The following is a 72089-nucleotide window of genomic DNA, read 5'->3' on the forward strand; positions in this document are numbered from 1 at the left end:
GATGTATACTGTTTTTATATGTTGTTGGCTTGGGATTGCTAAGATGTTATTGAGAATCTTTGCATCTAAACTCATGAGAGATGTATCTGTAGTGTTTTTTGGTTTTTTTGGGTTTTTTATTCTACCTTGGTATCAGAGTTACACTCATCAAATGAAAAGTGTTTCTTCTTCTTCCTGAATAAAATCTGTAAAACTGCTCTTAATTTTTCTTTGCATGTTGGTACAATTCTCCAGTGAAATTATCTGAGCCTCAATATATTTATTTCTGAAACTTTTAAAATATAAATTAAATTTCTTCCACATTTATAAATCTATTCATATTATCTATTTCATCTTGGATGCATTTTGTACTTTATGACTTTTCAAGTATTATTCCATTAATTCCAAGATTATAAGTATACATTTTTTTCACAATATTCCTCATTATTTTTTTTAACGCCTGCAGGACCTATTTATCCTTTCTTTCATTCCAGATAATACTGATTTGTATCTTCTTTTCTATTTTTGTCAGTTTTGGTAGAGAGTTACCAATTCTGTTGATTTTTGTAAAGAAAACCTATTATTTCACTGATCATGTATTTTTTTTTCAATTTTGTTGATTTTTGCCCTTCATGATTTTCTTCCTTCTACTTGTTTTTGTTTTCTTTTTTCCTAGTCTCTTGAGATAGGAACATAAATTATTGATTAGAATGTTTCCTCATTTTAGGGGCGCCTGGGTGGCTCAGTCGTTAAGCGTCTGCCTTCAGCTCAGGGTGTGATCCCGGCGTTATGGGATCGAGCCCCACATCGGGCTCCTCTGCTATGAGCCTGCTTCTTCCTCTCACACTCCCGCTGCTTGTGTTCCCTCTCTCGCTGGCTGTATCTCTCTCTGTCAAATAAATAAAATCTTTAAAAAAAAAAAAAAGAATGTTTCCTCATTTTAAATGAATTTATAACATTTAATGCAACATATTTCCCTTTCAATGCTGCCTTATCTCCATGCCATAAATTTTGATTGTTGTACTTTTAGTTTCATTCACTTTCATATATATATATTGTATATATGTACTGGGCTTTCCTTATAGTCCATGGTTTATTTAGAAGTATCTTGTTTGATTGCCATATGTTTAGAGACTTTTAAACTTGTCTTTGTTATAGTTAATTTCTAGATTAATACTTTTATGAGAACTACCTTGGTTGTAATCCTGGATTACCATTTCTAGTTTATGCATTGTTGGACAAATTACCTAACCTCTTGGTTTGCTTCCCTTATCTAAAAATAGGAATCATATAGATAGTACAGATAGTAACTATCTGTCTAACTCAAGGAAGTGCTATATAATAACTTATGCTAAGATAAACTTAAGAATTTTTGTTTTACTGTAAAATATAACTGCCTTTGATCTCATCCAAAGATAATGATTGCTAATGGGTAAAAATTGGTTTATTCTTATTAGGTGATTTACTATCATGGACTACTAGAATACGGTTGAGTACTTTTGTATGTTTACATCATACTTCAAAATAGAATGTGTGTTGTCATATGATGCTATTTTAAATTATGGCCAATATTGTATAAACAAATGTAAAAGAAGATTGATATAATTAAAACAACAGTGGGCTGGAAGTCCCTTGAGATTTACCCAGTTGAAATCACTTAAAGTCTTCAGCTTTACTTTTCTCATCTGTAAAATAAGATTTAACTAGATAATCTCTGGGGTTCTTGAAATCTCTTCACTCAAGGCTGTGAATAGTCTCCATATTTAAGGTGTCTTTTTTTTTTTTTTAAGATTTTATTTATTTATGTGACAGAGAGACAGCCAGCGAGAGAGGGAACACAAGCAGGGGGGGGTGGGAGAGGAAGAAGCAGGCTCCCAGTAGAGGAGCCCGATGTGGGACTCGATCCCAGAACGCCGGGATCACGCCCTGAGCCAAAGGCAGACGCTTAACGACTGCGCTACCCAGGCGCTCCCATATTTAAGGTGTCTTATTTAAATAACTCCTTCTTACTGCTTTAGGGTCATAGTTATGTAAAGCATATCTTTTCTTTTGTTATTCTAAATGCTGTCAGAATGCATGTCAGGAATCAAGGAGACAGACAAGAGCTGTCATTTACTTACTAATGAATTACTATATTGATGAGGAGTTCTATATTGAAGCAATACTTGAACCTTATCTTACTTCATTGATAGCTGAACTTACTATTCTTGATCGGGGAGAATATCCCCTCTTTATATTCAGTCTCAGAAAGGTTGTTTAACAATGTTCTGAACCTCAAATCCATACATGTACATCAGAATTTTAGTGGGAAACTTTGCTACTCTTCTAGATTCAATTCCTTATAAATAGTAGCAAAACAAAAACTGAAACAAAACTTAATGCCCCTATGATCATTTAGAAAAGCAATTAAATAGAAACTACGAAAAAGAAAATCTAGTTAAATGATCAGTCCACTAATGAAGCTTATTTGTCACTTCATTTGCCAATGAAGTCATGGTGGCACCTGGAAATCAAGATTAAGTCAGACAAAGAAACTAAATACGTTTGTGTTTTGAGTTTAATTTCTTCCATCTGTAAGGCTTCAAATGGCTATTTAATAATTCTCCATTATGTATTGACTCCAGATATCATTGGGAAAAGAAACTTAAAACAAATTGCTTACAGAATCAGTATTTATGCAAATATGTTACAAAAGATCTCTTAGCAAACAATCTATTGCTAATCCCACTTCTACAACTTCAAAATTATTTGCATGTATTAATACTTTTCAAGTCCTGAAGATATCATCATCTTTCTTGTATCTATATTTTCATAAGTTTTCTTCCCCCACCGAGAAATTTTGTATTCAGCCTTATCATTTTTCAAGACACAACTCAAAAGCCATCTTTTTGTAAAATGTTTTAAATCCCTCCCTTTCATCATGATTGGCATAGGTCTATTTGCTCCCTGAGTTTTCTGGTAGTAATGTGTGTATACAGTTACTTTACTCTTTTTTTAAAAAAAAAGATTTTATTTATTTATTTGACAGAGAAAGACAGCCAGCGAGAGAGGGAACACAAGCACGGGGAGTGGGAGAGAAAGAAGCAGGCTCCTAGTGGAGAAGCCTGATGTGGGGCTCAATCCCAGAACGCTGGGATCACGCCCCGAGCAGAAGGCAGACGCTTAATGACTGCACCACCCAGGCTCCCCTAAGTTACTTTACTCTTATTTTACCTAAATTGTTTTTTTCAAATGTTAATATTCTAAATAGATGACAAATTTTTTAGGACATATATTGAGTCTTACTTTTCTTTACTGCAGCATTGATGCCTGGCACAGAGTGATAACAACTCAGTAAATGTTACAAATGCAACTCTCCTACTGAATGCTAGTTGAAAATTACGAGATTGAGATTTTTAGGGATATACAAACACTTTTAGCCTGATGAAAATTTTCTGTGAAGGCATAGATTGAATCATTATATATAATTGTTTATGCATTCTTCTGAATGGGGCAACCCATGTCTTAACAAGAGGACAAATAAATGAAACTACAGCAACTATGATTAGTTTTATTAACTCTGGCTTAATTTCTGGGGTTTCAGACTCAATTTCATCATTTTCCTAGATTATCTGCTTACCTAGTGAGTGTTCATCATTTGTTTTAAGTAATGCGCCAATCTGGAACAGCCTAAATTGGGGAAGCATCAAGTTATTGCAGATTAAAACCACTGCCCTGGAACTAAGATTGCTTTAAAATGTTTTTTCCTTTTCATTAATTATTTTCTTTACTCTCCAAACTCCAACCAGTTATACAGGGACTGATTCATATAATGTTTAAAATATTTTTCTTTCTTTTTTTTTTTTTAAAGATTTTATTTATTTATTTGACAGAGAGAGAGACAGCCAGCGAGAGAGAACACAAGCAGGGGGAGTGGGAAAGGAAGAAGCAGGCTCCCAGCTGAGGAGCCTGATGCGGGGCTCGATCCCAGAACGCTGGGATCATGCCCTGACCCGAAGGCAGACGCTTAATGACTGCGCCACCCAGGTGCCCCTAAAATATTTTTCTTATTACAAATATTAATATATCTTCATTTAGATAATATTAGAAATTATGAACAAGCAATATCTTAAATATTTCTTGGTATAGAATTCTCAGTGGCAATCATTGCTTCTAGTTTTGAACACATCCAGACTTTTTCTCTTCAAATAATTATGTAAAATTGTATAATTATATATTATGTATTATACATAATACATTATATATTATGCTCACAGAGGAACTTTTGCAAAATTGCAAATTATTTACCCCAGTATTTTAACTTGATATTCCTATTGGAGATAACTTTTATTTCTTTATATATATGTCCACACATCTCTTTATTTTCACTCTTCTTTATATAGCATAATTATTTGACACATTATTTACATGTCCTAATATATTTTGAACTCACTGACTGCAAGCCATACCATGTAAAATAGTAATAGCGATGATGATGATGATAAGAAGAAGAAGAAGAAGAGGAAGAGGAGAAGGAAGAGGAGGAGGTGGAGGAGGAGTAAGAAGAATAGGATCAACATTGAGCACTTGTGTAGCTATTCTATAAGTAGGTACTGTCATTCCCATTTTACAAAAGCTGAAAGTTTACATAATTTGCTTATGCTAAACACATTCTAAGGAAAGAACAAATGCATGCAATGTAAACTCCTTACCCATGCTTTCACTGCTTCACACTTTATAAACTAAAATGTATTTAGTCAATGTTCTATTAGTGTGCATTTGGGTTTTTCTTTTTTTATTACAAACAGCCTAGTGAATAACTGTATGTATCCTTGTATATATTTTTAACATAAGGTAATATGCAAGTTCACAATATAAATAATACAATATTGTAGCATCTATATATCATACTCCATAACCAAATATTATCATATTTTAATTTTGAAAGCCAACTCAGTGAAAAAATATATGTGATTATTTCATAAAATTGTATTTCTTAAGTTATTTGTGAAATTGGAAATCTTATATTTTATTTGGCTGTTTAAATAATTCTGTTGTGGATAAACGACTCATATTCTTGATAATAATTCATTTTTATTTTTTGTAATTTATTGAAGTATAATTTATATACAATAGGTTGTGCATAAAATACATAACTCAATGAATATTGACAGAAAAACACACCTGTGAAACCACCAATGTAATCAAGAACAATTCTGTCACTCTCCTCATGCCACTCTGCCATTTCTTTATGAAGTAAACCTTTATTCTGCTTTTTGATATTATTGATTCGTTAGCATGTTTTACTTATTTATCTGTTTGCTTATCTATTTATTTAATTAAATTTATTTAAAATAATTATTTAAATAAATGGAATTATAAAACAGATTTTGGTTTCTTCAAATAATGTTTTCATTAAAAGTTTATAATCATTTCATTAAGTATATATTCTGTTCATTTTTTTATTACTCCTGAGTTTTCAATTACACAAATATTGTATCATTTGATATTGTCTAACAAACTTCTGAGGCTTTGTTCATTATCTGTCTTTCTTTTTTGGAAGGATTGGGTAATTTTTATTTTAACATTTTTTAATGTATTTATTTGACAGAGAGAGAGCACAAGCGGGAGGAGCAGCAGGCAGAGGAAGAGGGAGAAGCAGTCTCCCTGCTGAGCAAGGAGCCTGAAGCAGTGCTCAATCCCAGGACCCTGGGATCATGACCTGAGCCTAAGGCAGATGTTTAACCAACTGAGTCACCCAGGTGCCCCAAGGTTAGATAATTTTTACTAATCTTTCTTCAAGTGTACTGATTCTTTATTCTCACATCTCAAGAGTCCCCATATAGACTAAATATAAAGAGGCCTACAGCAAGGTACATTATACTTAAATTGTCAAAAGTCAAAGAGAAAGAGAATTTTGAAAGCAGAAAGAGTGATTCATTACATACAAGGGAACCCCTAAAAAACTATCAGTTGATTTCACAGCAAATGTACTGCAAGCTAAGAAAGAATGTAATGATATATTAAAAGTACTGAAAGAAAAAAAACCCCTTACAAAACAAGAATATTATACCCAGCAAAATTGTCCTTTAAAAAATAAAGTAGAAATAAAGACTTTCCCAAACAAAAATTGAGGGAGTTCATTACCACAGGTTCTGCCTTACAAAAAGTGCTTAAGGGTATTCTTTAAGTTGAAATGAAATTATGCTAAGCAGCAACATGAAAGTATATGAAAGTTTAAATCTCACTGGTAAAAGTAAACACATAGACAAATACAGAATAATGTTAAATGTAAGGGTGGCTCATAAACCACCAATATAAAAGGTAAGAGACAAAAGAATTAAGAATAACTATAACCACAAAAATGGTTATTGGATATGCAATCTAAAATGAAGTAAATTCTGACATTATTTAAATAAAGTGTGTGGGCAAGAAAAGTATAGACTTTTTTGTGTGGTTGAACTTAAATTGTTATTAGTTCAAAAAGACTGTTACAATAGAAAGTTTTAGCACTTCTAATAGTAACCACAAAGAAAAAAAAAACCTAGCAGATACAAAAAACATAAAGAAAAAATAATTAATGTGTATCACACACATGTAAAAAATCTCAAATCATAAAGGAAGACAATAAGAGAGAAGAGAGAAACAAAAGAGCTACAAATCATACAGAAAACAACAAAACAACTATAAATCTTTAGGTAATCACTAAACATAAATCAATAAATGTTAGCTAATAGTTACTTTAAATATAAATAGATAAAACTCACCAATGAAGATATAGACTGGTAGAATGGGTTCTTAAAAATCCAACTATAAGCTGTTTACAAGATAACCATTTTAGATTTAAGAACCCGTGTCGGCTCAAAGTGAAGGGATGGATGAAGATATTCCATATAAATGGTAATCAAAAGTATGGGTATCTACACTTACATCTGAAAAAACAGATTAAGTAAAAATTGTCCAAGACTCAAAGAAAGTCTTTACATAATGATAAAAGAGTCAATTCAATGGAAAGATACAACAATTATAAATAGATATACACTGGCAAAGACTAAAAAAATTAAAAATAAGTATAAGCAATATGCTAAGAATTAAGAAAAACTGAAATAAAAAAAAAAACTGAAATCATATAAAACGCTCAACTGAAACCACAAAAGGTAACAAAAGAGTAGAAGATTAAATAGGAAGAAAGAACAAGGGCAATAAATAGAAAACAGTATGTGAATATGATAGCTACTAATGCAACTCTATCAATAATCACTTTGAATGTCAATGGCCTAAATGCACCAATTAAATGACAGAGATTGTCACAGTGGACCAAAAAACAAGACCCAACTATAGTTGCCTATAAGAGACGAGACCCACTTTGAAGTATAAAGACACATGTAGATTAAAAGTAAATGGATGGAGGAAGATACACCTGCTGACACTAAACAGAGAAAACAGGCATAGCTATATTAATTTCAGACAGACAGAACAAATGTCAATAGCAGGGGAAGTTGTAAGTGGTAAAGAAGGGCACTACATAATGATAAAGAAGTTCAATTTTCCAAGAAGACATTATCATCTTTAATATTTGTGCACTTAACAAATCAAAATAACAAATTTGATTAATTAATCAAAACTAACTTCTGTAAGGCAAAAACTAACAGAGTTGCAAAGAGGAATAGATGAAATCACTATCATATTTGGTGCTATGGTCTGAAATTTTTCTGTCTTCCCTCCCCCTCCAGCCAAACTCACATTTTGGACCCCTAACAGCCTCATGATGGTGTTAGTAGGTGAGGCCACTGGGAGGTGCTTAAGTCATGGGGGTTGGAGCTCTCATGAATGCAATTAGTGCTTACAAAAAGTCCTCCAGAGAGATCGCTAGTCCTTTCCACCTTGTGAGGACATAGCAAGAAGACACTGACTATGAACTAGAAAGATGACCTCATTGGAGAACATGACCATGCTGGTGCCTCGATCTTGGACATCCAGCCTCCAGAACTTTAAGAAATATATTTCCATCGTTTTTAATCTACCCAGAGTGGTATCTTGCTATAGCAGCTTAAATGAACCATGACAGCTGGAGATTTCAACATCCTTTTATCAGAAATGGCCGACATCCCTTTATCAGCTCTAATAGGCAGAAAAATCAGTAAGGACATAGTCGAATTCAATAATACTATCAGTCAACTGGATAGAATTGACATTTATAGACTACTTCATCCAACAACAGCAGCATCACATTCTTCTCAAGCTCACTGTGAACATTCACCATGATAGACCACATTCTGGGACATAAAACACACCTTAACAAATTGGTTTAACCATATGGTCACATATGACAAGATTTCCTTCTTTTTTCTAAGGTTGATTTATATTAAATTATATGTATATGCCACATTTTCTTTATTCATCCATTAAGGGCATTAAGGTTGTTTCTACATCTTGGATATTTGAATAATGCTACAGTAAACATGGGAATGCAAATATCTCTTCAAAATCCTAATTTAACTATGAACAAATATCCATGAATGGAATTGCAGCATCATATGGTAGTTGTATTTTTAATTTTTTGAGTCACTTTACCCTTGAGGCTTCCAAAATTCTTTTTTTTTTTTTTAGAATTTTTTTTTTTTTTTTTTTTTTATGTGACAGAGAGACAGCCAGTGAGAGAGGGAACACAGCAGGGGGAGTGGGAGAGGAAGAAGCAGGCTCCCAGCGGAGGAGCCTGATGTGGGACTCGATCCCAGAACACCGGGATCATGCCCTGAGCCAAAGGCAGACGCTTAACGACTGCGCTACCCAGGCGCCCCAAGGCTTCCAAAATTCTTTTTCTTTGAATTTTGACACTGAGAAAAATGTGTCTCCACGTGGACTTCTTTGGGTTCCTCTTTAAAGAGTTTTTGGCCTTCTTGAATCTGAGTGCCCATTTTCTTCCCAAGGTAATGGGAAGTTTTGGTCATTATTTCTTTAAATAAACTTTCTTCTCCTTCCTCTATCTCTTCTTTCTGGGTTCCTGTAATGTATATATTGGCCCAACTGGTGGTGTCCTATTAATTCTGTAGGTTTTCTTTACTATTTCTCATTCTTTTCCTTTCTGCTCCTCTCTGACTGGATCATTTCAGATGGCCTATATTTGAATTCACTGATTCTTGTGCTAGTCTTGTTCGTTATTTAACTCCACTAGTGATTTTTTTTCAGGGCAGTTTTATTCTTCAGCTCCACAGTTTCTCTTCGGCTTTTTAAAAAATATTTTCTGTCCCTTTATTGAAATATGACTTTTTTTTTCATACATCATTTTCTGGATTTCAGTGAGCATTTTATGGGAGTTATTTTGAATTCTTTGTCGAGCAATTAATATATCTTCATTTCTTTAGGGTCAGCTTTTGTAGATTTTTGTTGTTATTGTTGTTCCTTTGTTTGAACTATGTTTTCCTGTTTCTTCATTTTCCTTGACACTTTGCATTGGTGTTTGCGCATTTGAAAAAATGGCCATTTTCCTCAGTTTTGTGGACTAGCTTCATACAAGGAAAGCCTTCTGCCAATCAGCCCTGTTAGAGCTTTTCCCAGTCTCATATCTTTTTTGTGGCCATATCTTGTCTAGATTTACACATATAAATTCCTGATGAAAGGGATTTTCTGGTTTCTTTTTAAGGAGTACACAATCTTTGTTCCCATGTCTGCCTGCTCTACTGTGGATCCTCTGAAGCAGCAGCAGACTGCTCAACTCTTTTTTTTTTTTTTCTTTTTGAGTTCTCAGCAGCTCCCAGACCTCTAGATTTCCTAATTTCCCATCAGCACTCTGAGACAGATCAGAAAGAAACCAGTCCCTTGGGCAGTCTCCTGTAAAATCTGAGTGTTGGCTTATGTTTCAGTGTTCTCTTTCTCTGCCTAGAGATACGCCAGAGACTGAATTTTCTTGATCATGTCACACTGAGCCAGGCACGGGGAATCTGGTGGTGACTGCATACTACGCCAAACTGCCACCTTTGTTCTCAGTGGCATGCCAAGTCCTGTGAATGTTCTAAGACAGGTGATTCAGAATCTTGTCCCTTTGGCAGCTCCTTAGAAAGCTGGAATGTCAGATGCATGCATATTCCAACGCTTTCTTTTCTCAGAGGGGAAACAGGGATTGGGAATATTTGCCTGCTGTTTTCTGCGATAAATTGGAGGGAGGTAATATAGCCAGTAAGCGTGTGTATAGTCCAAATCGTCTCCTTTGTTTTCAGCACCTCCTAGCAAGGGGCCCTTTCTTGTCAGAGCTCAGATTCAGGCAGGACAGAAACCAGTTACTTGGATAGTCCCCTGAAAAGTCAGAACGTTGGGTGTGTTATCCAGTCCTCTCCCTCCTTTGGGAGAAGCTAGAACTCCGTTTCCTCCTGATTATGTAGTGCTGTGCCTAGGAGAGGGATTATGGAGAGAATGTCACATCAATTTCCCTAACAGCTTAAATGTGCCTGTTTTCATGCTTGCTTCAGGGTGTAGAAGCCTCTCAACTGATCTCTGGATTTCTCCCAAAGGGGATTGGTCCCTGTATTGGTGTTGAGTAATTGTATCAATGAGGGGAAGGAGGGCTGGGCTTCCTGTTTCATCGTCTTGCTGATGTCTCCCAACTTCAAGTTTATTTCTTTTATTTTTAAAGATTTTATTAATTTATTTTAGAAAGAGAGAGAGTGTGTGTGTGTGTGTGTGTGAGTGTGAGTAGGGGGAGGGGCAGATTCTTAGCACTTATCTTCGGTATTACTGGAAATGAACATTATTGAAAATTATGTCTTGATTTTCATTGGAGAGGCAGGTCCCTCCAATATATAAAGAAAGGGAATCTTACACTTTGAGGAACTAGAAGATTTGTTTCATTCTTATTTACAGTTATTAGAATAAAGAATTAATCATATATCTTATTCAGATATTAACTCAGATATTAGGTTTTTAGAATTTGAGCATCGGGAAAAATCAAACATTTTGACAACTATGGCTCTTCAGTATGAGGGCCATAAAGCCCAATGGGGAGTAATAATTACCTGAGATAGTTCTGTAGGTGTTTCCAGTTTCTTAGGCCTTATTTTTTACCACTTTGTTTTGTTTTTGATTTTTTTTTTTTGAAGTAAGCTTCACACCCAGGTGGGCTTGATCTCATGACGCATGAGATCATGACCTGAGCTGAAACCAAGAGTTGGATGCTTAACCAACTGAACCATCCAGGTGCCCCTCAACTTCAAGTTTCTAGAGACCTTAGTTAATTTTCAGAATAGTTTATTATTTATTTTGCAGTTGACTTCTAGCTTAATTGCATTATGGTCAGAGAACAAGCTTCATATGACTTCAATTGTTTCAAATTCGTTAGAATTTGTTAGAATTGGCTCACTGGCCCAACAGCATAGTATGATTTTTTAAAATAGGTTGTTTGTTCTTGAAAAAGGAGATATGCTCAAATTCCTGGAAAGAGAGTTCCAAGAGCTGCAAATTTTTTACTTTAAATATATGGAGGTTATATTTTGGGACACATAGTAGTTTAAAATCGTTACATCTCTTAGGTTGTTAAAAAGTTTGTTCCAGGGGCGCCTGGGTGGCTGAGTCAGTTAAGTGACTGTGTCTTGATTTGGGCTCAGGTCATGATCTCAGGGTCATGAGGGGCTGGGTGTGGAGCCGCTTAAGATTCTCTCTTTCCCTCTCCCTTTGCCCCCAAACCCCAACTTGTGATCTCTCTCCCTCTCAAAAAAAAAAAAAAAAAAATGTTTGTTCCGCACTATTCTATTTAGTGGCAAGTCAGGTCTCCTCATAGTGCCCTTGGGAAGGTAGGAGTGCTAGTGGTTTACTTCTGGTTCATTTGTACCTTGAAGGTTTATCCACCACTTGTGGATAAACATTAATAGGATTCTAAACCCCATTCTCCTCTTTTCAAGTCCATCACAATCACACTTCAATATCACATCTTGATTTAATCTAGAGAAACCCTTACTTTGAGTGCTTTGTTTACATCTCAGGATTTTCCTCTCCTATTTGTCCTGCTAATTTATCTTTCAGATTTTGTATTAATTTTTGAAGATCATTTTTTTCATATTTTATCTATAATTTTGAATTAAGATTGTTTTGTTTTTCCAACAAGAAGATGCTTCTATGTAAACTAGCCCACACTTACTAAACATCAGAATTCATATTTTCAATATTTTTTTAAGAGTTTGAAGCTGTTATTTAAAGGTTATCCTTAGCTTCCTTCCACATAGGCTTCAGCTATACTGCTCTTTTTACTTATTTCATATCTCCCATATTGTCTCCACTCTATAGTTTTGTTTATGTCTGGAATTTTCTTTCCTTCCCCCAGTTGCATAACTAAGTCCCACATATCTTTCAGCTTGAAACTCAAACTTAGGGAAGCTTCCTCATCCCAAAAAATGCTAAATCCCCCCTTTATGCACTTAGAATAGTATTTCTCCTTTATAGATTTATTTCAGTTGTTTTTCACATTTCTGTGTTTGTCTAGAGGTAAAGTTACATATAAGCAAGGCCTATATCTGATTGTGCTCCTTATGTGATGATCAGATCCTATTACTATACCAGAATATGCTGAAAATATGCATGAAATAACCAAATGAGATAAATGAGTGAATAAGAATTTGAAATATAGAAATATCTAATTCAAAAACTCCATTTAAAAAGTCTGGTCATAGGACGCCTGGGTGGCTCAGTCCATTAAGTGCCTACTCTTGATTTTGGCTCAGGTCATGATCTCCGGGTCCTGGGATCCAGCCCTGAGTTGGGTTCTGTGCTCAGCATCGAGTCTGCTTGAAAACTCTCTCTCTCACTCTGCCCTGCTGACTCGCACTCTCTCTCTCTAAAATAAATCAATTAATCTTAAAAAAAAAAAAAGTCTGGTCACTATCAATTTCTACACAACTATGTTTGCTAATTTTTTCTTGCATACTTTATTCCCTGCATATTTTTCATGACACTTGAATGAGGAAAAATGTATCTAGATCCTATTAGCCCCCTTAGCTTATTCTTTGGAATTAACCCTGTTTTTTCGGTATTGAAGATTTAAATGATTTCTGTCATTCGGTATCCCACAAGGAAGGGGAAATATTATTGTCTAAAGTCCATTGCATTCAGTATACTTTGTTGCCAAATGATTCCTCTATATACTGAAATCACTTCTCCTTCGTTTCTCTGCCTGCTGTGTCCTACTCTATCCCTACAACCCATACCCCATTTGAGTTTTTGTTTTCTTTTTGTTTTTGTCTCTGGTTTGGGGTGAACTAACTACTTAAGTGAGAAATTGAATTAGGGTGAAGTACCATACAATGTGCTCTTATTTTGTGGATCAGATATAGTTTTCTGTGCATATCCATTTATGTTTGATAGTTTCTCTGCAACTATAAAGTTTTGTTATAGTTTATTCTTTTACTCTTCTCTCATCTTCCCTCATCTTTCCTCTTCAGTTTTACAAGAGGGCAGGGGCAAGAATATATGGCTAAGTATAATTGTATAGTTTCTTTTTTATCCTTGATACCAGTGCTGATTTATAATCTGGTAATGGGGTATTTACGGGGTGATTTCCATATTCTCTTGTTTTGACAAGTCCTCTGACTCATGACTCATAACAAAAGGATACTAATGAGTGGTTTTGAAATGTATATGATTACTTTATATTATAGTGCATCCTCCTTTGAGTAGAGAAATTTTCAATTCATAATTTCTTTTGCCCATCTGATTTTAATTTCCCTAGATATTGGAGTTACTCCTTATTGTTTGTAAAATGATGTTGTATGTATTTGCTAGCTTTAACATTGATGAGGTTTACATATCTCTATTTTTTGCTCCTTTCATTCATTTCACTGAATATCTTGGAAAGACTTTATACCTCCACTGCACTAGAATCTACCTTTAAAACTCCAATAATAACAACAATAATAATAAAAGGATCAATGATAATAAATATTATGCCTGTAACTCAAGTCTTAGAGTAAATGATTTGCAAATTAATATGTGAAAATTAATACATAAAAAAGAACCATGTGAAAAACCTATTCTAACACAGTACGTTTGAGTTTGATGTTTGAATGACTTATTGTGGGAGGCACATAGATACTCACTACTATTCACTGGCTTTTTATTAGCAAATTATCCAACTTGATATCCAAGGAAGGCATCTAACTTAGCAAACAAGGTATACAGATTGTGATAAGAATAGATTTTGAATAATACGGAAAGCTAAATAGTTACAAAGATAAATATAATTTTCCAGATATTTCTCATATATTAAAATTTATCTTCTATAAAACTAAGCAAATTTTATTCTCCTATATAGAGATATACTTGATGACTATAGAGAGCTGATTTTATGTAATACTGCTTTAAAAAACATTTTAAAAACCTTTAATATTGTGTATAATTATCACTTGGCTGTAATTATTCTAAACCTGTTATTTGCTAATACACATTTTCTTCAAATAAGTTCTGACAGTTTTGCAGTCATATAAAGTTCATGTGAACTGTGTGAGGTATTTCCACATGACAGGCATATTAAATTAATTCAAAAAAGTGCACTTAAATGTTTTTGTTATTTTTAAATTTTCATATAGCACCAGTTTATTGCAGATGTTTATCTTGCTGTGCACAGCAAGCAGCAAGCTCTCATGTGTCTGTCCACTTGAAGTAAAGGGGCATATTGAGCTATACAACAATCACCATCTTTCAGACAATATTGTCTTCAAAAGAGCTGTCTGCCTACTAGCATCATATCTCTCTTCTCTGGAACAATATCTAATTCGTTAGAGAAGATATTTAGTGGAAGAATATAATTTTGATCATAAAGAAATAAACAAAAAATACTGATGAAAGAGAACATATATTTATTTGTTCTTCCTAAGTGAATATATCAAGAGTGGTCAAAATGATACTCATAATTCCCTATTGGATTTTCCCTGAAACAAAGTTTGGTTTTCTCAACTCTGAATAATCCCAAGAGTGATAAGAAGGAGAATCAGAATGTTTGCACTCTTCCACTGACATCCTACCAATCTTATCCTTGAGAAATCTATCCTTGAGATATAACATGGCAGTCAATCTGAGAGCAAATTAGTGGAGCTTAGTTTGAGAAAAAGTGTGCCCTCCTACAAATCATGATTATAAATGTCATCACGAAACTTGGGTTTTATAGCATCAAGTCAGCAGAAAGACTCATTTTGAAAGTTGACTGATTTTTCAACATTTGGCAGAAAGTCTACTTCCATACAAAATTATCTGTAAATATTTATAAAATCCTAAAGGTTTTAGGTATTAAATTAGTTTATTCTTTATTTTTTAAAGAAACTTTTTAAAAAAACTTTTATCTTAAATTAATAAGACATAATGTTATGATCTATTCTTCGTTAAAGTATACTCTATGGTTTGCAATGAAATGTGTAGTAAAGCTAAAAAGAAAACATCTTTGTTCTCATAATTTTTTAAAAGATATCATAAGATGAATTCCATCACCATAAGAAATTGGTATTTATTGATCCTCTTGGATGATTTCTACATTGCAATATTTTGCATATGTGTGGAAGTGTGAAAAGCATTAGTTACATACCAAAGGTTATCTGTATTAATATAGTAGGAATTGCCTTTAAAACATTTTTCCTGTTATGTTTTGAGAGGCAAATATTTGAATGTACTTTTATTCTTTTCCTTTGTTATTGTTTTTGCAGGTCTTCTTATAAATATGGGCCAGTTTGGTACCTCATATTTCCTTAAAATAAATCTCATAATTTCCTATATTTAAAAATCTCATTTTTAAATATGGCTTATTATTCAATTTTAAAGTTGCTTATTTATTCATTCTCTAATGTTTCAGAATTATACTAGTGAGAGTTTTTTTAATATATTGTATGTTTCAGAGAAATAGTTTTGTGTTTTCTTGATCATTTCTCACTCTTTTCTTCTATGTTTTACTATTTTCTTATCTGTATCTTTATAAATGTTTTATTTCTATTTGATTTGAGTTTATTTGATTATTCTTTCTTTAGCTTCTTGAATTAAAGGCTAAGTTAATGTACTTTTAATCTTTCTTAATTTTTAATAAGTGAATTTACTTCTATAAATTACTCCCTCAGAACTACTTTGACTAAATCCCAGATTTTTCGTAATAGCACTCTCATTATCAGTCATTTAACTTTTTTTTTCATTTCCTATTCTCATATCTTCTTTTACTCATAAGTTATAAGGAAGTATATATTACAATTAACATATTAGGGATTTTTAATTAACTTTTTATTTTTGATTTATAATTTAAATTGCATGTGCTAAATGAATATTGCTTATATGGTATTGATTTTATTGTCATGATATTCTTTGTTTTCTATTACATGATTGATGTTATCGGTTAGGATTAGACTTAGATATGAACAGTGGGAATAAAAATAACAATGACTTAACCTCATAGAAGTTTTTTTCTCTTTTATGTAACAATTTGGAAATAGGCTGTTATGAAAAATCTGTTCCACCAATTCCCCAGAGATCCAAACCACTTGAATCTTTCTACTCCACAATCTCCTATTATACCCTTTAACTTCATGAAAGATTGGGCTCCAAGACTAATATTTACAGTCCAAAGATAAGGATTAAGGCATGGCAAAAGGGCATGAGGCATGCAATAGTTGCCTCCTAAGGAATATTCCAAGAAACTGCCACATGGCAATTTGCTTAAAGTTATCTCTAAAGTACTACATCCAACTCAAGTCTAGGATCTCTGTGTAGTGTTTGATCCTGTCTATATGTCTAGAGTTTGGCCCTCTAAGTGACACATAAACTAGTATAGGATTTATGTTCTGCACAATCCCCCAAATGCGGAGGTTGAGCAGAAACAGTACCTATGGAGTACAGACTCTCACTCAGAAAGAAGGGGGAGTGTGAAAAACTCAGCAAAACTTGGTTCATAGCACACCAAATCCTACTAGATAAGAACTGGGAAGACTTCATTCCATTCCATTATATTTTATTTAAATTTTTTTTAAGACTACACAATCTCAAGATATTTTGTATTTTTATCATGCTTACATCAGTAAGAATGGGCTATTTCAGCTAGGTATGAAATAAATTTTTTAAAATAAACATTTTTAACAGTAAAGAATGAAAAGTTGCATAGTGACCTGATCACACATCACACTAAACAAAAAGATGGCATCAACATAAGTTAGAAATGGAAAGACACATTGTAGAATTTTCCTAATTCTGGTGTTTTGGAAAAATGTTCTACAACTTGAACCATTAATTGTTAAAATACAATATCTAAACATGTCAACCCCTACTGTATTTAGTGGAAATGTTTAATGACTCATACTTAGTTATTCAAACTTAACCTTCTGTAATCACTCAAAAACCTAAATTGTAAACAATTTAAACTTTTCTTTCTTTACCAGCTTTTAAAAAGCTGAATTTGTCTCTTTATATAAACTTCTTTGTTTCTGCAATATTGATAAGGAGCATTTTAACTGTAGAATCAAAATATATTACCCACATATACTCTATCATAATAAAGTAGGCTCACTTTTATTTATTCTTACAACAGAATAATTACAATTACGATTCATAGGAAGAAAAAAATTACTGAATTTTTTTTAGTGGATACTAAATCTGTTTTAATGACCAAGCAGTAGAGAAAAATTTGGAGGTGGAATCACTGCAATGAGATTTTAAATGAAATCATATGGGAAATGAATTCTAGGAAAGGCAACTAGACTCCTCTTAAACTATATAATTGATTTTTACACACAGGCATCTTGATAAGGTGATGGATGTGGTTAGCACTAACTTCAACTAAGAATGTCCTCTAAAGAACTATAGAATTATCATAGAGGTGGAAGAAAACTCTGACTACAGAGATACTGGCAGATTTAAAATTTGCAAGACATGATTTTAATTTTAAAGTTCTTAAAATAAATAAGTTCTATAATACTGCAGCCTAGTGGGTTCGTATATAGATGTTCTATGTAAATGCATCACAGTTTTTTAATAATTAAAGATCATTATTTTGTAAGGGAAAAATAAATAAAATTCTTTTCCAAATTTGTAGATGATTTATATTGACCGAAAACATTAGTAGCTTCATTTTGTACTAGTCTTTTGTACTCAAAGCTTAGTATGTAATTTTAATAGATAATTGGGTTGTATGTTTTATTTTGTTGAGATAAATTTTAAGGGATTTTATAATAGGAAGAGTCTTCACTTTTTTATCTACTGGATTACATATACTTGAAACAACATATTTAAAAATTTAAAAATCATATCTACACTATCTTAATAGCAATTTATTCATTCTGTTTGGCCTACTATACTGATTGGATTAATATTTTCTTAACCTAATGCAGATTATTTCTAAGTCAGAATAAAGATTGTATTTCATTTATTCTGAAATAAATTTTCAACCTGTTTTTCAGCACAACACTAAATGTAATATTTAGTTACAGCAAATTTGATTAAAACTGAGTTTGCCTATTGTGCTGTTTGAGCATCAATAAAAAACATTTTTAAATCCCTTTTGATGTCCTAGATATCAGCAAACTTGAATCTCTTACAGAAGCACCTTCCATTCTTGCTGCCAAGTGTTGTTTAAATGAAGAGTGTTTTTTTTGCTTACCTCTAAGACAATATTAAACCATTTGTCAGCAATTAAGATACGAAAATTTTAAACTCATACAATGATGTATGTCAATTATTGCATAATAAACTGGAAAAAAGAACCTATTTTTTGTATTACATGTATTATTATTGTTAGCGTATTGCCTTTAAGATTAAATTTATTAAATTATTACATTTTTGTTACCTATTTTGAGTATTAGTAGTTATGCACTTTGTGTGACAAAAATGTCAAAGGTCAACATCTTAACTTAGCCTAACTTAAGATAAAGTTAAAGCAAAGATCCATTTTTCAACTGTATCAAGCATATTAGTAGGGTTTTTAAAGATCTGGCATCATATAGATGTAAGTTAAAACTATATAATACAAAATAATCAAAGGAAAAACCAAAATCACAAGCTGTGTTTATATTTCACTTAGTTATCAAGGAAAATTCACTCATTCGTCGGACAAGATGTTTTTATCTGCTCATGAGCTGGTACAAAGCAGCATCATAAAGCAGATCATGGACAGCCCAACTGCACTGTGAACATACACAATACATATGTAAAGTGTTTAATACAAACATTAGTTACATGAATTTAAAAGAGATATAGTATAGTAGAGATATGTCTGAGTCAGTGGTTTTTACAGCCAAAATATTGACAAATAATAAGGGAATTGAGAAAAAAATCACATATTCATTTAACATTTATTTGGCATTCTTTGTTGCTAAACTAACCTTGATCATCAGGCAGAGAATACAAATACTATGTTTTCATTCTCTCCCTTATTCATTGCCATCCTATACTTCACACAAATACATCATTCACCTTGTCTCCTGCATCTTCCTTCTTCCGCTCCAGCACACCCATATACCTCTACCCTGGGAACAGCCACAAAACTTTGAGGGAAAAAAAATTACTCTTTGCAATGGACTGTCCCTTGATGAGAGTTGGTCTGAAGGCTCCTAAAGACCCTCCAAGGAGCTTAGCATTCGTGGGCATGCTAAAGCAAGCTGGCACATATACATCAGAGAAACAAAATAGATGAGAAGCTAAGGTCCATTGAAACCGTTGTAAACCTCTTTTTTTTTAATAATAATATTTTTTTTATTATGTTATGTTAGTCACCATATGGTACATCCCTAGTTTTTGATGTACTGTTCCATGATTCATTACTTGCATATAACACCCAGTGCACCATGCAATAGGTGCCCTCACTACCCATCACCAGCCTATCCCATTCTCCCACCACCCTCCCCTCTGAAGCCCTCAGTTTGTTTCCCCGAGTCCTCTTTCCATACTGAATCCTTGGCTTATAATTGTGGACTAGTGTGTAGATGAGAAAATTAAAAACAAACAACCAAAACAAAAAAATATTGGTGTACAAAACATAGATAATCCTATTATTTTCATTAATATTGACTTAATGAATGTAATCATTTTCTGGGGAGAGGTAATCAGCAGTAGGCAACCAAAGGGCAGCTAAAAGGGTTGAAAGTATATGAATAATGATATACTTGTGGTAAGGCACTGACAAGAATTGGTGAGAAACAGGAAAATAAAATAAACATATACAGGGTATAGATAAAAATAAGGGCAGCAGTGAGAATAAAAGAAAAAGGGGGAATCAGTGTGTAAGAATCCTTATTTAAGAAACAGCACAGAGAAAGGCATTACATTCATCCTTTTTCCCTTTGTGTGATGAATATGGCTTTAATTTTTGAAGCTGCTGCTTCCAGAACCAAAAATTAGTGCCATATATAACCTACATACCTAGAGATGGCTAATAATGTCAAAGGATTTTCCTATGACATTAGGTCATAATACTGATTTTCCATTATAAAATATTTATCAACTATAGAGTTTAACCCAGGAAAATCTGGAATGGATTTATTTACATAAGAAAATACTATAGTTCTAATCTCTAGGTTTCATATAGTATTTGGAATTCTCCTTGCTAAAGACACTGAAATGTTTGCATTTAAAGAAAATAAGGAAAATACTAAGCTAATAATCTTTTTAAGTACTTTACTAAACTAAGACAAACAATGGAAGAGCCACCTAATTCCCACTTTTATATAAACATATCTAGCAATAAAGAAGAGCTATAGCTAGACCCCTTAAGGAAATGTTCTGGTGCTCAGCTGGTAGAAAACCAAAGTGTTTATGTAAATTACATTTAGAGTTTTAAGTATTACCAAAAGTATCTTCTCATAAATTAGCTTCCTTTCATTTTGTGGTCCCACAAGTTTTAATGTAATATTTTGTGGTACTTAGTGTCAGGAAAAAAAAAAAGTTTCTTGTTAACTTCCAAATATCATCTTTTCACCCAATTAATCTCAAAACAATAGATACTAAACATTTTTCTTAGACAGACAGTGGAAAAGAAAATGTCTCTGAGTCATACAATATAGTCTTTATATTTAGTTAATTAATGACTATGGAAGTAGACTTGAAAAAACTAATTTAAACAGAGTACCTTATCTTGAATTGGGAAGAGAAGATTAAGGAAGATCTAGAAGGAAATGATATGCTAAATATTTTTATGAAACCCACTTTAAAAAAATTAAAATTTTGAATAGTTAAATATGGTGGTTCCAAGATAGAAGACTTGTTAAGCTTTACAAGTTTTAAGGCAGAAATCCATATTTTATAGCCAAATTTAGTTATGCCATGTTAATTTTCATTTTGGAAATTCTAAACTGCACAACCAATAACTTAGTGCAGAATATATTATCAACTGCTACTTCAATTTATTTTAAATGTATTAACTGAATATGGTATGATTTTTCTCTGTCATGTTAGTTCTGAATATCTAAAATTTACTTGTAAGAATATTATTTGGAAGTCTATACTTGTGTGTCTTTGCCAATTCTACTAATAATTTACCTCACAAATTAAGTATTTTGACCTAACAGTGAAACAGTAAGATACCCAGATAGGGTGATTATTTTTCTATCTTTCATTATTTAAAAATTTGGGACATATCATAAACAGCCTTAGTAATGTCCCATCGAATTTGCCTTATCACTACCTAACATCTATTTAACAGAGAAATATTATGAAAGGATTATTTTTGTCCATTTTTGTAGATTTCTTTGAAAAAATAACTTTGCATACAATAAGAAGTAACATTTGTTTTTTAGTTAAATAAGTTAAATGGCATTCAAGAAGAAGGCCATGTGGCATCAGATATATTTGTAGATATATATAGATAGATAGATGTGCTTATTTATTGTCATATGAGGCATAAGAGTTCTATTCCACAAAGAAAGTGAATAAGCAGTTATCTTCAAACAATGGGTTGAGTTAAATGGAAGCACATAAACGGTGTTAATATTAAAAATCCCTTCATTTTAGCCTTACTATAATTGAATCTACATAGCTGACAACTATTGGCCTAAAATAGTATTAAACCAGGTAGAAAAAGAGTATGAGATCTCGAGCACCTCCTTCAAGATGCCAAAGAGCAATGACTTATTTTTACTTTACCACAAGTACTTGTCTTACATACTTTATCCTAAAGCAAATACTGAGAATGAAACAAAATGGAGTAATTTATTTCACTTGCGAAGTTGTCAAGTGCTTACTGTCTATCTATTTAAAAGTATGTTTTGACTTCACCCTGAAAAGTTAAAATGAGAGGAAACTCTTTTGTAAGTTGCAATACCAGTGAAAACATCAAATCACCTACATTAGCACCCCTCTAAATTCACTGCATAAACCTTTAAAAAATGATGATGGACAATTCAAATTTTGCCTTTTAAGTAATGACACCTAAGGAGGGCCACCCAAATACAATTTTTGGAAAGCATCTAGAAGAAGTTGAACATTATACAATTTTCCATGTTCAATACAATCATGAATATTCATTATTCTTTTTAACTGTCTGGCACTAAGGTAAGGATTTCTGAATGAGCATGCCTGATGGAGTGCAGTATATTACTGGAAGTTGAAAGGAATGGTGGACTTCTTTAACCTTTATAAAATCTGTTGAATCCTTGCCTATTCCTTTGCCTCTCATCACAGCAGCCAAAGCCATAAACGCAATGAAGAGACAGAAAATTAAGTCAGCAAGTACAAAGAATCACCAGAATATTGCCAGGAAGAGTAATGAGAATTTTCCAAAACTCTATTGAACTATATCCCCAGGATACCAAATAGAGAAAAGCAACCATGATAAATAATTGCTTTCATATAAAAGGACTTGAAACATAATTTTTTCTTCAACCGGTATAAAGAATTTTAAAAATCTAACTGGTAGTTAAATTATAGAAGTTTTCTGAACAATATAACCTAAAGAAAGAGGCAAGTAAAGGATAGGAAAAAAAGAAAATTGGCTTTGCCTTTTAAAAGATGTAGTTCAATTAAGTTCAATTCAACGAATAGTTGAATAATGAATGAGGACAAACAAATAACAACAAATAGGTATCAAGCATTTTCTGAAAAAAAAAATGCTTCTTAAAACTTTATGTATTTGGAATTTGCCCAAGTGGTTCTTGGTCTTTTATTTTTTTAATTTAAATTCCATTAGCCCACTTATAGTACATCATTAGTTTCAGATGTAGTGTTCAATAATTTATCAGTTGCATACAACACCCAGTGCTCAACACATCATGTGCCCTCCTTAATTTTAAAGGTTAGTAAAAACTAGGGGCACCTGCGTGGCTCAGTTGGTTAAGTGTTTACCTTCTGCTCAGGTTGTGATCCCAGGATCCTGTGATCGAGCCCCACATGGGCCTCCTTGCTCAGCGGAGAGCCTGCTTCTTCCTCTTCCTCTGCTGTTCCCCCTGCTTGTGCACTCTTTCTCCCTCTCTATGTCAAATAAAAAAAAGAATTAAAAAAAAAAGTAGAAACTAGTTTGTAATTTATCTCGTAAGATATATGTTATCCTTTAAGTAACAAGAGAAGCAAAGAGTAATATAAATATGAAGGAAGATTGTTGAAAACTTAAAATGTCATTATTTCTTTTAAGAATTGTCTTTGATTTTTTGCTTATTTTTCAAGAACTATATTATGTACATAATCTCTTATATGTTTGAGAGAATAAATGGTAGAGAAGGATGGGCAATTTGAACAGCTTTATTCAAAGGAAAGATAAGGAAGCACAAACTATGATTAGGTAAATGAACTTGGCAGGCAGTATGTTAAGATACTGGGAAAGCAGTGACAAAGGGTCCTGAGAGATACATTAAAAAATATGTCAGTGAAATTTAAGGTAAGTGATAATATTTAAGAATTTTTTGTTATAGAAAATAGACAAATTTAAAAAAGGAAAGCTCTTAAAATCTATGAGGTTTACCATTCATTATTCCCTCTGTCTAAAGAAGGATAGAAATGTCAGAAAAGTGGTTGTGTTAATATGGTAAAAGAAATTAATATAATCTTAAAAGTATTTTTATGCAAATTCACTACTAGAATGGATCCTAGAAGTAAGGAAAAGTGATTGTCCATGTTGAGAGAAGTTGAGATATTAGAATTACTGTGGCAGATGGTGACGGTATGAATTAAACTGCTCAAAGAAGTGGGCAGCTTAGTCAGGAAAATTCTCCGGATGACTATGTTCTATAGTAGAACCCAACATTTACACCAGTTATTGAAGCAGTCAAGAATAGGTGATGAGGGAGCCCCAGCAACACTAAACATGTGGTGATGGCCTTCCTCTGCCTGTCATAGCTGGTGGTAGAAGACGCTATTATAGAACTTTGTTGACTGCAATAGCAGCCGTAAGACTCGAAAACAACAGAGGACAAAGTGTCAGAATCTAACTGCCAGAAGCTAGGAGGGACAATTAGTATGATAACTGAAAAGGTCATACTATCAATCAAGAAGTCTGAGCTGCAGAGCGTTATGCAGAAGGATCCTGGAACATAGCATTCTCATGAGAAAGATGGACAGACAAAAACAATATCACTAACCTTATATAAGAAGAATACATAAAGGATGTATGGAATCTGAAGGCAAGTGTCTCAAAAAAATTTATAGCTTCCATATCAATTTTTGAATGTGGGCTAAAATTTAGACCTGAATCTACTTACAGACAGAAAATATGTCTGTAAAACCATGGTGATTATATATGACATAATCATATGGTATAAGATTATTCCAGTCCTTCCCCAAAGGGGCCTATGACCATTTATTTGTTATAGTGCACAGGGGAAAGGTGAATATCCAGATATTTTGAGGATGTTGAAGAAAAATTCTGAGTTGACATTGATACTAGAGACCATGCTACCCCTGTTAGAATAAGAATATATGGGGGCAAATAATGAAAGGACAAAGTTAACCATATAGTGATCCAATGGCTCCACGGACCCCTGGTGATCATTTTCCTCCTCTCTGTATTCACAGTTTGGATTTAGATGCTTAACACTTGATGCAGCTTCGCTCCATCTTCCCAGGTCAGTAAGGTAAGAGCTCTCATACTAAGGAAGGCTGAAAACAAGTCTCTGAAACTATCCCACCTTACCCCACAATGTTAGTAAATCAGAAACAATACTGCATCCTATGTGTGCTGGGAGGGGGGCACATGGGTGGGGTAATGATGATAGACATTAGTGACACTATGAAAGATAGAAGAGATGCCAGGTTGGTGGTACCCATTACAGTTCTCTTTAATTTACCAGTCTGGCTCCTGTGAAAAGCAGATGGGTCCTACAAGATGACTGTACACCATCAAAGTGTCAAATTATATCTTCAATCAGTGCTGCTGTGCCAGATGTGTTGGCCTTACTAGAAAAGATTTATATGACCTTGGGTACATGGTGTGTAGCCATAAGACTTGCTGCCTAGATGCAGAGAATGCAGTTTTCAGACAGCCAGAGGCTCTTGAGCACATCTCAGCTGCAGAGAATTGTGCTGCCTGAGGCCAAACCCTTTCCAGGGAAGCTTGCATCCTGTTACTGTGCTAGGTGAGGTATATAGTCTAGGCCATATTATCCTGATGCAGGACAATTCTAATGGGCAATATTCATTCTAGATGTCTTCACCAAGCCGACTGAGGATGTTCAGGCCTTCTGCTCAGTAGTGTTCTTCCCCATTTTTTTCACACGTGTTGATGCTAAAAACAAACAAACAAATAAACAAAAACCTCTATCTTGCATCCTAAGCCCCATCTCTGTGTTAGCTTCAACTTGGCAACATGTTTATTACAAATGAAGTAATCAGTAAATTATTATATTATTATTACATTATATTATAATTATATTATAATTGTATAATTATAATATAATTATAATAATCATAATATATTTATAATTATACTAATTATAATAATATAATATATAATTATATTATATATTATATTATAATTATAATTATTATATTATTATATTTATATTTATTATATTTATAATATTATAATATTATATATTATATTATATTATTATATTTTCCTCTCAGGCTTTATCATCTTTATATTTACAGAGATAATAAAAACTGTATTCTCTGAAATTTTCAAGCTTTTCTACATCACTTTCTTTAGGTGAGTCTTTAAGTTGTGAATAAGATCGGTTTTAGTCCCTGTTTTGTAGTGGAAAATACACAAAGACCGCAGTCAATAGGTCCAATTGTCTTTTTTAATCCTCTCAAAAAGTGCTTGTATTGCCAATAATTCAGTTAGTGTGTATCCTTCGTAATTCATGGGCAGGAACAAGTTTTGGCATGAGCTAAAACAGGGTGTGGATACACTGGGGAGGTTCTCAGTGACTTAGCCTACAATCATGGGAATAAATTGGGTTTCTGAAGATGGAATGCTTTGGGCTATCATCTGTGTGATGGATGGATATAAAGGGGTCAAAATGTCATCATCTTTCCAAATATATGACTAGGAACAGTTCAGCATCCTGATATCTCATATTTATTACCTCTCTTGATCTAGGTGTGCAAGATACTGGCATCACTTACCTTGCTAGAGTAGAACATAGGAGAAAAACTGTAGCCTTCACTAGGTATTGAAATTCCTGAAACTCTGAAATCCCTGTTTACCTTTGTATTAGTCAGGGTTCTCCAAAGACACAGAACAAATAGGATATGTGCATGCATAAGGAGATAAATCTTCATGGAATTGGCTCACACAATTATGGAGGCTGACAAGTTCAAAATCTTTAAAGTCAATGTTGCAATTCAAGTCCAAAATTTGTCTATTGGCAGAATGGCAGAATTGTCTCTTGCTCAGGGAAGGTTAGTCTTTTCTATTTAGGCACTCAAGTGATTGTATGAGGCCCACACACACTATAGTGTGTCTCACCATATAGGGAATATCAATAAAGTAATAGAAATTATTTTTAAAAGAACCAAACAGAAATTCTCTCTTTAAAATTTCAATAACTGAAATGAAATATTCACTTGAGATGCTCAATAGCAGATTTGAGATTGCAGAAAAAAAATTAGTGAACTCAATGATAGATAAATTGAAATGATCAGTTTGAGGAACAGAAAGGAAAGAGAATAAGGAAAAATGAACAGAGCCTCAGTGATCTGTAGGATACCATCAGCCATACCCACATATGCATAAGGGTGTTCACAAACAGAGAGAAAAAAGAAAAACAAATCTTTGGAGAAATAATGGGTGAAAATTATCAAAATTTGATTAAAAACAAAAACTGTCAGGATTTGATAAAAACCAAGCATTAATCTACATATTCCAGAAACTCAGCATAAATCAAGTAGGATCAATCAAGAAGATCCAACCTAGATACATCATAGTCAAAATTTAAAATACAAAGAAAAAAAAACAAATCCTGAAAGCAGCAAGAGAAAAATACTTATTACATACAAAGCAACCTCAGTAGGATTCACAGCTGACTTTTCATGAGAAGTAACAGAGGCTGGAAGAGAGTGCATAATATATTTAAAGTACCTGAAGAAAAGGACAATCAATTGTGATCTCTCTGTATAGCACAATTATTTTTTAAATATGAAGAGGAAGTTAGGAAACAAAAGACATCCAGACTGGAAAATACTATATAAAACTATAATTATCTGAAGATTATATGGTCTCCATATTTAGAAAATCCTAAGAGATTCACAAACAACTATTAGAAGTAATTAATGAGTTCAGTAAATGAGTATTAGTGAATATCTTCGCAGAATATAAGATCGATATACAAATGTCAGCTGCATTTCTGCACACAAGCAATACACAATCCAAAAATAAAATTAAGAATGTAAGTCTGTTTAGAATGGTATCAAAAAGAAAAAAATTACTTAATAGTAAATTTAACAAAAGAAGTGCAAAATTTATACCTTTTAAAACTAAAAATATTATTGAAAGAAATTTATAAGACCTAAATAAATGAAAAGGCATCCCGTGTTTTTGAATGGAAGATGATCCTGTTAATACTCATTAAATTAACCTCGTATTCAATGAAACCTCTAGCGAAATCCCAGATGGCTCCCCCCCCCCAGAAATTGGAAAACTGATCCTAAAATTAATATGGGGATTCAAAATAACCAAAACAATTTTGCAGAAGTAGAACGATTAGGAGGAGTCAGCATTCTCAATTTCAAAACTCACTACAAAGCTACAGTACTCATGACAATGTGGTACTGACATAAGTATAAATTTATAGATCAATGAAATATAATTGAGAGTTCAGAAATAAATTTCACTTTTATAGTACAAAGGTACCAAGCCCGTTTAATAAAGAGAGAAAAATCTCTTCAAAAAATGATGCTGAGACAATGGACACTTATGTGTAAATGAAGTTGTATATCTTCTTCTTACGATACACAAAAATTAACTCAAAATGTATCATAGATGTAAATATAGGAGCTAAAGCTACAAAACTCTTAGAAGAAAACTGGAGTAAAGAAAAGTAGATTGTTTTTATTAATATTCAAATCTTTTGTGATGCAAATAATAGTCTTTAGTCATTAGAGAAATGGAAATCAAAATTATTTCACATCCACAATAATAATAATAATAATAATTAATAATAACAGGACGACCATAGTAAAAACATTAGGATGACTATAATAAAAAGGGTAGGAAGTAATGAGTTGGTAAGGATGTGCAGAAACTGGAACCCTCATACATCGTTGGTTGGGATGTATAATGTTAAAAATACTTTTGAAAACAATTAGGCATTTCTTCAATAAATAATGGTCAAAAGAGTTAGCAATTCTACTTTTTGATATTTACGAAAGAGAAATGAATTATCTGTCCACAAATAAACTTGCTTCTGAATGTTCTTATCAATATTATTCGTTATAACCAAAAAGTAAAAACAACTCAAATGTCCATTAACTGATAAACTGATAACAAAATGAGGTGCATTCATACAACGGAATATTATTTGGCAATATAAAGGAATGAAATCCTGATATATATATATATATATATATATCATGGGTGAAACTCAAAAACATCCTTAAAGAAGACAGTAACAAAACTCACATATATCATGATTCTATTTAAATGAAATGCCCAGAATGGCAGATCTATATAGATAGACAGTAGACTAATAGTTGCCTAGGGCTTGAGCATAGAGTAAGGGAATCAAGAGTTATGTGTCCCTTAAGGCCACAGAAATAGTAGAGTAGAGGAAGAGATTGGAAGGTAAGTCTCCAAAGCAGTTTACATTATAAGGTATTGCTTCAGGGTAATAGTGTTTTTTGACCTCATGCGTGTGGGAAGGGCTTTCTATACCACAGACTTCCAAGCACATGTAAAGTATTATTTTCAATTGGCCTCACTGAGAAAACAAAATTTACCCCTAAATCTTACTAAAGGTATCTTATGCGTGGTGCTGTGCTACGTACTATGGGATACAAAATTCTTCACCTCAAGCATCACATTTCCTTCAGTCAGAAACAGTAACGTGGTCATATAAAGGCTTTACACACACACACACACACACACACACACACACACACACACCCCTCTATAACTTAGAAGGACCATACAACGAACACATAAAGACATAAGTACTTGACAAGCAAGAAACAATCCGTCACACACACACCCCAGGGTTTTATATATTAGAGTACACAGTTTATTTTTTACAAGATAAATTATTAGCACTTGCATGCTTTATTTAAAAATACTCAAGAAAAAAATAGCCTTGATCAGAGAAGTTTAAAAATACAGTGTTTTCTAAGGGGTAAGCCATCTCCTGTTTGAAAGGAAGGGAAGGCCGTTTCGTTTAGACTTGCTGAGCTACATGACAGGCCCGATCTGCATCTTTCCTTCCTATCATTTCTTGAGCCGTCATGTAGAAGTAGCCTCTTGCAAGGAAGTATTTTCTTAAGTGGTGCTTAGATGCTAATTACCTTCACCCAAACTCTGAAATATCTTTCAAACACATTTTCCTAAGTGTTTCTGGCATAAGTGAACAGATTCCCATTTTACCATCATACATTGATACTCTATTAACTTAATTTAGGATCTATTACCAAGTTGTTTTAGTAACAGTGGACCTGTTAAGTGAACTTCATATTGATGAGCTCATTAAATGTACCTACTTTGTATAAAGTGAAGGGTAATTTAAAAAACGGATCATTTCAGACTCAAAAGCCAAGAAATGTGTTTCACTTTGTTTAAGCAACAAATTACTTTACCTCAAGTCCCTCAGGGGTAGAAATTTTATATATTTTTGTTTTACACAAATGTTAAAAAGAGATACGTTGTAAACATGGATACATTACCCGAATCTCAGGAGTTTGTTTGGTGAGGATCCAGCCTCATCTTCATAGAGCAGGAATTTGCTTTGCTTTTTTAAGGATAACTTAAGAAAAATCCAGTTTTGCCTATCATGCCAAGATTTCCCAGGGAGAGTACAGCAAAAATAGTTTGATGGGTGGTGTGTCCTGTAGGCTTCCAGGGTCTGACAGGAACAACCTCACTTGCAAACTATCAAAAACCACTCCCGCTTACTCCTCTCCAAAGATGGGGCTTTCTTTCTAATTTGTGGGAAAACAGAGCGTCAAGAGACAAGAATATCTACCTCCTTAACTTGCTCCAGTAGTGATATTCCCAATCTTTCTCACAGACTTAGAGAGGAGTGGAGAAGCAGCATCTCAAGGAAAGCAGCCCCAAAGGAAAGAGTTGTCCTGTTCAGAGTCTGGATGACCTAGAACAACAGGTCTCAGGTGTGAGAGAATAGGGGCAGTGTCGGTAACCATAGTGGTGGTAAACTAAGAGTGAAAAAATTAAAAGCAAAAGGGTTCCAGGTCCAAGCAGTCAAGTATTTACAAAGATTGTCAGTTGTCACAGGTCTAAGAAATGTTTTTAGTCTCCCAGTGAAGCATAGGGATTACAAATTCAAATGCACACGGGGACCAGGAAAGTAACATAAATGACAGAAGCAATTCACATTTAAGATCAAGGGGTTGGGGGTGCCTGGGTGGCTCAGTTGGTTAAGCCTCGGCCTGTGGCTCAGGTCATGATCCCAGGGTTGTGGGATCGAGTCCCACATTGACCTTGCTCAGAGGGGAGCCTGCTTCTCCCCCTGCTTGTGCTCTGTCTGATAAACAAATAAGGAAATAAACTTATTAATTATTTTTTAAAAGGACATTATAAAAAAAAAAAAAAAAAAAAAAGAAAAATCTAGGAGGTACCTGGCTGGTTCACTCAGTAGAGCATGCAACTCTTGATCCTGGGATTGTGAGTTCAAGGCCCATATTTAAAAAAAAAAGCAATTGATAGAAATATAATCAGCATACCCTTAAATTATAAAATAGTTCAAATATACAGATATTAATGCTGTCATTAATACCTTTTCACACACCAGCGAGCTTTATCAAATGTCACCTTATTTGATGCATTTTCTTCTTTTAGTAAAATACTACAGGTGGATTTATAGTTTCCTCTGCTTCCTTCATTTTATTCTCCTTCTTACCAAAGAGACAAGCACTATCATGTGTTTAATATTCTTTATTTTTATGCATGTTTTATATACTAGCTTACTTTTTTTAGTGATAAACAATAACTGGTATGCAATATCTCACAACCTATCTTTATTACTTGTATTAAATTCTTGAGATATATCCATGTTGATACATATACTTATTTATTTTCAATGATATGTATACTATTTCATCTTATGGATAAACACATTTTATTAATCAATTTTCCTTTTTATGGATAGGTCATGTCTAAATGTTTTCTTCACCAGAAAGTGCTGTAATAAGCACAAGCACACCTATGTATGATTCCTTGGAGAAATGTATCAAAGTTTATTTGATGGAATAAAATGGAATGATTGTGGCATAGTATATATACTTCTTCAATCTTACTAGTCATTTTCAAATTATCATTTATAATTCTGAAAAAATATATATATGTATATTTAAGACATGCCAAATTTTTGAAATGTGTTTATATAGATAAAATATTACATTTATTTTATATATACACATACATTTTATATATATATAAAATTATTTATTTATATATATAAATTTATATATTTTATTTATTTATTTATGTATTTATATATATATAAAAATATTTAAGATATGCCAAATGCAAATGCCCAGGTTAAGATAAAGAATGTAAAGAATGTTATCAGGACCTTAGGATCTCCTTTGGAATCCATGCTGATCACATTTCCATATTTTCCTGGAAGGAGTTTCTACTCTCATTTTTGTAATAATGACTTTTTTGTCTTTGTTTTTTATTTCTCCACATTGTATTTTGTAATTATCGTATAGTAAAATTGATGTTTTTCTCTTGCCAGGTTAAGATAAAGAATGTAAAGAATGTTATCAGGACCTTAGGATCTCCTTTGGAATCCATGCTGATCACATTTCCATATTTTCCTGGAAGGAGTTTCTACTCTCATTTTTGTAATAATGACTTTTTTGTCTTTGTTTTTTATTTCTCCACATTGTATTTTGTAATTATCGTATAGTAAAATTGATGTTTTTCTCTTGTTATACAGTGTTAGGAGTTTTTTTTTTTTTTTTTAAGATTTTATTTATTTATTTGATAGAGAGAGAGAGAGAGAGCACAAGCAGGGAGAATGGGAGAGGGAGAAGCAGGTTCCGGGGCTCGATCCCAGGACCCTGGGATCAGGACTTGAGCCGAAGGCAGATGCTTAACCAACTGAGCCTCCCAGGCACCCCACAGTTCTAGGAGTTTAAACACATGTACACATTTGGGTACCACCACATGGTGCCGCATCACCACCACATGAAGATGCAGAGTTCTCTACAAGGCCAAAAAACCCTCTCATGTTTTCACTTCGTAGTTACAGCATCACCTCCTCTCATACTCCTGATAGCCCCTGACTTGATTTCCATTTCTATAGTTTTGGTTTTTTTGAAAATGACAAGTAAATGGAAGCACACAGCATATGATTTTTGAGACATGTAATCATTCAGCATGACATCTTTGAAATTCATCTAAACAATTCATCATTGTTTATACGATAGTTTTCCTCTTTATTTCTGAGTAGTATTCCATCGTGTGGATACGTCATAACTTATCCATTCATCTTTTGGAGGACATTTCAGTTATTTCTAGCTTTTGGCTCTCACAGATAATGCTTCTATGAACATTTGTGTATGGCTTTACCATGCATATAAATTTTCATTTCTGTAGAGTACATACCCAGGAGTGCTTGCTCAGTCATGTGGTGAGAGTATGCTTAACTTTACAGGAAACTGCTGGACTGTTTTCCAGAGTGCCTGTACCATTTTGTATTGCCCTGTGCGATAGTTCCAGCTGCTCTGAATTTTGCCAGCATTATGTATTGTTAGCATTTTTTAAACTTTATTTTAACCATTCTAACAGGTATATAGTTACCTGATCATGATATTAATTTGTATTTCCTAATGGCTAATGATGTTGAACAACTTTTCATGTAGTTATTTAGACAACTTTTTATTCTCTATGGTGAAATGTCTATTCAATCCATAGGTTACCTTTTCATTTTGTTGTTTCCTTTGCTGTGTAGAAGCTTTTACTTCGATGTAGCCCCACTTATTAATTTTTGTTTTTGTTACCTAAGCTTTTGGTATTATATCTAAACCATAATTGACAAGGCCACTGTCAAGGAGGTTTTACTATATGTTTTCTTTTCTAGGACTTTTATGCTTTCAGGTCTTACATTTGAGTCTAATCCACTCTGAGTTGATTTTTGTATATAGTGTAAGATAAGGGTTCAATTTCATTCTTTTATATCTGGATATCCAATTTTCCCAGCATCACTTTTTTATCCTTTCCCTATTGTGTATTCTTGGTACTCTTGCCAAAAATTAGTTGACTGTCAGGGTGCCTGGGTAGCTCAGTTGGTTATGTGTTTTCCTTCAGCTCAGGTAATGATCTCAGGATCCTGGTATGGAGCCCTGAATGAGGCTCCCTGCTCAGCGGGGAGTCTGCTTGTCTCTCTCCCTCTGCCCCTCCCCGCACCCGGGCTAATGTGCATGTGTGTGTTCTCTCTCTCTCAAATAAATAAATAAAATCTTTAAAAAAGTTTTAAAAAATTAGTTGACTGTTTATGTTTGGATTTATTCCTGGGCTTTCTATTTTGTTCTATTGGCCTGTGGGTCCATTGTTATGCCAATACCACACTGATTTGATTATTATAGATTTGCAATATAATTTGAAATCAGGAAGTGTGTTGCCTTCAACTTTGTTCTTCTTTTTCAACTTGCTTTGTCTATTCAGGGTCTTTTGTGGTTCCATGTAAATTGTACAATTGTTTCTATTTTTCAGTGAAAAAGTGCCATTGTAATTTTGAAAGGCCGTCTGCTGAATCTGTACCTTGCCATTGGGAGAAAACATTTGCAAACATCATATCTGACAAGGGGTTAATATAAAAAATACATAAGGAACACATACAACTCACTAACAAAAAAATTAATAAATAGCTGATTAAATATGAGCAAAGGATCTGAGATAGACTTTTTTCCCAAAGAAAATTTACAAATAGCCAATAAGTATATGCAAATTTGAAAACAGGTATATTTCCAAATTTGGGGATTTTTCACCTATATACTTTCAGCCCATTCTTTTTCTCTCCTTTAATAATAGGAATGTTGAACTTTTATTATTGTTCTACAGGTCCCTGGGGTCTGGGTTGTGTGTGTGTGTGTGTGTGTGTGTGTGTGTGTGTGTGGTTTTTTCTTCCATTTTCTCTTTGTTCAGATTGGTTTTATTCTTCTTATCTGTTCTCAAGTTCACGGATTCTGTCCTGTCATCTTCACTGTACTATTAAATCCATTCAGCAATTCTTTTACAAACTTCATTTATTACATTTCTCTGTTCTACAATTCCCATTTGGTTCTTTTTAAAAATAACTTCTATTTCTTTGCTGAAGTTGTTTTTAATCTTTCATTTATATAAAGAGAATTTGTAATTGACTGCCAAAGCATTTTATGGCAGCTGCTTTAAAATCCTTTTCAGATAATTCCAACATCTGATTCATCTTGGTGTTGGTGTCATTTGATTGTCTTTTCTCATTAAAGTTGTGGTTTTCTTGATTGTGGTATGATAAGTGAGTTTTAATTGTATCCCTAATGTTTTGTCTTCTGTTAAGAGGCTTTGGGTCATAAGTTCCTGTTTTATTTTAGCGAAAAGTCACCCTGGTTAGCACTTGGTCCTGGACTACTTTTGTGGATTGCTGTTCCAATTACAATTTAATTTTCAGATATTTGCAGTATTATTTTGATCTGCTGGTTTAGTTATGTGGTGCTATTGTGGCTCCCACTGGTCTCTGCTAGCATTGCCTGAGAGGACAGGATGGGTTTTCTAGGCAGAGGCACAGAGTGTCTCTTGGCAGGGGAGTGGAGACTCAGATCCAGAGTAATGAAGAGGCTGCCAGTGCCTATGCCACTTGCCTACCCTGGTGCCTTCCATTATGAGAAGAGTCTCAGGCCTGGGGACAAAGAAGCTTCCCTGAATGGATTTTTATTGTGGCAGGATCTTCCCACCACTGACCCCGAAATCTCTCTGGTGTCTCTGGCGGGAAGGAGAGTGTCTGGTATACTAAATGCAAAGGTCTGTGGCAACATCATGAAAGGGACCCTATAGGGTTTTAATATTTGTTTTAACAATTACATTTGATTTGTAGTTTTAGGTGTGCTTTGGTTTTTAGTTGTGCTAAAAATATGGGCTTTTTGTTTGTTTTTTTTGTGGGGTTTTTTTGGTACCATTTAAATGGTGCTGGTGCACTGGGTGTTACATGCAACTAATGAATCGTTGAACACTACATCAAAAACTAATGATGCACTGTATGTTGGCTAAGTGAACATAATAAAAAAAAAGAAAAAAAGAAATGGTGCTGGTAGTTGTGTATTGTTTTGGTGGATATATGAAGACTCATTGGGCAGCTATCATTATCCTCAGCCACCCTTGTCTTCAGCAACGAGGAAGGCCCTTCTGTCTTCATTCTCCCCACCCCAAAGAATAAGTTTTCATGGTCTCGTTTGACTGGAAAAAAAAAAAAAAAGGAAATTATGCAACTTGATACATTGCCCTAGTTACCTGTTTTCCAAAAAGCATCCAATTAAATAACGTTTGTGATGGTCTTTCATCTTCTGTCATAGAGGATGTTCCTTTTACTCTCGTAGACTTCTTTCTGTTTCTACCAAAATTGTCTTAAATGGTATTGTTTCAGATCATTGACTATCCTGGAAATTGCGAGGAAAATATTTTAAATAAATATGCATTAAAGAGACTTAATGTAGTTATTAGTAATGATAATATTGAAAATAATTTCATGAAGGCTTAGAACTTGTCTAGTTAACTTAAATCCTAGTGCTTCACATTAATCAGAATAAAAGTCTTCTGAAAACAAAATAGTAGATACTTTATTTGTGATCATGAATGTTATCCATGGTGAAAAATACGGAATGATTTTCTACCTATTAACAGTATAAAATTACTGGAATCACAAATTCTTAAAATTGAAGAGTACTGTTTAATTGTCACTCTNTCCAACTCCCAGACTTTTCCTTTCTGGAATTTTTACCACAACATCCAGAGTGGTCACCATGCAGACATTGCTTGAATATTGACAGTGGGCAGAAGCAAAGAGGCATTAGAATAGTTGCTATTGTATTTCTAGTTTAGAAAAAAACCTTTAAGTAATATCTTTATATTATCATACAGACTTTTCGGTTACATTAGGGAATATATTTGAAGTAAAATTTTGAATGGTATACTTGCTTTAGTTTTTCATCACTATAAAAATCAATGTCTACTTCAGTATGTCTACTTCAATCTAAAGATCACTACTTATATTGAGAAATGATATTTAGTTACAGAGATGATACTGTCTACAACCATAGATCTGATTTTTGAGTGATGCATTAATTTGAGTATTGAAAATTCCCGGCATTTCCAGGAAAAGGAGGTACTCAAGTATGGAAAGCATATAAGCTGCAAAGTATAGATAGATATAAGCTAGATCATAATTTTGATATTATGTAAGCTTTCTGTAAGTTAATTATTCCTTCTGAAAAATTCAGCTTGTACTAGTTCAGTGGCAATTAATTTTATTTGTTTTCTTAATTCTCTCTTAGAATGATACAGGCATGTGTTCTTTAGCTTTTTCTTAAAATATCACATAAGTGTTAAACACCATTTATTTATGTTTGAAAAATGTAGCAAATCTAAAAGCTTATTACCCTCATTCAATTTATCAAATGGCACTTATTTTGCACCAACTTTACCTAGCCCTGTGCTGGGTATACAGAATAAATGAGAGTATCACTACCATCAGAGATTTTACATTCTTAAGGCTAAAGACATTATGAAAGCTTGATGTGTTGAATAACAAATTCTCATCTTTGATATTATAAAAAATTTCATACCAAAATTTGTTAAAAATTTTATAATATATATATTATATAATATCAAAGATGTGTCCTGTCAGCTTAGAGGGTAAGGGTTTTTTGCGGTAAGGAAGTTTTAAATAATCATTTTGTTTAAAAATTATTGTTCTTTCTGACCATTTTGCTTATTAAAGTCTGTAGATACAAATGTTAAAATCTCAATATGCACCAAGAATAAGGACATTGATTAACCTGACACATCAATATATATGCCAGTGTTTTCAAATGCTTTCCATGGACTAGAGAGAAACTTACTTTCTTTCCCACGTCACCCAAATTTTTTTTTTTTTTGGCTATATTTTAATTTTCAGAAAGAAAACTAGTATCATGTATTTGGTATGCTTGCATTAGTTCAAACTTCACAGGTAAAAAACAGCAAATAAATAAATAAAAACTCCCCAACCAAAAAAAAAAAAAAAAACTGTTATGAGATTTAAATTTCTTAACTTATTACATGTGTGTATGTGTGTGTATACACTATAGTACCAAAAAACTAAAAAAAAAAAAAACTTTCTAGAAGTTGTTGGGTTGGTTGGTTTGTTTGTTTTTTTCCCCTAAGACATGACCTATCTACAGAAAAATAATTCTGAGACTTTTATAGCACTCTGGGTGGTGTTTTCAGATTATTCTTTAAAGGAGTGGGGAAGCATTATCTGGTCTAAGAGCTTTGACAAGAGCTGTCTGAGTGCCAGCAGAAAAGGACATTAGTAACCAAGATATATCATTTACAATGTGGCCTTCTTATGGCTCCTGTCAAGTTACAGCATAATCTGAAGAAAATCAACATCATTTAAGGTTGCAGTGACCTTCTAAGGGCTTGTTTTTAAGAGCAGAGGTTAGAAGGCACAACAGTATGAGTCACTGAATATGATTGTACTGAAGCAAATTTTATACAATGTCATTTTCTTTAAACTCTGCTTTTGAGTTCAGTGTCTATCATATAATTATTTAATCTTTCTGGAGAAGAATAAATCTCTAAAGACGTCTGGATTTTTTCTTTTCTAATATAATTTTCTACACAAACTCAATAAAGACATATAGGTATAATGCCTTTTAAAATGTCAGCCTTAGGGGCGCCTGGGTGGCACAGCGGTTAAGCGTCTGCCTTCGGCTCAGGGCGTGATCCCGGCGTTCTGGGATTGAGCCCCGCATCAGGCTCCTCTGCTATGAGCCTGCTTCTTCCCCTCCCACTCCCCCTGCTTGTGTTCCCTCTCTCGCTGGCTGTCTCTGTCTGTCGAATACATAAATAAAATCTTTAAAAAAAATAAAATAAAATAAAATAAAATGTCAGCCTTAACATGATAGGGGCATGCTGAAAAACTTAATATAATCAGCTTATTAGATGTTTTTATGTTCTCATATACTAAAAAAAAAGAACATGGCTTATCAGTGTATGAGGAAAACTAACAAGGAAGATAGTTGGTGACACATCAGAGGACAGGGCAATAATTCATAGTGACTTGACAAACCAGGTAACTTTTATAGCATTTGAAATGACCAAATAGGAGTAGCACCCTAGGGCAAAGTTACAATTTATTTTAAATGTCAATGACAGGTTCTAGTAAAAACAGCAAAGACAAAGCACACACAATCTTTTCCTTTTGAAAATCTTGGAAATGAAAACAAAATGTCTGAAAAAAAGATGTCAATATATGAAATAAGTAGTAGACAAGTAGACAATCCTGAAGAGAAAATTAACTACTAGAATTTGAGACTGAAGATGTACCACAGAACATATCAGAGAGAAATAAAGAGATGACAAGTTTTGAAAGTGGAAAGAACTAGGGAACAGAGTGAGAAGTTTCAATTTTCCCTAAGAGGATTTCCAGGAGGAACAGTTATAGAGAACTACAGGAAATATCAGAGGTAATATTAGAAATTTTTCAAGAACTAAAGAAGTATCTCAGTATTAATACTGAAAAAATTCATCAAAACTGAACATTATTTTAAACAAACAAAACAACAAAATTCACATTTAGGTAAATCATAGTTGGTGAAGACCCTTTCATGTTTTTATAGAAATTTATCAGACTAATTTCTTTTTCCTATAAGTTACATCCTATGCCATACCTATACAAACTAATCATTCCTGTCTGTATGTTTAAACTTAGACATTTTTTCCTAATATACCTGTAATATTTACTTCCACTTTGTGAAATTCTTCCTAACCTTCCACTGTATTTAAAATGCTCACTGGTCATCTCAGGAAGGATTGCTTTTCCTGCTGCAATCACTTCAGTTCCTTCTCTGTGTACATATTTGAATTATTTTCTTAATTTGTTAGCTTATTATACAAAGAAATTATCTGTCTTACATTTGCAAACTCCATATTTTTCCACAGCATTCTGTATATGGTAGACCTTCAGTAAATATTTTCAAATAAAGCAATAAATGAATGAATCCAGATAAAGGTCTCCAATTATTCCCAGCCATTAAGTACGGTCTTATTTAAATATTTGCCTTATTGGAAGGCTTAACATGTTAATACTGTGAAATAAAAACAGTTGGATCTCATAAGTTATAGAAAAATTCATTTAAATAAATGAAAAGCATCTTCCATAAAGATGCTTGTATTTAGTGGGTTTGAGATAAATAAAGATTAATTAACAAAGCTTTCTTTAGGCAAGTTAAATACAGGGAGGATTTTCAGTTATCTGTTACCATATAGATGAATAATGTGATTAGATTTTTCATCAAAATGCCAAAAAAGCAGAAAAAATAATAAATTCATGTGAATCAGGTTAATAGTAACATTTTCCTTATAATAGAGATTGATAAACTTTAGAAATAAAAAAACTTAAAACTAGGTCTCCTATAAATAAAAACATGGAAAAGATTGAAAACTATTTTGCTCTGAATTGTGCTAGTTGGCTGCTTTGAGACCCTGGGTGGGCTTTTTCTGAGCTACAAATAATCTATGATTTATTTCTGGCTTAATATCTCTGTTTTGTTCATTCTGTTCAACTGGGGCCACTTCTCATTTCCCTATTAATATTTTAGATTAAGTTTGACTACTCCATTATAAATCAGTTTTCATTTAGTCCTTTTATTCTCTTTCCTGCATTGATATTGGGGAATATTTCTTAAACATAATTTGAAGAGGTCTTGGACTAACAATTATAGAAAAAAGCAAACCTATATACGTATGTATGTATTAGTATATAGATCCTATGCAGAAGGGCTGGCTGACAGGCAGAATTTTGGAAAATGAGTATTCTAGGTTATAAGAATCTTTCTCTGTAAACTCTACAAATCAAGATATTTTTAACTGAATGGCATTTTCATAAATACATGTAAGTTAATGGAGTATTGAGCTGCACAATAAGGATTACAAAGACACAATATTTGGATAAAGAAAAATTATATTTTAGCTATCAACTTTAATTAAAAATGCAAATTTTCAAGTATATTCTTTATAAAGTCACAAGTGAACCCAAAATAGCTCTTCAAAAAAGAATAAGAAATATTTTACATCAAAAAAGAAAGCAAATACCTGAATTTTTATTTTCTAAGATAATGGATATAAAAGGTGGAACATTTTTAGCTCATAGCTGGTGAACACAGAGAAAACTATTATAGTGTCTGATTGTCTGAGTGATCGCATGCTAATTAGATAATGCCTCTCTCATATTGACAGCTTTGACTCTTTCAGGTAAATGTCTCAAGAGAAAAAGATGATAAATAATATGATTAACTGAAAACTTATTTAGATCTCAGGCTTTTCTGGTAACCCAAGGCATGTTCTGGTAATACTGAAATTACATTAAATAATCTTAGATAATGGCTGCATAATACAGGGGGTATCTTTATTTCCATTCCTTCTGAAAAGCAATTGTGGTTACAGTTGGCATTTTTGAGTGTAAATGCTGCTTCTGTAGTACCAGCTCCCCTGAAAAGTTTGGCAATAAGTAAGATTGATGACTGAGAACCATGAAACTCCTGGAATTGCTGGCCTTTCTGACATATCTAGATCATCCATCTCTGTCCTATCAGTTTGAGGATTGCATAATGGGAAAAACACAAAATTGAGAATCAGGTGATCTTGATTACATTTCCAGAGTTGCCTCAAAGTCATTGTGTAACCTTAGGCATCTCTCATAAATCTCTTGGATTTATGTATGTTATTGCAAAGTAAATGGATTATATTAGATTGCCCATGAAGTTCCTTGTAATCCAGCTCTAAAATTGTTTGAACCTAAAAATGCCTGTTAATGTTTAAAGATACATGTATTTTGAATTGAAAGAAGCTACTGCTATCATTTTGCAAAGAAGAATATATTTGAATTTAATTCACAAACCTTGAATTAGTTACATTTTCACTCATTTATGTCCATTGCAGGCTCATTTCTAATGCAAACTTTTAAAATTTTCATATCTGATAATGTAAAAGCCAACTATTTGGCACACACACACACACACACACACACACACATATATATATATATTTTTTTTTTTTTTCAGAAAGACCAACGGTGAATACTTTGTGGATGATCAGAATAGACAAAATCTCCAGACTTTGTTTTTTTCTAATATGTTAAATGTTTTTTAAAAAGATTTTATTTATTTGACAGAGAGAGAGAGACAGCCAGCGAGAGAGGGAACACAAGCAGGGGGAGTGGGAGAGGAAGAAGCAGGCTCCCAGAGAGGAGCCTGATGCAGGGCTCGATCCCAGGACTCCGGGATCATACCCTGAGCCGAAGGCAGATACTTGATGACTGAGCCACCCAGGCGCCCCAATATGTTAAATTTTTTTTATCTCTGATGTCCTATTTTACTGATACAAAGAATACCCAGTGCAAATAAACATCTAATTAAAAATTGCTTTATAAAATAATTAGCCTGTGGTTTAGATGCCACAGAAATACCAGATAGAACACTATGAAGAATTTAAATGAGCATAATACGAGTAGAATAAACATGACAGTAACTATCTCAAACTGATTCATTTCTTACTAGAAATAAGTCGTCATTATAGAAGCCAGGGAAAAAAAGGAAGCAAATAGCAGGAAATATAGGATTTCCAGGTATCATATATCTGAGGGGTTGACCACTGTTGACTAATGTGACAGCATATCTCTGGGAGAAGAAAACTGAAAATAGACAAATAATTGTTCCTTGAAGAGCCATTGCTGAGTTAAGCATAGATGTCTAAACCATTATGCAGTTTCTGGTGATCCAATACACATATATCTATTTCTCCCCGTAAACAGTACGAGTTCATATAGAATGGAATTAATTCTGGCAGTAAATAAAAGACTCATCCTTTATTAATTATGACAACAAAAATTAATAGTTATTTGAATATTTACTGTGTGTGAGGCTCTGAGCTAAACATTTTTATAATTATTATATTTTATTCTGCAAAACTCTGATGAAGCGAGTACTATCATTATTTACATTTTATAGGTGAGACAACTCTATTTTAAAGATGCTAAGTAACGTGTCCAAGTTTACATATCCTGGAAGTGGTATTGTTGGTTTTTAAATTCAGGTCTGGGTGACTCTAAAGCCAATTCTTTTAATCAGTATACTATTTTGAATATTAGATTGAAATAGTGTCAGAATGACCCAAGAGAACAGCCTTCGCAGAGAACATGATGTGTTGTTGACATTGTTGTATTCAGTGAGCAGCCCAGTTTGGTCCTTGGTTGGGTAATACTACTGAAGAATACTCCTGAATACCAAAACTACTGAAGCTCCTCTAGGGTAGAAAGTGGGCATCATCCCTTTATTCCCTAAATGGGCTGACACAGTTGGGAGGCAACATGTTCTGGCTGCTCCATTTGTAAATTTTTATTTTATAAGATTTAATACAGAAGTGTGCCCACGTTATTGTTTTAATATACTTAGGTGAAAATCCAAATGAAGTGGATGAACACATCGATTACACAAGCAGCAATTTTCAAAATAAAATTTCTGCAGGATGGGAGAGGAGGATTGATATTGGAATGATTTTTTTCCCTCCTATTTTTCTCTTTAAACAACCTGCACTTATAATTCAAATATCAATTGTTAAAGTATTTAAACAAGGAGTCCATTAGACTGTGGTGGCTCTAGTATCTTGGTAAGCTACCTAAACAAAGCAAAATCTACTCCAGTCAAGGCACTAAAATTTGAGAAACTGCTTCAATGGTTTCTTTATAAAAATCTTGCCCCTGGCTCCTGGCAGTAGTATGCTCCTAACCACTTTGGGTTCAGTGTGGCCTGGTTCAGATCCATGTATTTACTCAAATAAACTCTTGAAAATTGTAATGTGATTCAGCTCACCTTTTAACACAATTTTCTGTTTCCCCCTCCCCACTTTAATTTTTTTTTTTTACCTACAATGCCTAGGTACAAAAACAATTTAGGTCAGAGGAGGACCAGAGACAGTAAAAGAAATGAGGCTTTCCATTTACTATTAACACACAAAAAAATAAAATTAAACCTCTCCAAAAAGAGGTCTTGGGAAGGTATTTCATCTTTCTCAAACTTTGCTTTTAACTTATTCATAAATACTTTTCTTTCCATTGTATATCTAGTAATAAATACGCTTATATGAGTCTAATTTCCACTAATAAGAGATGCTAAACATTCACATTTCTACAACTTCCTTCAAGTCAATCTTCTCTCCTCTTTAATTCTACTGATTCCAGTTTCATCAACTTTACACTTGTTACCATATATTTTTCTTCAAAAAGGGAAAAAGTAGAATAGATTTCATTGTCTCCAAGAGTGTTACAAAAGAATTTAAGGAACTGGCTTTGATAGCAACAGGTAAAGCTCTTGTTTCTAAATGACAAAGAGCTGTGGGTCAATTGGAGAGGTCTACTTATTTGCACAAAAAACAGTAATTGTTTTCCCTGTGAGATTGGAAAGCCTGATAAATTATGTTTATTTGCCAACAGTTTTCTCTTGGAAAACTAAGCTTATTATATTATTTGGCCAGAATTTTCCAGTGACTTGAATGATATCTGTCCATAAAAACTGTTAGCTAACAGATATCCTCAGACGGTGAGAAATAAGACTGCATAAACTATGTCATGAGGAAATTCATCTTTTTTCAACAATATTTTTTAAAACTCTACATAAATATTTTCCCATGAAATAAGTGTTTAAGTAGCCAAAGGAATGTTGACATATTTCTAATTATTCATCCTTAATGATATAAGATAGACATTTGTGGATTACAGTCCTCTTGGGGGGAAGAATCCATCTTTTTTATGTCATTAGGAAAATTTTTCTATTTTATAACTCATACAAAGCTAACATTTTTTAAAGCTTTTAATTTAAATTTCATTAAATTCCAGTTAGGTAACATATAGTTTCAGGTGTACAATATAGTGATTCAACATTTCCATACAACACCCTGTGCTGATCACAACAACTGCACTCTTTAAACCCCATCACTTATTTAACTACCCCTCCACGTCCCCTATGATAACCATCAATTTGTCCTCTATCCTTAAGAGTTTGTTTCTTAGCTTGCATCTTTGTCTCTTTTTTCCCCTTTGCTAGTTTGTTTTGTTTCATAAACTCCACATAAGTGAAATCATATGGTATTTGTCTTTCAATGACTGACTTATATCACTTAGTATGATACTCTGTAGCTCCACCCATGTTGTTGCAAAGGGCAAGATTTCATTCTTCTTTATGGCTGAGTAATATTCCATTTTGAGTTTATTTTTATGTATGGCATAAGAAAGTGGTCCAGTTTCATTTTTTTGCATGTTGCTGTTCAGTTTTCCCAACAGCATGTGTTGAAGACACTGTCTTTTCCCCATTGGATATTCTTTCCTACTTTGTCAAAGATTTACCATATAATTGTGGGTTCATTTCTGAGTTGTCGATTCTGCTCTATTGATCTATGTGTCTATTTTTGTGCCAGTACCATAATGTTTTGATCACTATAGTTTTGTAATATAATGAAGTCTGGATTTGTGATGCCTGCAGCTTTTCTTTTCTTTTGCAAGATTGCTTAGCCTATTTGGGGTCTTTTGTGGTTCCATGCAAATTTGAGGGTGATTCTAGCTCTGTGAAATATGTGGTTGGTATTTTGATAGGGATTGCATTAAATGTGTAGTTTGCTTTGGGTTGAGTGGACATTTCAAAAATGTTTGTTCTTCCAATCCATGAGCATGGAATGTCTTCCCATTTGTTTGTATCACCTTCAATTTCTTTCATCAGTGTTTTCTAGTTTTCAGAGTACAGGTCTTTCACCTCTTTGGTTAGGTTTACTCCTAGGTATCTTAATTGTTTTTGGTACAATTGTAAAGAGGATTTGTTCCTTAATTTCTCTTTCTGCTGCTTCATTATTGTTGTATAGAAATGCAACAGATTTCTGTATGTTGATTTTATATCCTGCCACTTTACTGAATTAGTTTATCAGTTCCAGCAGTTTTTTGGTGGAATGTTTTGGGTTTTCTATATACAGTTACCATGTCATTTGCAAATCGTGAAAGTTTTACTTCTTCCTTGCAGATTTGGATACCTTTTATTTCTATTCTACTTGTCTGATTGCTGTGGCTAGGATTTCCAGAACTATGTTGAATAACAGTAGTGAGAGTGGACATCCTTGTCTCATTCCTGACCTTAGGGGAAATGCTGTTTTTCCCCTTTAAGGATGATCTTAGCTGTGGGTTTTTCATAAATGGCCTTTACTATGTTGAGGTATGTTCCCTCTAAACCTACTTTGTTGAGGGTTTTTATCATGAATGGATGTTGTACTTTGTCAATGCTTTCTTCACATCCATTAAACTGATCATATGGTTCTTATCCTTTCTTTTATTAATGTGATAATATTGCATTGATTGATTTGTGAATATTGAATGATGCTTGAAACCCAGGAATAAGTTCCACTTGATAAGGCGAATAATTTTTTAAACGTATTGTTGGATTTGATTTGCTAGTATTTTGTTGAGGATTTTTGTATCTATGTTCATCAGAGATGTTGGCCTGTGGTTCTCTTTTTTTATGGTATCTTTATCTGGTTTTGGTGTCAGGGTAATGCTGACCTCATAGAATGAATTTGGAAGTCTTCCTTTTGTTTCTATGTTTTCGAATAGTTTGAGAGGAATAGGTATTAACTCTTACTTAAATATTTGGTAGAATTTGTCTGTGAAGCCATCTGGTCCTGGACTTTTGTTTATTGGGAGTTTTTTGATTACTGATTCAATTTCTTTGCTGGTTATCAGTCTGTTCAAGTTTTCTATTTCTTCCTGCTTCATTTTGGGTTGTTTGTATGTTCATAGGAATTTATCCATTTTTTTCTAGGTTGTCCAATTTGTTGGCATATAGTTTTTTATAATATTCTCTTATAATTTTTTTGTATTTCTGTGGTGCTGGTTATTTCTCCTCTCTCATTTGTGATTTTATTTATTTAGGTACTTTCTCCTTTCTTTTTGATAATTCTGTTTAGAGGTTTATCAATTTTATTATTTTTTTCAAAGAAGCAGCTCCTGGTTTCATTCATCTGTTCTACTGTTTTTGTTTTTATTTCTGCATCATTTGTTTGTGCTCTAATCTTTATTATTTCCCTTATTCTGCTGGCTTTAGATTTTATTAGTTATTCTTTTTTTAACTCCTTTAGGTGTAAGATTAGATTGTTTATTTGATATTTTTCTTGCTTCTAGAGGTAGGCCTATATTGCTATATACTTCCCTCTTATGACCATTTTGCTGCATCCCAAAGGTTTTAGATTGTTATCTTTTCATTTTCATTTGTATCCATGTGTTTTTTTATTTCTTCTTTTATTTCTGGATTGACCCATTCATTGTTTAGTAGCATGTTATTTAGCTTCCATGTATTTGTGGCCTTTCCAGACTTTTTTCTTGTGGTTGACTTTTAGTTTCATAGCATTGTAGTCAGAAAAGGTGCATTGCATGACTCCAATATTCTTGTATTTCTCGAGGACTCTTTTGTGCCCTAATATGTGATCTATTTTGGAGAGTGCCCTATGTACACTTGGAAAGAATGTGCATTCTGCTGTTTTAGGTTGGAATTTTCTGAATATGTCTGTTAAGTCTATCTGGTCCAGTGTGTCATTCAAAGCCATTGTTTCCTTCTTGATTTTCTGTTTAGATGACCTGTCCAGTGATATAAGTGGCGTGTTAAAGTCCCCTACTGTATCATTGGTAATAATGAATTCCTTTATGTTTGTTATTAATTGTTTTATATATTTGGGAGCTCCCATGCTGGATGCATAAAGATTTACATTTGTTGTATCTTCTTGTTGGATTGTCCCCTTTATTATTATATAGTGACCTGCTTTGTCTCTTATTAGTCTTTGTTTTAAAATCTAGTTTGTCTGATACAGGAATTGCTACTCTGCCTTTTTTTGACATCCATTTGCATGATAAATGCTTCTCCAAGCCCTCACTTTCAATCTTAAGGTTTTAGGTCTAAAATGAGTCCCTTGTAGGCAGCATATAGATGGCTCTTATTTTTTTTTTTTTAATCAATTCTGACACCCTATGTTTTTTGATTGGAGCATTCAGTCCATTTATATTCAAAGTAATTATTTATAGATATGTTTTTATCGCCAGTTTATTACTTGTTCTGTGGCAGTTTCTGGAATTTTTTCTGATATTTTCTTATTTTCTTCCCTTTCATGTTTTGCTGATTTTCTTTAGTGATATGGTTGGATTTCTTTCTCTCTATTCTTTGCATGTTTATTAGTGGTTTTTGATACATGGTTACCATTAAGTCAGTATATAACCTCTTTTGCAAAAAGCAGTCAATATTAAGTTGATGGTTAAGTTTGAAGCCATTCTTTTCTCTTCTTCTCCCCATGTTTTAGGTATATGTTATTATATTTTATATCCTCTTTGTGTGTGTGAGCTCCTTGACTGATTTTTTACAGAAATATTCACTTTCACTGCTTTTGTGTTTCCTGCCTTTATACTTTCAGTTTGGGTCTCTCCTTTCCACTCAGAGTCCCTTTAATATTTCTTGTAGTTTTGGCTTAGTGGTCATGAACTCCTTTAGTTTGTGTTTGTTTGGGAAACTATCTCTCCTTCTGTTCTGAATGACAGTCTTGCTGGATATAGTATTCTTGGATGCAGATTTTTGCCATTCAGCACTTTGAATATATAAATGCTACTCCCTGCTGGCTTGCCAAGTTCCTGTTGAAAAATCTTCTACTAGCTTTATGGGTTTCCCTTTGTAAGTTAATGACTTCTTTTGTCTTTCTGCTTTCAAGATTTTTATCCCTTATATTTCACAAATTTAATTACAGTGTGTCTTGGTGTCAGCCTGCTTTTGTTGATTTTGATGGGGGTTCTCTGTGCCTCCTAGATCTGGATGTCTGTTTCCTTTCCCAGATTAGTGAAGTTTTCAGCTATTATTTTTTTCAAAAATTTTCTATTCACTTTTCTTTCTCTTCTTTCTCTAGGACTCCTATAGCATGAATGTTATTACATTTGATGGAGTCACTAAGTTCCCTAAGTCTATTCTCATTTTGTGTAATTATACTCTCTCTCTCTCTCTTTTTAATCTACTTGCTTTCCATTACTTTGTCTTCTAGGTCATTAATTTGTTCCTCTGCTCTTTCCAGCCTGCTGTTCATTGCATCAAGGATGTTTATAATCCTGTTTATTGCACTTTTCATCTCTGATAGATTTTTTTTAACTCTTTAATCTCTGGAGTAAGGATCTCATTGATGTCTTCAATTCTTTTCTCAAGCCCAGTGAGTATCCTTTTTATCATTGCTTTAAATTCTCCATCAGGCATGTTATTTATATCTGTTTCACTTAGATCTCAGGCCATGCCCTTATCATGTTCTTTCACTTGGGATAATTCCTCTGCCTTCTCATTTTGTTGATTTCTAGTGTAGTTAGGATGATTTGGTAGTTGTCTAGTTGTATTTGTAGGACAAGGCCCTAAAGTCCTACTACTTGGGGCTCCTAGGTGGTGCAGTCATTAAGCGTCTGCCTTCGGCTCAAGGCATGATCCCGGCATTCTGGGATCAAGCCCCACATCAGGCTCCTCTGCTAGGAGTCTGCTTCTTCCTCTCCCATTCCCCCTGCTTGTGTTCTCTCTCTCGCTGGATGTCTGTCTCTGTCGAATAAATAAATAAAATCTTAAAAAAAAAAATAAAGTCCTACTACTTCACCACCATCTTCCTCTAAAGCTAACATTTTAAAATTAAAGAAACATATATTGCATTTTAAAATTCTTTAAAACCAGTATATAATAGAAGATTTCAAAAGACAATACTGAATTATTGATAAATTTATTTGTTCCAGAAACTGTTGTTTCAATCTTAGATGCATCATATTTAACATTTATTTATAAAATATGATTTGAAGTCTTACGGGTATTCAGCTACTTTTCTAAAAATAATTTTTTAATCTGTTCTAATTCTTACATTAACAATAATGGGCATTTATTAGGTGGCTAATCCATATTTGTTGAGGGATTAAGTTATATCATTATAGTACAAGAATTTTATTGCATTTTAAGTGAGATAGTCTTCTGACAATAACCATTTACTGATTCCATGTTCTTATTTTTTTGCCATTATACATTTAATTTTTATTCAACAATGGTGATGAAAGCAAGAAATCATTTTCTAGCAAGGTACTAAGGTACATGAAATAATGAAATAAATATAAAATTATGTATAATAAAAATATTTGTCAATTTCTAATTCCGAAAAAAGTTCTAGAAATGATTAATATTTTTTGTTTAGCATGTTTTTTTATACTTTTTTGTTATATTTATATCAGAAACATATACTGTATGAAGATTTTACTGTTGTTAACAAGCAATTCCTGAGTTTATGTTCCTTAAAACAATACAATTTTGTTTTTTGTTTAATTATATTTCCTCACACATTGACAGGAACCTCTACTCATTGTAGTTACTAAGGAATATAGACAGATGGAGGATCCACCATACTGAGCGTCTCCCTCTCTGTGTCAGAGCCTCATAAAGGCAATTAAATATTAGTCCTAAAATGAAACACAGAACTTATTTACCTGGACTACATGGAAACACCAAATACTTAGAAAGGAACCAGAAAAACACAATCCCACCATGCTTTCTGGAAGATATAGAGCTGACATTATTTTTTTTAGCAGTGCAATGGCTATTACATTGTTCATTATATTTTTTGTTGTAATAACAATTTACATATATTATCAGTTTGTATAGTGCAGTGACAAAAAGTGTACATTCTAGAACTAGAATGCTGTTTTAAGTCTTGGCTGTGACACTTAATTAGCTATGAGTTGAGCAAGTTTCTTAAATTCTTTGTTTTTTAGTGTTCTCATCTAGCTATATTGATATTTTCCATAAAGTGTTGTGAATATTAAATATGGTAATATGTGTAAAGCCCTTAGAACAGATTTGTTATAATTTTGGCATATAAGCTCAATATAATGCCTTAAAGTCATGACATCATGATGTCATGATAGATAGGATTTACGTTTCTCATATCAATGTATGTGAGAGCTTTAGGATTAACAGTTGGAGTAGGTATAAAACTCAAATAGGTGTAGAGAGTTAGATGATAAAATGTGACCAGTTATGGGTTGCATCTTACATCAGCAAATGTAGTTTGACAAACCTTCTAAGACTGGCAGAGATAAATACAAGAAAGGAAGAGGTTGGATGGGTAAGCCCAGACTTTGGCCTAAATGCAAGGCTAGTCCCACAGTTTCTGTCAGGGGACTGCAATGAGTGAAAGTGAGGACCTTATTTTTTGTTGTAAAAGTGATAGGTTCCTGGTTCTGTCTTGCATGGCAACAATTCCCAAAGCAGAAGCAAAAATAAAGAAATATCTATTATTGCACTTAGATGGTTCATAAGGAGAATATTCACAGAATTGCTACAGAAGTATTGGTATTGGTCTAATTTGGAACTGTCTTAAGTCTTCTTAGGCATATTCTTAATGTGGACAAATTCTTCACCTTGTAGGAAAGTTGTTTTTTTCACCAGAATTAATTAGTGAATCACAACATGAGTGATTAAAATTGGTAATACTATTACGAAAGTAAGTGTAACTATGAAATAATTGTACTAGAGCTCTATAGTTTATAAAATAATGCTGTAGGCATTTCTTTAAAAAAGAAAAAGTTTTATATAGGAGCAGAATTATTTATAAACTTGTTCTCTTTGAAAGTTAGCATTTATTTGAAAATATAGATATAATAATAAATTGCACTTTTACTAATAAAATTTATATACATACTTATGTAAATTCATTTATTAATTATACATTTATTAACTAAATTATGACTTATGGAAGAATACAAAAGGAATTACATGTCTTGGTTTGATTTAATAAACCTACACAGGTCTAATAAGACATGGTATATACTCTGTGACCACACAGGTTTTACTGGGAGAAAACACATAGTAGAAAGAGAAGCACATGGCTACTTGGTATTTAATATCTTTGACTACATCAAGTGAAAAGAAGTTCTTGCTGTCCATTTGGTGACTAGATCCCTAGCTATGAGCACATGTGGACACTGGCACGGGTTTTTTTATTCTTGGTTCCCTCCAAATTTCTAAATAGGATGGTATTAATAAGGCAAAAACAACAAGTAAGTAAAAATATATCTACCTGTGGTCAATTGATCCAATGTGATGTTCAGTCAGAGCTCCTATGAGCATTCGAGAGCAGATAAAAGGATCCAGCTCCTCCTTTTTCTAGTTCCTGGAATGAAACCGGGTCCGATCTATGCACTGAATATGTAATTGCTTAGAGTTTGAGTCCCAGTGATGGGGACTCTTTCTTCCTTGTGCTCTATCTTCTTAAAATACAAGTGTTAGAAATGCCTAATACATATGAATTAAGCAGAGCAAATTTTAGACACCAAGGTATCTGGGTGTGAAGGCCATCTATGCATAAAGACGTTGGGTGTCTTAGATGATTTTGAGCTTAAATATGATGACCTTGGGTGAAGTTGAAATCAGGCTCGTAAGCAAAGGGAGTTTCTCCATGTCCCCCACAATATCCAGTCTCCTGGAAAGTTGATTCTCCCTTGGGCCCTTAGGGAAATAAAGACACAAATTTCCAATCTTGTCTCTATCCATATATTTCAAGTCCTTGTGTATATAATCCTAAAACATCAGATCTGATTAAAAAATTCAATCATGATGATCCCAGGAATCCAAAGCTATGGTCAGGCTTCCAGGCTCATCAAAATGGGTCTTTACTTGGATATCAGCAAGCAAAATAGGAGCTGTTATATGGTGCATAGTTTTATTATGATTTATCCAAAACTCTTGGGACTAGTTGTATTTTAGAACTTAAAGTATGCTTTATAATTTTATGAAGATGATACATTACATATGCATATATTATGAAACACACCCTGTGGAATTTGGTGTAGTGTCCCATAATCAAACACAACATTTGCTCAAACTCAACTGCTCAAACTAATAGCCACTTATCAGTTGAGTCACATTTGCTATGATTGTTTTGTTTGTTTGTTTTGTTTTGTTTTAATTTGGTCTTAGAACTTTTTGATTTTTGAATTTTTATTAAATTATATTTAATGATTATGGATCTGACTTGCAACTTTACATTAGAAACCAGGAATAAGGAATCCTCAAGTCTATTAACCTTAACTAAAGTGCCACAAAATTCCCAATTGAGCATCGTGGTGGATCACATAAATGGATATTTTAAGTGATTAAGTTCTTTTTTCCTTATCAATAGCTGCCAGTTTTGTGATATTTGGAGGGTGCCAAGTATAAAAGAACATATCAATGCAAAAATGTGCTTCCAGCTAGCTTGAGAAAGTTAACCACAAGTGCAGCAAGAACTTGCTCAGTTGACTGAGTCAAAGATATTAAATACAGAAATCTGAGCCAAGGATTAAGTTCCAAATTTTAATACTCTTGAGCAATTTAAGCAGATGCTTGAGTCTGGAAACTTTTGTACATTCAAAAAGAATTTTTCATTTTTCGTATGGATATCTAGTGTAATAAAAATGGGCAAACATATGTATAGAAAAATAATTGTGAGGCATGCTTATTAAAAACATATATGCAAAGAGAAACATATGTACATATGTATGTGCATATATGTATTTAAAGTGATATGAAGATCACTTGAAACTAATGAGATAACATTAGAGGAAGATAAATTTTAAAATTTTGTTTAAAACCATCTGAAATAAATCAAGACAAAATAAAATCGTATTCCCTAAAGCATGCTCCTTTTCTTTAATTTATTCAATTATATGTTCAACTATTTACTCATTCAGTCAAGCAATATTTGAATGCTAGGTTACAAAAGTCAACATACTATTAAGCTTTTGTTTGAGGCGCTCCCAATCTTCATAAAGCCCTGGACTATCCTTGTCTTCTCTCTAGTGTACTTTCAATTAGTGAAAGCAGGGGTGTCTTTACATTTGGAAGGTAAGTTCTCTGTGGCTAATAAGAACTTTGGATTTTGAGCCAATCATGATCCTGGGCATAAAATTCAATGTACCTGTGGCTTCACCTCTTTCTTTCTCAGCAATGTCCTTCCATTTATCCAGTATATAACAGAGGGTATTACCATCATTAGACTCACACAGTAACACATTGTACAGTGAAACAAATACATTTGAATACAAAACTTTAGAGAACTCGTGGAAAAACTTAGTAAGTCTTTAATTTTATCCTTATCTCTTTCTCTACCATTTGGCTACTGTGTAGATTCTGGAGAGGAGCCTGTACCTTCATGGGGACCCAGATCTGAGCCTAGAACTTAATTACCTCCTGCCACATAAGAGTCCTCTTAACTTCCTGTGGAAAGGGGGAAAAAACACATTAAACAGGAGATTTCCTAGCTAAGCAGGACCATTGCTTTGAGGTTCCTAAATGCTTGTATTAACACATTTTAGGTTTTTCTCTTCCTGATTGTCTAAGTTGTTTTAAATTACTTATCACAGTTTACCTTTCTATTCTCCTGGAAACCCTTTCTGGATAATCTAAAGAGGTCATGATTTATATTCTTTAAAGCTTAACTTCAAGTTGAGTTTCTTTCCTCAGAAAGGAAAAGAATTAAAGAATAATGATGTAATGCCAATATCAATAGGAATATCAACAATATATTGATTAAATTGTCTAGCTAACTGAATCATGCTTTTTATACCTTTTTTCCCCAACAATTTCTTATTGAAAACAAGAAATGTGTGCAAACATATACCTAACATGTATTAAAATATAATCTTAACTACATTAGTAGCATATACTAAATGCACTTGTAATTTTCCTCTGACTGGCTATCAGTTCTTGCTATAAATCACTCCATATTTCTCCAATGAGGGAAAAAGACTGCTCACAAGTGCCTAGTATTGATCTAAATATCCTCCATTTTATTTCTCTAATTTCTCTCTGTTCCCCTGGCATACACTTTGTGGGGTTGATTGAGCCTACCTTTTGAAATACAAAACTCTTAAAAATGATGGGAACTTGACTCTTTTGTTTCTGATATTGATAATATGTATATGTATATGCACAATACAGATAAAGTTTTGCAAATTCTGTTGATCATTCAGAGGACCAAATATTGGTTTCATTGATTTTTCTTTTTCTTTTTTTTTTTCATTGATTTCCACTTTTATGATTAATTCTTCTGTATGCTCTAGGCTAAATTTTCTCTTTTGTTCTTATTTCTAAATAGAGAATTTTAGGTTACTGATTTAAGATATATATTTTTAAAGATAAGTATTTAAAAGTGAGGCATCTGGGTGGCACAGTTAAGCATCTGACTTTTGATTTTAGCTCAGGTTGTGATCTCAAGGTTGTGGGATGGAGCCCTGCAGCAGGCTCCACACTCAGGCCAAAGTCTGCTTGTGACTCTCTCTCTCTCTCTGCCTCTGCCCTTCCCCCCTGTGCTTACTCACTTGCTCTCTCTCTTTCTCCCTCTAAAAAACAAATAAATAAATCATAAGTATTTAAAAGCTACAAATTTCTCTTTGTGCATGGCTTTACATACTTTATTTAGCATTCTGAAGTCTTACCAGATTCTAGAGATTTCAAACATGGATTTTAACCTATTTGATACAAATATAATATACAACAATCTCTGTTTACTGTTAAAAAACAACTTAGACAAGTTAAAGAATTAATAATCACAGCATGAATGAGGAGCGCTCTACCCCACCCATGTCTGCATTTTCTAGCAACCACCAACTCATCTTCCATCTTGAGCCACAGTAGAATATACGATTCTCACTCTAATTACATCCAAACAGCCTAAAGAGGGCTTCACAAACACTCCAAAACTTTTTCTTTCTCTTCTTGTCCTCCTTTATATTTTGTTCAGCCTCTTGAACTTTACAACTCTCAAGAACCAATCTTTTTTTGGCAGAAAGCTGCATGAGTGATAATCCAGCTGCACAGTGTCATCCACCTGAAGGATGACACTGGAAATTGCATGATTTGTAAGGGAAGAAATTGTCACATTCTGAATGGTGTTTCATTATGAGTCTGAGCCACAGTATATCTTCAAGCACACCACTCTTCTCACACCGACCCCAAATTATCCTGCCTCATGGAGTTCAAGTCATGAATGTTCATATAGTTATAGCTCAAAAGGGCAATTTATATTTTAATTAATGTTCTCAAAAAGTCTTAAAGGTGAAGTTGCTATAAATTGTTGGAGGTAATTTGATGAGTCCTACATTAATGTTAGTTATTAAAGAGTTGCAGCCAGTATTTAGCATTTTCTTAGTTTTAAATACAGATTATTTCAGTCTAATTAATAAAATATGAACTTTATACAAGTACATACGGTTGTATTATTTTCAACATGAAAAATTTCTTTAGATTATTTGAAAGCAGATTTTTAGTGGTGAGGGTGCTGCATATGATTAATCATTTGGCAAAGAGCCCAAGGTTAAGGAGGACTTTAATACTGAAATATTAACTTTATAAAACTATTAAAATATTTAAAAAGAAGTTAGAGACACACGTTTTAAAGTATTTGTTTACTGTGAAGGAATAAGTACATATTTTTCTGGAAAATGCAGTAGATAGGACAAACTGATTTTAGCAAATTACAAATGCTGTAATAGTATCTGACTTGAAAGTCCTTATTTGCAAATAAAGAACTTCCTAGTTATAAAATCACAGTTTTATTTTTTAAATAGAAATTTCAATATTCTTAATTCATATATATGGTACAAATGGATATAAATTTATACCTTGCTTGAATGTGATGTGAACATTAAAAAAACTGCTGAATGTTTTATATCGTCCCTATCTATTATACTTGAATTTTAATTAAATTGTCTTTATTCATACTATTCAGTGCTATATTAATATTTTCATAAATTGAAAGGCTTAGAAATAATTACATTCAGTTATATCTCTCAGAATAGGTTATTTTTTTTATTTTTACTTTTTCAAGATTTTATTTATTTAAATGTCAGAGAGAGAGAGAGAGGGAATGCACAAGCAGGGTGAGCGGCAGGCACGGGGAGAAGCAGGCTCCCCGCTGAGCAAGAAGCCCAATGTGGCTCTTGATCCCAGGACCCTGGGATCATGACCTGAGCTGAAGGCAGATGCTTAACCGACTGAGCCACCCAGGTGTCCTGGTTATTTTTATTATTAAGCAGATATCTAATATATCATTTTAATTCTGTTGTTGATTTTTTCCCCACATTTTTCAGTTACTGTCTTACTGGCTGCTGTGGAGGTTATAATATGCATTTATTCCTCAAAATTCTAGTCCAGATTAATACTAACTCAATTCTGGTAAATATGGAGGCATTGTAGGCATCCCCCAAATTTCCACCTTAAAAGTATAATCTTGGGTATCTGGGGGCCCTTTCTGTTCTTTTCTTTTTCTTGTTTTACTTTTTGCCACCTTAGCTAGCAGAACCAAAAGAAACCCAGGATCCACTGAGCCAACTCTCCTGGGATTAGATTTATCATTTTCAATTCCATTAGTAACTTTCGCCTCTCATAAAAAATCGCAGCTCAGCTTCTATTTCGTATATGGGTGATTCCATAGAAATCCAGGCATCAGGGCTTCAGAATCCCCACCTCTCTCTCTTTCTTTTCCCCAAATAATACATTAGTCATATTTCTATAAATGGAGATAATTTTAAAAAATTCCATCATTGTTACTACTTGATTGGGGGGGGGGGTCCCAGATCCACTCACATATTTGTTGATTTGTTAGAAGGACTCAGAGGACTTGGAGGCTATTATGCTCATGGTTGTAAGTTATTACAGAGAAAGGATACACAACAGGATCAGCAAGGGGGAAAAGACACATTTGCCAGAGTCTGGAGGAATCCCACCACAAGCTTTCTATGTGCTCCTCAAAAAGACCATATGCAGCACACTCCTTCCTCTACCAGTAAATTGTATATTACTTCTGCACAGGAAAGCCACTTCGAGACTCAGAGTCTGAGGTTCTATTGGGGGTCATACAGCACTCTGCCTAGCCACAGCTAGCAAAATTTAAGATTCCCAGAATGAAAGTGGATGTTCACCATAAATCACATTGTCAGTACAAATAGTCTGGATAGGATGGTACAAAGACTAATCAGTCTACAGAATGCCCCAAAGTTAAGTTTCCTAAAGCCACCCAAGGGCTTTGCAAACAGGGCCTTCTAAGGATTAGACCTGCTATGCTAACTGTCCTGAACATTTCCTCATGCTGTCATTACTCAATTCCCACCACTATTTAGTGTTAAGTTTTTTTTTGTTTTTGTTTTTTTTTAAAGATTTTATTTATTTATTCAACAGAGATAGAGACAGCCAGCGAGAGAGGGAACACAAGCAGGGGGAGGGGGAGTGGGAGAGGAAGAAGCAGGCTCATAGCAGAAGAGCCTGATGTGGGACTCGATCCCAGATCGCCGGGATCACGCCCTGAGCCGAAGGTAGACGCTTAACCGCTATGCCACCCAGGCGCCCCCTAGTGTTAAGTTTTTAATACATGTTGCCCCATCAAATTCTCCCAATAATTCTTTGAGGTGTGTATTACTATTCCTTCTACTTTTCTGATTAAAAAACAGAAAATTGAAGAAACAAAATTCGTATATGTGCTGCTGAAGCAAGTACTAGAGAGACAAAATTAATTTCAAGAGTTCATGTAACTAGAAAGAGGTAGCAAGGTTTGACTACAAAGCCAAGATTTTAATTATTACAATATACCCACATGGTATAGCTTCAGGAAGTATTTCCTGAGTGAGTGGATGCCAAGTGAATTGGGGCTGATATTACTATGTTATTGAAAATTACTGGGGCACCTGGGTGGCTGCCTTTGGCTCAGGTCATGATCCCAGGATCCTGGGATTGAGTCCCCATGTCGGGCTATCTGCTCAGTGGGGAGCCTACTTTTCCCTCTCCTTCTGTCTGCTGCTCCCCCTGCTTGTGCTCTCTCTCTCTCCCTCTGTCAAATAAATAAATAAATAAAATCTTTTAAAAAAAAGAAAATTACTGTATATGTACAGAGTATTCTATTCTTACTGTAACTCTGTGAATTAAGTATAACAAGTTATTATTCTCATTAGGCAGAAGAGGAAAATCAAGAACTGAAGTGTATAAAAATGCATACTGTATATATATAAATATATTCCTATCATTATATATAATATTTATATCATATATATAAATATGTAGCTCTTTATTATCACTTAAAATATAAATAAACTTCCTGATTCATTCCATGCTTTCTTTCTATGCCTGGAAATATGTGTCTGCCATTACAAACTGTGGCTTTTAAATGTCCTAATTAATATGCCCAAACATTGTCAGAGGCAGGAAAACTGCTTGCAATTTTGGAGGGAGATAAAGCTCAAAGGATTAAATGTAAGATGTAATCACTTTTAGAATGCAGTTCAGTTGGGTAGGAAAGCTTCTCTAGGTTCTGTTCTTCAGGGGTGAATATTAATCCAGCACACAGTAATCTGCTCACATACCACAGCAAGGCAGAACCACTAATGTGTGTCAGGCTTGAACTTCATGGTACTTACAGAAACAAATTCATTCAGACAACACTCCACTTTTTCCCCCTATTGTAATACTAAATTACGCATAGCAAATGGAAAGAAAAAACAATGTTAACAATTAATCCAACAATCAATATCATTTGGCTAGAGCAAAATACGGTATACAAAATAATTTTCTTTATACAAAATAATTTTCTTTATAATCTTTGAAATAACCACAAATATTTCTCCCTAAGAGATAAGAACTAGAAACATTATCATGGAGGTGCCTTAAGCATCTCTTTTAGTCATCTGCTAGAAGCTGGCTAACAATTACAACAAGGATGTGCTTTTAGAGAAAGCTTAGGTTTCAGAGACTATTAACATACATTTCCTCTCTGATATCTTTCTCTCCCCCTTGACGTTAGCAGATTATCATAGTTAGTACAGATATTATTATGCACTGTTAGTCTCTTAAACTAATACAGAAACTCTAAATCACACAAGAAACATATACTGAGTGCCTAATATCAATTAATTAAAACACTTCTAGGTGTTTTAAGGTATAGCCAGGGCTGAGCACTGTTGAATTAGAGGATTCTTATTCTATTATTTATAGAATCTTTTCCAGTTAACAATTTTGATATGTTTCTATATCAATGATACCAAATGTGCATTTCCTATAGCTAGATAGCATTCCGTATAAAATAAATTATAATTTTGAAGATACAAGGCATGCTTTTGTATAAATGTCTTTATCAATTTAAATTCCAATATGACATTTCACACAGAGAATTTAGAAAACCGAAGCTTTCAGTTTCATATATATATAGTAATAAACAATGTTCTCATTGGCAAACATAATGCTTTCAATTTAGATGGTAATTTGCCTCAGAGTTGGCAAGGAAAAGAACTAAGTTCCTGAAATCAGCTAAGAGATCTATTTGTTCATCAGGGTCCTAGAAGGCAATGTCTTTGTCTTTTTAAATGTTACTATATTGATTAAAATTTTTATATGTAAGTTCTTTCGTTTGGCTTACAATGCCCTTTATAAACTAACTTCTCATGCATTCTAACTCTAGTGCCTGATGCAGCCATGCTCTTTCATGATTCCATACCTATGAACTATTTTGTCTCCCAGAAATACCCTTCTTTTATTCCTTCTCATCTATTAAGACTCAATTCAAATTGGGATTTTAACACCCCAAAGTCTTTTACTTCATACTTTCTAATCAGAACTAAAGGTCACATCTCAATATATATGAAAAAATATATTTCAATATGTTGTAATTTGTCTGATTATAAATCTATCTGCTATACTACTTTGTGGTTTCCTATAAGTAAATCATTTCTATCTTATTCATTTTTACATCATGTAAACCTAGACTATTAATTCTTTATATATTCCTAGAGGCTGCCTGGATAATTTTTCAAAAATATATTTTATTTATTTATTTATTTATTTATTTTTATTTATTTATTTATTTATTTATTTATTTATGAGAGAGAGAGAGAAAGGGAGGAGCAAAGGGAGAGGAATAAGTAGACTCTGCCCTGAGCACGGAGTCCAACAGGGGGCTCTATCCCAGGACCCTGAGGTCATGACCTGAGCCAAAATCAAGAGTCAGAGACTTAACTGATCGAGCCACCCAGGTGCCCCTGGATAATTTTTATACTTAAAGAGATTGAATTTGCTGAAAACATTGCTTAGTTGAGTGATTCCATAAATTAAGCAGCAGATCAGAATCATTTCATTTGATGTAAGGCCATGTGCCAGGGAATCTGAGTCAGTGAACTAGCCAGGTATCTGGTAATTCTCATGCTAGTATGAAAGCCACCAATTAATTCAATATATACTTCTCCAGTATGGCACTTGCAAGGTGCGAAGGGAGGTATCAGTGAACAAAACAGCCCTGGTGCTTACCCTGAGGGAGATAATAGGAAAAATATAATTGGAAGTGATAAATGCTAACAAAGAAAATACGAGGAGCCTAACCAAAGTTTTCAAGGGGAAAGAAAAGCTTTTTTGAGAAATGACATTTAAGAAAAGGACCATACAAAAATAAATGGAAGCTAACTTGCACTTTGAGATATCTAGAGACCCCTGTGACTGGATCAGTGGAGATTGTGCAAAGTCAGTTCTGAGTTGTATATGGGGCGGAGTGAGGAATCATTTAGGCTTTCAAAGTCAGGTTAAGGATTTTGATTGTTATTCCAAAAATAATGAGAAGTCTTTTAAAGGTTTTCAGCAAGACATTCATACGATCAAATTTGGATTTTAGAAAGGACAGTGGGTGGGGTGTGAAAACTCAGTAGGATTGGGTGGAAGCTGGTTGTAGTAGGGACAAAAGTGAAAGCAGAAAGGCCAGGGCGAAGCTTAGTACAGAAAGTCAGGTGAGTACTATATCTCAGACTATTGTGACAGCCAGAGGTAAACAGACGTAGACATAGTCAAGACATATTAGGAAGTAATGATTGCTTTTCAGTCCTTCAAAAGTAGATTTGCTTCCTAATTTCATTTAAAGAGGAAATAACTTGAAATGGAAAACAAAAGTACTTTGAATTTGAAGGACTCATGTCCTAGCTCTGCGACCCCTATTGATTTGTCCCCTTAGGAAATCTTTCAAGCTTTTGCTTCCTCAATTCCTCATAAGGAAAATAGGGACAATGTTGAGTAAATACAAGTTTTGATGTGATATGAGACTATTCCTTATTTTTTTCTGAAAGGGGCTTAGGTCTGTGGTACTATTTGATTGTAATTTAGAAAACTGACTCTTTGAGACCAGCTGAAATATCAATAATATCTTCAGTTTTGGATTTCAGGAGGTATCTTTGTCACATTTTGTAATTTATTGCCCTGAAGCATATTAAGGTAAACCCTGTAATACTAGCCCTGAGAAAAATCCCTCCCCCTAAAATTAGGCTTAATGCTGAGTGATAGCAATATAATTACTCCTATTTTTAGATAAAATATAGATTATAAAAAGTAACTATTAAAATGATAGTCCCACTTAATGGAGTGTACAGTTTACTTCATGTGCTACACAGTCCTTAACTTCTTGGAAATGATTGATAGGGACGTCTTAATATACAACTGTTTTCCACAAGGATTCCCAGTTTCTCCAAGAATTAACCAATATTAATTTTCTAATCATTTATTCATTCACTCAACACATATTTATTGAGTGTCTCCTCTACATCACATGTAAGTATCATGCCCTAGAGAACAATATAGGCCCATAACTTGGGGAAAATGTTGTCAGGGAAGATTAATCAGAAGAAGTAGCATTTAAGGTGAGACAAGGAGTGTATTAGTTTCCTAATGCTGTGAAAACAAGGTACCAAAACTGGATGGATTAAAATAACAGAAATTTATTGGTTCACAGTCTGGAGGTTAGAAGTCTGAAATCAGTGTGTCAGTAGGGCCATGAGAATCTTCCTTGCCTCTTCTTTTTTTTTTATTATAATAATATTTTTTATTATATTATGTTAGTCACCATACAGCACATCCCTGGTTCCTTGCCTCTTCTAACATCTGTTGTTTACAGGCAATCTTTGGCATTCCTTGTCTTGTGAATGCATAACTCCAGTCACATGACCATCATCTCCGTGTTTCTTCACATTGTCTTCCCTCTGTGTCTGTGTCCAAATTTCCCCTTTTCATAAACACATTGGTCAGATTGGAGTAGGTCCACCTTAATGGTCTCATTTTCACTTAATTACTTTTGTAAAAACCCTACTTCCAAATTTGGTCACATTCTGAAGTACTGGGGATTAGGACTGCAGCATATTTTGGTTGGGGAGAGGAGACAATTAAACCAGAACAAAGAGTAAAAGTTAACCAAGTTAAAAAGAGTAAAGCAGGAGCAAGAGAATTCCAGAGTTAAATGAGCCGTATGCCATTACTGACTTAAAATTCATACTAAAAATAAGAAAGTAAAATGTGACTCATCAACAGGATCATTTTATATTTGTTAGAATAGTACCCCAACTGCTCTAATTAGTCTTATAGGGAAAGGTTTTAGCTAATGGTACATCAATGTGAGGCCCAGGAATATTTCTAGCACCCACAATTGAGGACTTCTCTCCCTTCTTTCCCTTCCCTCCTCTTGCCAGCTGCCTCTCTGCGCCACTGTTCTTTCACTTGTTTGTAGGGGTGTATGAGTTAATCATCCCTTGGTCAGTGATTTTTGATGTTTGCAGGGAGATGCCCAAGACAGAAGATGACCATGTCTCATTACAGGGCATTCTTCATTATCTTAAATTCCAGTTTTTTTTGTTTTTTAAAGATTTTATTTATTTATTTATTTGACAGAGAGAGAGAGAGATAGCCAGCGAGAGAGGGAACACAAGCAGGGGGAGTGGGAGAGGAAGAAGCAGGCTCCCAGCAGAGCAGGGAGCCCGATGCGGGGCTCGATCCCAGAACCCTGGGATCATGCCCTGAGCTGAAGGCAGAAGCTTAATGACTGAGCCACCCAGGCGCCCCTTGTTTTGTTTTCTAATCTCAGGAATAAATCAGGGTACATGGGTGTGAAAGTGAGTTTATCAAAAACATATCCTTGATATAAAACATAAAAAAAATTAGTATTTTTAAAGCAAACCACTGAAATGGCAATACTTGGACAACCATTATTTAGCCATGGCTTAATAACCATCACAACTTTGGAAACACCAGGCTCAATCACTATTCTTACGAACACCTGACACCTGAAACTAATATTACACTGTATGTTAACTAACTGGAATTTAAATAAAAACTTAAGAAATAATAAAACAATTTTAAAAGAACGCCTCAAATTCATTCATTGCAATTCATTCATTCATTTAGTCTTATAGCTATCAATTCAGCTCACATTTAATTAATGCTTAATAGGTGCCCAGCACTGTGCTAGGTAATAAAGATACAAATATAAGGAAGCCACTGATTTTGCCCTTAAGTCGTTTGCAGTGTGCTCAAAGGAGAGCGTGAATTAACTATCACTCTGTCTTGATAATGTTGACTTTACCCCATCCGATGCCTAACAGAAATGTCTGAGAAGTGAAAGGTGATGTTAAAATGGTCTAATAAAGGGGGTCCCTCTGTGGCTTAGATGGTTAAGCGTCTGCCTTCAGCTCAGGTCATGATCTCAGGGTCCTGGGATAGAGCCCAGCATCGGGCTCCCCGCTGAGGGGGAGTCTGCTTCCCCCTCTCTCTCTTCCACTCCCTTGCTCATGCTCACTCTCTCTCTCAAATAAATAAATAAAATATTTTAAAAAATGGTCTAGTAAGTAAAAGAAGAAAAACTTGTTTTGTATCTTACCTGTAGAAAAGTTATACTTCAATATATTTTCTTTATTATCTGGTCTGGCACCCCCCCCCCCACCAACAAATAGATTGTATTTTTGTCTGTTTTAATTTTAAAAAATTCTCTGAACTCTCAGTTTTCTCAGGTCTATGGAGGATTCTAGGGATATAAGGTTATATGGCTGTAAAAGGCCCACACATTTTATTTCTTTAATTTGAAAGTATTTCTTAATTTGAAGAAATGTCATTATGTAGTGAGGATAGGGAAGGATTTGTAATAAAAAAATGATTCTCTTGGGTTGTCAGGCAGAGGGGTTAGAAACTTGAATGCATAGGGCAGTAAAGTGGAAAGTTAAGCGGGCCAAATGTGGAGAAAAAAATTCAGGTTCATCAAAGGATGTTTCAATTAATGAATCATTTGAATAGATGTGATATTTTAGGACAGAAGGAATAGGAGATGATCCAAATGCCCATAGCCAAACATATCCTGCCCAAGAGTGACCGGTGGGCTTTGTGGTCTATTTTAAATCTGATAAGTGGCAGGGTTAGTCTTCTCAATTCAATGCTTGTAGGCTGTCCAGAAAGGTTACTGTCAACGATATTATTATCCCTGCATATATTATCCCAACGCCATCCCTTCAAGACAGTATTTTCCAGGGGCACCTGGGTGGCTCAGTTGGTTGTCTGCCTTCAGCTCGGTCATGATCGCAGGTCCTGGGATTAAGCCCCATGTTAAGCTCTCTGCTCAACAGGGAGTCTGCTTCTTCCTCTCACTTCCCCACCTCAAATAAAGAAATAAAATCTTTTTAAAAAACAGTATTTTTCATGAGGATGGGGCCAAAAAATTATATAACTATTATTTTTGGGCAAAACTGTAAAATAAAGTGGTAGAAAAATGTATGAGAACTATACACTGTGTAACATGATCCTCATATTTGGACCACTGAAATTTGTTGCTCTTTTCAGAGGATGGGGGAGAAAGTCAGGAGAATTAAATGTACTATGTCTGTAGTTAAGTAGAAAACTATGAATACACCTTGTGACTCTAATACCCACTGAAAATGTTTCAGGTACCTGCCATTGGTTTAGGCAGGTAAATTCTATGAGACAAGTCATAAGGAATTGTTAAGACTTGATCCAAGTAGCAGCTCATTTCTTAATGATTCTGAGGATAAAAATATCATCTTCAAAGTGTAAGGGTTGGTGTGGGTAAAGAAGAAAGATGGAACTTCTGGGAAAAAAATCCATCTTTGAAACTACATAATACTGAAAGGTGAATTGCTTTCCAATTGCTCTTATAGGATATACCCAACAAATCTGTATACATATGCTAGGGAACCTTGACCTTGTTATCCAAAAGAGCAAGCGACCCACTTATAATCTCTGCTACATTACAAAACTGTATTTTATTAATTTAACCCTGGTCGGTACATTTCCACTTGCCTCTTCCCAATTCCTAGATTTCAGTAGTGGGAAAGGTAGTCATAGCACACATGTACTAGTGATTTAGTTCCAACTGAACATAAAATAATCATTTATACTGAAGTTTAAGTCAATGTTTACCATTTTCTTTAATGGTCTAGAAAAGGAGACAACCTGTTAGGAAGTGAATGGCTATGCTAAAAATATCTGTTTGGGGATGGACATGACATTCCTGAAGAGTTACACATCTCCTTATAAATGCCATTTGTACTATTTAAACGGGGAAGGAGGGGAAGTTTTCATGGTAGGCATTCCATTCATTTCTCTGAATGAATACATAGAAACCCATCCTATAGCTTTTTTTACTCTCCTCCTACATCAAGATATTAATAGGTTTCCCTGAACCCAGAAGACCAAAGGGCAAAACTAAAAATACACTGTTTTTAGGCCTACTCCAAATGTGGCACTGTTGTAAGCACGGGTTCAGTGCTGGTGCTGAAATTCCCTACATATTCTGTATCTCCTCAGGGGTAAAAAGTCCCTCAGCTTGGATGGGATAAAATATCTTCATCATTAAATTCTAAAAAACATAATTTAAGATTTATTTATTCTAGAGAGAGAGAGAACAAGCAAGCAGGGAGAGGGACAGAGGGAGAGGGAGAATTGTCAAGAAGACTCTCGACTGAGCATGGAGCCAGACACAGGGCCAATTCTGAGACCCCAAGATCATAACAGAAGCCAAAATCAAGAGTTGGCTGCTTAACCAACTGAGCCACCCAGGTGCCCCTAAAAAACATCATTTTTATGTTGAACTCCCAAAAATCTTTTGCTGTTAGCTGTAACAAACTGTTAACCTGACATGGCATCATTTTATCTCTTGTAACTACATCTGAAATACCTATTCTTTTTGTTTCTTAAAGATTTATATATTTATTTGTCAGAGAGAGAGACAGAGCACAAGCAGGGGGAGCGGCAAGCAGAGGGAGAAGCAGGGTCCCGGATGAGCAAGGAACCCAGCGTGGGACTCAATCCTAGGACTCTGGGATCACGACCTGAGCGTAAGGCAGATTGAGCCACCCAGGTGTCCCTGAAATACCTATTCTAATAAAGTCTCATTAAAATATTCCTATGTAAAAGAATCAAGCATTAGATGGTTTAGCACTTTTTCAATCAATTGGCCTTTTCTCAGACAGTAATATATAAGTTTTTAATGAATTTAGCAATTTAGTCTATGGTTTTCTTCCCATGAAACATTGAGTTATGATATCACACAGGCAAGCAAGATAAATCTCTCACCGATGATGGCTGATTTATAACAAGGCTTTGTAAATTGAATATTCATGTTACAAAAAATTCTTTTAAACATGAATGATATATAATGACATCCATAACTCATTTTTCTTATTTTACTTCTGTTCACTGCAACACTGGTGATTTTCTTTCTACTCCTTTCACTTTTATATGCTTGATTTACAGTTTCTTGAAATGGAAAATATATTTTAATATGCAGTAAGGTGTGTATGTGTGTTATGTGTGTATGTATGTGATTATATCAGCATAATCAGAGTAACTAATTAGATTTTGACTGGAGCATAGGAAGATTAACATTTGAGCTCAGGAATAAAGCACTTCAATGATCACAAATCCTGAATAAGTAAATAACTGATATAAAAGCCCTCATGACCACAGTATAAATCTTGAATGATAAGGAGGAAGTTTTTCTATTTAGTATTTTAGGATCTAAAATATTTTCTTGGCATTCTCCATTATATTTAATCTTTAGCCTTTTACACACAATTAAATTGGTTTGGACATATCTATGAGAACATTGGAAAATATTCTGATTTATTGGTCACTTTTGTGATGATATTTGATCCAGGCAGTATTTGTAAACTGGGGAATTTCATATAACCTGAGTTTCCAGATTTTCTTGTAAATCAGAAGATGGCAACATTGAGCTCATGTTCTTCATAACAAAGAACTGAATGGTTCTCAGTAGCAGCATCTTGCAATAAAAGAGTGAAAATTTTTCTCTAACTTAAACATTTCAAATGGTTGCAAGAGTCAGGAAGGCAAAGTAAATAAGTGAAGTCAGCCAGAAATAACACATTAGAGTGTTCAGGGCTGGAGCAAATCCACATCTTTTCTTGTAGGAAGCAGCTGCTACTCTGCACTTGTGTTATTATGAGGAAATATTGTCTCTATGTTGCCACATCTGACAGTTAAAGAAAATCTGGAAACTCAGATTATTACGTGGACTTTCTCAGTTTTAGAGCATAGCATGGGTCAAATGTTGGCCGACTGGGTCTAGCTTGCAGACTGCCAGTTTGCAACCCCTAAGGTAGATGATTTTTTAAAATGTTTATTAAGGGGAATTTCAAACATATGTAAAAGTGGACAGGCTGGTATAAAGAACTTCCCTGTACCCAACAAACATCAGTGTGGCTAAATCTGTCCCATCTACATGCCACCCACTTCTCCCACCCTGTACTGTTTAGAAGATAATCCCAACACCATGTCACATCATTTGTAAATATTTTAGGCTATATTAGAGTTGTTTTTAGGAAAAATAGAATGGTACTATATTTCAGCAAAAAGAATATTTCTACTAGGTCACATAAACAAAACTGATCCACCAGCATTTTATCTGATAAATCACATAAATTAAAACAATTTACTGGGTACCCAAAATTGCTTGAAAACTCAATACGATTCTAAAGAGCAAGAAACAATGATATGGTTGGCCTTTTGGACTCCTGTCTCATTCTGTTCTCTCATATCAGTGAGAATGAAATAGGGTGCATGTTGATTTGCACACCATCTTGGGTAGAACTTATGAAAACACTTTATCACTGTGATTCCAAATTCTGGCTCATTTATAATAGTTGCCAGAGACCCAAGCTGTAAGTCCTAGTATTGACACCTAGATGAGCAAGAACAGAGCTCATGACAGGAAAGCATCTGCTTGTGCCCTACGGACAAAACCATGATATTTAGAGAACTCACTCAGCTGATAACTGGAGCTTGTGAAATAGTTTATCCCTTCTGTGATTTCTTTGCTCCTGAGATTAGGTTTTTGGATATGGTAGTTTCAATGAATATCCTTCTGAATCCCACTGTTTATAAAGTTGTCCATAAAGAGTAAGAGAAACTTGACTATAAGCCATTCTTATTTCCAACTCATACTGTGAAATACTATATGCACAGGAATTTTCTAATTCTTTTAAAAATCATATTTACATTAAGTGCAAATATATTTTTACCATAAAGTAGAAAAAAAAGGAGATCTCTCCAGAGACCCCATTAGAAACTGATTTAAATAAAAGTAGCAGAGGACAGTTACTTGCTACTCTGAATAAATTTTTTGAGAACATGCACTTATACTAGAAGGCATTTTACATTCAAGACTGCTCTGCCCCTGGACCGTAGGCACTACATAAAAGTAGACTAAAATTTTTAAAAAGGAAGGAATTTCACCTAATTACCATATGTTTGTTCATAGAATGTGGGTATTATAATGATTTTGCCTGGCTCTCTGCAACTGTTTCAGAATGAAACTATAATAATCATACTTTTTCCTTCATTTTCAGATTCAGCTGAAGTGTTGAACTTCATTAACCTTGTTGGAAACTTAGAAATATAATAAAACTGCTTTTGAACATCCCCTTTAACCTATGATTTAGATGAAACAAATTCAAAGCAAAATGCAGTTGAAACTAGACAACACATACATTTGTGGAATTAAGAATATAGTGTAATTTCATGCCATGGTACGTTTATCAGATTTGCAATAACACAGGGGTAATACTATTGGGGACAAGAGTAAGTTTAAACACAAAGCTTTCATTTAATTACAGCTATATAAACAACCAAACTTCAGATCACTTTTGGTAGTCTAAATCTGAAAACAATTTCCTTCCAGCAGGAGGTGGACATGCCCATGGTCTGCTCATTGCACCTCTCGGGTGCTAAGGTGAAAGTGGGAAAGATAGAACTTGTTCTGTTGTTTCGGTGGCTGGCCTTTTCAGCTACCACTATTCCCACCACGGCGTCATTCATATACCTGCCAATCATCCTTATGAGATGCAGCTGGTCAATTAATTGAGCAACACTACAATGTTCACAGGCATAAGCTGCATTCCCAATAATACCAAGGATTTCAGGCAGGGAAGCATCATAACTAGATGATGGCATATAGCAATAGGAGGGTGGACGGCAGGCAAGGCAGTAAAACAGGAACTGCTTTGTACAAAAACAAAGAAACAGCCTTTCCACACTTGGTCTCACTGCTCATTTGCTTTAACATTGCTGAGAATGGTAGTTTCTGGTTTAAATAGAAATGAGAGAGAGGCCTGCTGGGAGGAGAAACTTGTTTTTCTCATGAAATCAGTGTTGGTTTGAATAAAAGAAGAAAACATGGATACAGGCCGTTGCAGACTGGATGCTATCCTAGTGAAGTCAGAAGGGTAAGAATCTGAGATTAAACAGTGCTATAGAAAAAGTAATGTAAGAAAATAGATTAATAAATTAAATTCTTAGGAAAGTGATCATATTTGATGTGGTTCTTCATATAATTTACTTTAGTTATATCAAATATATATGACAGTTATAAAATATTTATCATGTTGTTACTTTAGCTGATTTTTATTTCTTCAAGATGTAGTAAATATATAATATTTTCAATTATATCATTCCACAAAATAGAATAAAATATCCATATTAATAATGCAAATGTATGATAACGTTTCTCATATGAAAGCATTTTACTACATAGCACATGAAGCGTAATACTTTGCCCACCACTGAAATGCAATTATCTCTGGGCCAAAAGACAGCTAGTGTTTCAGAGCCTAACAGCAGTACATAATAAAAAAGAAATGACTTCTCCAGGCTGGAATCAGAGAGGGATTTTGGGTATGCAGAATTTAATTATCCTCTTTAGAATCAGGCCAGGAGGCAAACCTTTATTCTCACGAGAAGCCCGATAGTATTTTTAATGATCACAATCAAGCCCATTTGAGTTTTCTATGTCATCTCTATACAACTGCTTTCCTAGAATAGCATCTTCTGTTCCAGGAGCGTGTAAATACATGCAGTCATACTTGTCTAAGGAGTCTAGTTATTTTTCTTGACATAATTTTATCCCCAAACGTCCAGGGCTGGTCCTTGTGGTCCACAAGGTTTAATGAGCATGGCAGCATAAAATGTGCATTACACCTTTTTGGATGTTTCTAAAATCAGCACTTTCATTCAGATTAACATTTAAGAGACAGCCTGTACCCAGAAAGTACATACCACAATTCTAATTCCCACTGTCTTTATAAAATATACAACTCCACACAGGATAAAGAGAAGAAATTTTTAATTTGTTAATTTGAGAAATCTATATTCATTCTCTTTGTGTGTTCCTAGACTCTGGGCTATCGTTTAAGGAAAGGAGTTTAAATTGTGTTTGTGACTAAAGGAAGCGAAACAGGAGGTATAATGGATGAAAAGTGCTGAACAGTGAATGTTCCAGGGCTATTGGAGACTTGTATTCTTTGCTCTCTTACTCAGGTATTTCTGTGAAATGTTGCTTATCACTGATCATTCATTCTTTCCAAGGAAGGACTGAAAGTTCATTTGTTCTGCTTCGTTGTATTTAGAGATTAGAGTTGTCTTCAAAACCACTCAGGGATTTTTGCTTTTTATCACCTCTAATGCATGCTTTTGTCAAAGGTTTACAGAGTATTTGTTTTGTTTTTAATAACTTTTGGAAGAATCCACACCAGTAGATAAAATCTTGACACTCTTTTTTTTTTTTTTTTTTTTAAGGTTTTATTTATTTACTTGAGACAGAGAGATAGCAAATGAGGGAGAGAGCAGGAGCATGGAAGAGGGGCAGAGAGGAGGAAGCAGACTCCTCACTGGGCAGGGAGCCTATGCAAGGCTCGATCCCAGGACCCCAGGATCATCACCTGAGCCAAAAAAGATGCTTAACTGACTAAGCCACCCAGGCACCCAAATCTTGACACTCTTAAGATGCTTTAAAAGTTGCTTTTTATTGTTATTTTCCTTAAGTGTAGGGTTCTTTTTTCCCCAAATAGTTCTTGGTAAAATTTTATTGAGATCATTTTTACAGGTTAAAAAAATATATAGCAATTTCAATAAAAGTTTATTGAGCACACATAAATTGTCCATAT

This window comes from Ursus maritimus, unplaced genomic scaffold (assembly GCF_017311325.1).
Source record: "Ursus maritimus isolate PB19 unplaced genomic scaffold, ASM1731132v1 scaffold_13, whole genome shotgun sequence".
In the NCBI taxonomy this organism is placed as follows: domain Eukaryota; kingdom Metazoa; phylum Chordata; class Mammalia; order Carnivora; family Ursidae; genus Ursus; species Ursus maritimus.